General features: G+C 32.8%; 3 protein-coding genes, 2 long non-coding RNA genes and 1 pseudogene across 10 annotated transcripts; 2 read left to right on the top strand and 4 right to left on the bottom strand.

The window, feature by feature from the left end:
• Window positions 1-9,181: 9,181 nt before the first annotated feature.
• On the bottom strand, window positions 9,182-10,258 carry LOC107926954 (LIM domain-containing protein WLIM2b-like). 2 transcript variants are annotated; one of them, XM_041074261.1, is made up of 3 exons: window positions 10,039-10,258; window positions 9,822-9,947; window positions 9,182-9,749 (listed from the first exon to the last, which is right to left on the bottom strand). In XM_041074261.1, exons 1-3 carry the CDS (start codon window positions 10,084-10,086, stop codon window positions 9,357-9,359), a joined length of 567 nt encoding a protein of 188 aa, XP_040930195.1. In that variant the 5' UTR covers window positions 10,087-10,258; the 3' UTR covers window positions 9,182-9,356.
• A 7,668-nt stretch (window positions 10,259-17,926) lies between these two features.
• LOC121204651 (uncharacterized) lies at window positions 17,927-23,847 on the bottom strand. The gene is made up of 3 exons (XR_005899852.1): window positions 23,709-23,847; window positions 18,974-19,862; window positions 17,927-18,884 (listed from the first exon to the last, which is right to left on the bottom strand). It is a non-coding gene; the product is annotated as an uncharacterized lncRNA (long non-coding RNA).
• A 5,074-nt stretch (window positions 23,848-28,921) lies between these two features.
• Window positions 28,922-29,486, bottom strand: LOC107926956 (nuclear transcription factor Y subunit C-2-like; annotated as a pseudogene).
• Window positions 29,487-34,811: 5,325 nt separating this feature from the next.
• LOC107927011 (myosin-11) lies at window positions 34,812-39,907 on the top strand. 5 transcript variants are annotated; one of them, XM_041074904.1, is made up of 10 exons: window positions 34,812-35,219; window positions 35,298-35,349; window positions 35,473-35,673; window positions 35,770-35,892; window positions 35,987-36,024; window positions 36,124-36,232; window positions 36,414-38,573; window positions 38,789-38,935; window positions 39,148-39,239; window positions 39,331-39,907. In XM_041074904.1, exons 1-10 carry the CDS (start codon window positions 35,209-35,211, stop codon window positions 39,524-39,526), a joined length of 3,129 nt encoding a protein of 1,042 aa, XP_040930838.1. In that variant the 5' UTR covers window positions 34,812-35,208; the 3' UTR covers window positions 39,527-39,907. The 5 variants fall into 5 exon arrangements, with proteins under 5 accessions (XP_040930838.1, XP_040930834.1, XP_040930833.1 ...); XM_041074900.1 differs by lacking the exon at window positions 35,298-35,349 and having other exon boundaries at window positions 39,334-39,907; XM_041074899.1 differs by lacking the exon at window positions 35,298-35,349 and having other exon boundaries at window positions 34,813-35,219.
• Window positions 39,908-51,556: 11,649 nt separating this feature from the next.
• LOC107926961 (protein LURP-one-related 4) lies at window positions 51,557-52,706 on the bottom strand. Its single transcript, XM_016857900.2, has 3 exons — window positions 52,396-52,706; window positions 52,080-52,298; window positions 51,557-51,995 (listed from the first exon to the last, which is right to left on the bottom strand). Exons 1-3 carry the CDS (start codon window positions 52,630-52,632, stop codon window positions 51,861-51,863), a joined length of 591 nt encoding a protein of 196 aa, XP_016713389.1. The 5' UTR covers window positions 52,633-52,706; the 3' UTR covers window positions 51,557-51,860.
• Window positions 52,707-65,449: 12,743 nt separating this feature from the next.
• On the top strand, window positions 65,450-66,483 carry LOC121204652 (uncharacterized). The gene is made up of 2 exons (XR_005899853.1): window positions 65,450-65,514; window positions 66,318-66,483. It is a non-coding gene; the product is annotated as an uncharacterized lncRNA (long non-coding RNA).
• Window positions 66,484-72,089: the final 5,606 nt, after the last annotated feature.

Below are 72,089 nucleotides of genomic sequence, written 5' to 3' on the forward strand. Positions count from 1 at the left end.
AAGCTATCAGGGATAGTAAGTTGATATGATATAAATGAAATTGACTGTTATTGAAATGAATTAAAATGGAATATGATTGATAAGTGTATAGTTGAATATAGTTTAATGATATTGAATTGTGAGTAAATTAAGGAAAGCTATACCGAGTAGTAAGTGAAAGAATGGAGTAAATAATAATGGATTTAGTTAAGAATTGAACAATTATGTTATTGTGTTTATTATATGATTTGTATAAAATTTATATGGTAAGTAGTTGAAATTTATCTATGAATAAATAATTGAATAATTTTAATTGTTATTATGATCTTAAGTATTTGTTATATTATTAATTGTTCGGATTATAGAAATACCACTGAGTATGCCATACTCAGCGTACGGTTTGTTTCCGTGCGCAAGTTAAGTAAAGATAGTACGTTGAATTAGCATCCCAAGACGATCCCGAATTCATTAAGGTAAAGTATGTTGAGTATTGATAATAGCATGTACCCAGGATGTTTAATGAGAGTCATTTAGGTTGTAGAAGTATTGATGAAATGAGTAAATTACGGTTGGCAACGGTATGTAGTATGAATTTTGAAATTTACTAAAAATTCGTAGTGATTCTAAATTAGTCCCGAATTGAATTTACTGTTCATATTGGACCGCAAGGGCCTATTAAAGGGACAACATCTTAAAACTAGGATGTGTGTGAATATTTATTTTAATTAATGACCGGAATTGGACTGTACTGACTGGTAATGTCTCATAATCCTGTTCCGGTGACGGTATAGGGTTAGGGGACGTTACACTTGTAAGTAAGCTTATCCATAATTTTCACTAATTACTTATGTGAAAATTCAAGCTATCCACCCGTGTCATAGTCACTAAATTATTTATATATGGAGCTACGAAACTCCAAATTAATATTTGCTAATTTTTCCTGAAACTAGACTCACAAATATTCTTACTATAAAATTTTCAGAATTTTTAGTTTAACCAATAAGTACAATTTATTCTTTAAAGTCACCAATGTTCTGCTGTCTGATAGTTTCGACCCTTCTTCATTAAAAATTAATTATCTACTCTTACAGGATTCTAATGATGTTCCCATTTATTTCTATTGAAAATAGACTCATTCAGGATTCTATACATATAAATTTAAGCCTCTAATTATTTTTCTTCAATTTTTTATGATTTTTCAAAGTCAGAATAGGGGAACCCGAATTCATTTTGACCTTATCTCACAAAATTCATTATATCTCATGATTTACAAATTCATTACTTACACCGTTTCTTCTATGAGAAACTAGACTCAATAAGCTTTAATTTAATATTTTTTTCATTTTCTAATTCGATTTATAAAATTTATGGTGATTTTTAAAAGTTAGTCTACTGCTGCTGTCTAAAATTGTTTTAGTGCAAGCTGTTTATTACCATTTTTCCCCTAAGCTTTTAATAAATAACAATTTCGTCCCTACTCAATTAGCCTCTCAGTTGAGCTGATTTTTCTCAATCAACACTTTATTCTATCACTTTAAACTACTTTACAACCTTTGGAAATCATAATTTCAGCACTAGACTTTAATTCCAAACATTTTCACAATTAGGTCATAAAATCAATTTCCATAAATTTTACTTGATAAAATTATCATATATCTAAATTAAAACTTCAATTCTATGTTTATTCATCATATTATTCCAGAACTCATCCATAACAACTTTAAAAATTAACCATGAAATCAAAAACTAATTAAATAGTAAGTTGGACCTAATTGTAAAAGTCCAAAAACATAGAAATTTCTAGAAGAAAGCAAGAATTAAACTTACATGTAGCTGGAGAATGAAAACCAGCTTGAACCCTCTTTCATGGCTGTTTTTCAGCTGATGAAAATAAAGAAAAATGAAGAGAATTCTAGATATTCCAATTTGGTCCCATTTTTATTTAGCTAATTTTGACAATTTTCCAATTTTGCCCTTATTTCACCCCTTTTCCTGATTTTTCTAAGCTATTGCCGCCCAAAATATCTCTTTTGGGCTTATTTGCACTTTAGGTCCTTTCTTATTTGACAATTGAGCTATTTAATCTTTTTTGCAACTTTTACACCTTTTTCAATTTAGTCCTTTTTATTTAATTAACCACCCAAACGTCAAAATTTTGTGACGAAATTTTAATACTACCTCACTAACACTCCATAAATATTTCTAAAAATATTTATGGCTCGATTTATGAAGTTGAGGTCTCGATACCTCATTCTCAACCCAATTTACCTAATTAATTCTTTTAAATCACTTGCTTCACTAATTCAAAAACACTCCTATATTCACACTTGCCTCGTAGATATTAATTTATTAAATTTTTGACTCATTCGTCGAATTCAGTGATCTCAAATCACTGTTCTGATACCACTGAAAATTAGGCTGTTACAGATATTGCCGATGAAAATAATTATACAAAAGCGAGATTGTAGAAAGAAACTTTAAGAATTTCAAGCAGCAAAATTGTGTTTCAAACAAAGAGACAAAGTATATATAGTGACTCCTTCAGAATTGCCTTATTTCACTTCATAACTTTGCGGCCAATAATAACTCAACATTTATCGTCCCCAACCAGTTGTTGATCATTGTTTCAATCCCCCAAACATAGTCAGTTCTAATTAGCATTGATGAGGAGTATTCAATAAGTCTTATGGTGATCCTTCAGCTTCAAATGATGTACTATCCATATTTACTATGTTGGCATACCTCTGGTTATTCCACACTATTGTACAACTTTTGGACAATAATGTCTCAAAGCAAGCCACTTTATAACCTATTTTTCGACTAAAAAGGGGACAATTGTTACACTTACCACCCGAGCTTAACATGTGGCAAATCTAGAAAACCTTATGTGGGCAATAGAAAGGAACCTACACCTCTCCATTCACCCAGATTGTCCTCGGATAATCCACCATCCTAGACTAATGCAGACCATTCACTAAACACGAGAAACACCTCCCTACTTGCGTAGTTGCCTACTCATCATGGTTTAGCAATCCATTTTTCAGTGAGAACTCTGTCAATGTGAACCATTTGTGCTTAACAACTTCGTACTACCTAAATGATTAATAGAATAGGATCCATGATAGACACCCTTCACGTACTCCATGATGGAAACCTCCTTTATAATGACTTTCTAGGTTGCACTAGCAAAAAAAGAGGGCTTTTCCTATAAATACCATTCCAAATGATGAGAAAGGGGGTTTTAGAACCCTTCAGCAACCCTTAAGCATTTATCTTCCTCAACCTTCTCCTCAGTTTTCTTCTTATTCTCTTATCTTTTTCGGCTCTCCACCTCTTAAGGTGAATTGGCCTCTTCAGCACCACCACCCCCTTCTCCTTGTTGTACATTGTATCAACAATACCTAAGGTTAAATTAGATTGGGTTAAATCACTTTTTGGGGCTTGAACTTGACAATTTTTCCCACATTGGGAATTGAATTTTTTGTGTCCAAGTTAGGTCTTGAACTTGGCAATTGTTTCCATACTGTAGCCTTTTTTTTGGGGGGGTTCAATTTATGCCTTAAACTTGGCAATTATTCCTACAACGGGTCTTAAACTTTTTTTTTTGTTAAAGTTAGTCCTTAAAAGCCTTAAAGTTCAGGCCTTAATGTGGGAACAATTGCCTAGTTAAGGCTCAAATTGGGAACAATTGCCAAGTTTAAGGACTAACTTTAAAAAAAAAGTTGAAGCCCCAATGTAACACCCGTAACCCACATTTGTCGCTAAAATGGGGTTACAGGATGTTGCCGGAGTTTATAGAATAACTACACATAATTCCACTATTTGCTCATATTCCAGTCAAGCTATCTTCTCGAGTCATAGTCACTAAATTATTTATATCTTGAGCTAAAGGACTCCAAATTAAGTTTCACTAATTTTCCCTGAAACTAGACTCAAATATATTCTTACCATAAAATTTTCAGAATTTTTAGTTTAGCCAATAAGTACAGTTTATTCTTCAAAGTCACCCCTGTTTCGCTGTCAGACAGTTCTGACCCCTCTTCACTAAAGATTAATTATTTTCTTATACGAAATTTGGATAATGTTCTCGTTTGTTTCTTTTGAAAATATACTAATTAAGGATTTTAAGCATATAAATTTAAGCCCCTAATTATTTTTCTTCAATTTATTATGATTTCCCAAAGTTAGTACATGGGAACTCGAAATCATTTTGGCTTTGTCTGACAAAAATTCAAATATCTCATAATATGAAATTATTTTGATTACACCATTTCTTTTATGTAAAACTAGACTCAATAGGCTTTAATTTCATATTTTATTCAACCTCTAAGTCGATTTCCAAAATTTTTGGTGATTTTTAAAAGTTGGACTACTACTGCTGTCTAAAACTATTTTAATGAAAAATGTTGATAACTAAGTTTATAACACATTCACTTCCTTTCAATTAAACCCTATACATGTCATATAAACCTTAAGTTGCATAATAAAATTTACAGAAATAATCTGGATAGTGTGCCCTAATGTGTTGATCCGATCCACCGATTTCACGTCAATCTACAAAGAACATTTAACATACAAGAGTAAGCTTATAAAAGCTTAGTAAGCTCATAGGCATAAAAAAATAAATCCTACCGAACATTGCACATAATCATATAACATTTAATTTCACTAAATCTTCCTGTAAATCACAAAATTATTAATAAACTCATTTGATTGATTTCAATGTCACTATTCACCAATTCTTGATCTTTTGGGCCCATTTCTCATTTACTTTCATAGTCAAATTAGGGAACGATTACGGAATTAAGTACTTCGTTATCACAATGCCATAGTAAAACTATGGTCTTGCACATAGTCACATATTACACACCGAAGCCATAGCCCAGCCATGGTCTTACACGGATCACATATCACACTGATGCCATAACCCAGATATGGTTTTATACAGTAGCACATATCACACCGATGCCATATCCCAGATATGGTCTTATGCGGAAGCACATAATTACATCTCTCCGATGTCATAGCCCAGTTATGGTCTTATACGGAAATCACATGATCACATCACACCGATGCCATAGTCCAGCTATGGTCTTATACGAAATCACATGATCAGATCACACCGATGCCATAGCCCAGCTATGGTCTTATACGGATCACATATCACATGTTGCCATGGTCCAACCTTGGTTTTTTCCATCAATTGGTCTTAGCCAATGAATGAAAGTACTCAAATCCGTTGTTTCACTTAATTTGTACTTTTATTCAAATATCATTTTACAACTATCAAATAATATACTATATCATTCATGAAATTTTCATATCAAAAAATTAAATTTAGCCATATGAACTTTCCTGGGCAAATTCGCAAAAGTCATACAAGTTCAGGGACTAATCGGCTATTTTCTCTTTTCCACGATTCACTTCGGGTTCTTGATCTATGATTGTAAAATCATTCATTTATTAGCATTCATTTAAATTTTACTCTACTTCACAGTTTATACCCTTTAATTCTCAAAATTACACTTTTGCACCAAATTTTACAATTTTACGATTTAGTCCCTACTCAATTAACCCAAAAATTGAGCTAATTTTTCTCAATTAACATTTTATTTATTCATTCTAAGCTACTACAAAACCTTTGGAAAATAGAATTTCAGCATCAAAACCTTAATTCACAATTTTTCACAATTAGGTCCTAAAATCAATTTCTATCAAAATTACTTAATAAAATCATCATATAATAAAATAAGAACTTCAATTCCATAATAATTCACCATAATCATACAACACTTATTCATGGTAACTTTTAAAGTCACCCATAAAATAAAAAACTAATGAATTAGATAGTTGGACCTAATTGTAAAAGTCATAAAAACATAAAAATTACTAAGGAAAAGTAAAAATTGAACTCATATATGTCAAAATATGAAAAACCAGCAACTTCTAGACCTCTCGTGGCATTTTTACTGAAGAAAAATGATGATATCTCTAGATTTTTCAATTCTGTCTTTATTTTATATGTTTAATTTGTAAAATTTCCAATTTTGCCCTTGTTTCTTCTTTTCTTTTTGCTGATTTTCTTGCCCAAACCGTCCAGCTCATATAATTTTGCACTATTTTCAAGTTAGTCCTTTTTATTAATTGACTAGCCAAACGTTAAAATTTTCTAACGAAAATTTAATACTAACTTAATAACACTCCATAAATATTTATAAAAATATTTATGACTCGGTTTATGATTCTGAGGTCTCGATACCTCATTTTCAACCCGATTTACTTAATTAATTCTTTTAAATCACAAAATTCACTAAAAAAATACTTCTATAGTCACACTTGACTCATAGGTATTAATTTATTAAATTTTTAACTCTCTCGTCGGATTTAGTGATATCGAATCATTGTTTCCTACACCATTGAAAATTAGGCTGTTACACCCAATGTAGGAATAGTTGTCTTGTAATACCTTGAAAATTTTTACAGTAAGATATTATCCTTGATATAGTAAAATAAGGAAATAAAGTGACAAAAAGGGAAATTTTGAGTTATGTCAATATTGAGAAGTTTATTATGATATATTAATTCAAGAAAGGACTAAATTGTAAAAGTGAGAAAATTTTTGTTGCACAAGAGTAAATACTCAAAATTTAAGGGGTAAAGTGTAAATATAAAAAATTTGAAGGACCAATAGTGTAAATATTTTAAGAGTGGAATGATCTAGAAACTAAAGAAAAGAGATGAATTAGGACCAAATTGAATAGGTGAAGAACTATGAGGGACTAAATTGCAATTTATCCAAATTAAATGATGACTCAAGGATGGAATTTTAAAAGATAATAAAGGGCAAAATGGTCAATTGAAAGAGAGAGAAATCTAGAAAGTAATGATGATGTTGATGATATTTTATGATTATTTAATTAGATATATATTATTTTAATGAGATATTTTATTATTTTTTTATTATTTTATTATTAATTATTTAGTATAAAAGGAAGGAAAGATGAAGAATTTTCATCATCTTTCCATGCATGCAACCAACATTAGAAGAGAAGGAAAAGAAAGAAATTTCTTTTCTTTACAATTTGGTCCTTCCACCAAAAATTCACCATTTTCATCTAGAAATCAAAAGAATTTCCATAGCTACTAAGAGAGAAAAATGTTAAGGAGACCATGGGGAGTTAGAATATCAAGTTGGATTCAAGAAATAGAAGCTGGAGGAGAGAGAAAATCAAGTTAAAGATTAGTATCAATAGAACAAGGTAAGTATATCAAGATTTCAATATGTTTTTAAGTTTGTTATTATTGAGAAAGCATGGAAATAATGTTATAGTAGAGTTTTCTTACATAAGGTCCTATGTTCTTGATATGTTAGTGAAGAGAAAATAAGAGAAAGTGATGAGAAATGGTGTAGAAAAAGAAAATAAGGGTGTTATTACATGGTAATTAATATCTTGTACTAAAACAGTTTTGGACAACAGCAGTAGTCTAACTTTGAAAAATCATCAAAAACTTTAGAAATCTAATTATAGGATGAAAAAAATATGAAATTAAATCTTATTAAGTATAGTTTCTCATATAAGAAATTATGTAAGCAATGAAATTTTAAATCATGAGATATGATGAATTTTGTGAGACAAGGTCAGAATGATTTCGGGTTCCCCTGTTCCGACTTTGTAAAATCATAAAAAATTGGATAAAAATAATTATTGGCTTAAATTTATATTTTTAGAATCCTAAATGAGTCTATTTTCAAAATAAACAAATGAGAACATCATTTGAATTCTGTACGAGGAGATAATTAATTTTTAGTGAAGAAGGGCCTGAACTGTCAGACAACAGAATATGGGTAATTTTAAAGAATAAACTGTACTTATTGGCTAAACAAAAATTTTTGAAAATTTTATGGTAAGAATATATATTTGTCTAGTTTCAGGAAAAATTATTGGATCTTAATTTTGAGTTCTATAGCTCCAGATATAAATAATTTAGTGACTATGACGCAGATAGACAACTTGAATATTCATAAAAGTAAATAATAAAAATTATGGATAATGTTACTGACAAGTGTGTTATCTACAATAAGGATGTGGAATGGAGAGGAGGAGGAGGAAAAATATGTATGAATATTCATCTAGCATGGCTAATTTGTATATTTTAGGCTCAGGGACTAAATTGAATAAAAGTAAAAATTTATGGGCAATTTTGTAAAAAATGTCAAAATGACCAAATTGCATGAAATGGATTATTTTATTATTTAAATTACAAAATTGAATGAAATTATTAATTTAGTTTTAGGGATTAAATTGAAAAGTGTTGAAATTATGGAAAATTCTGATATTTTATAGAATTCATGGACTGTTATCAATACATATGAGAATAATAGATGGAAATAAGGATTAAATTGCAAGAATTTTATTTTCCTGACCTTAAGGATGAAATCGTCATTAATTAAAAGTTTAGGGGCAAAATGGTATTTTTGCCTAGAGCATTAATTAAATGCATTAGAATATGAAATGAATGAAAATGATGATCAAATTTATTTATAAAGATCCGAACGACTCAAATATGAGACTTGATATATACATAAAATATATGGAAATTATGGAGCATGAAATATTGATATAATGAAATTAATGATATATGCTTATGAAGAAACGGTAAGAGCATGATATGTTTCATGACATGTACATATATGATTATCTTTGATATGCTGATACCAGGAAATTATGTAAGTTGGGACTATTATTAAACTCAAGTGCGATATATCGAGAAAATAGATATATCAATGTTGAATTTATATGAGATATGTGCAAGTATACTAACAATGTTGTTGTCTGATGCTTATATAAGTGTCAAACTGTTTATTGAATGGTAATATATTTATTTATATGATGCATTGAATCGGTAAGTATTTAAAAAAAATTTTAAGTGATCTGCAAATGGTAGTAATGCTTCGAAACCCTGTTCTGGCAGTGGATACAGGTTAGGGGTGTTACATGTCTAGTTTAAGCCAAAATGTGGAAAAAGTTGCCAAATTTAGACCTCAAGAATGATTTAACCCAATTAGATTTATCAATAGAGTGTTACATTTTCTTTATTTGAGAAATATTTTATAAATTTCCTATTAAGTATTGATTTGGAAGAAAGTGATTAGCAAAGAAAAGGAAAAGAAAGAGAGAGTAAGAGATTTGAAACAAACATGTAAAGCAATGAAAGAATGAATTCAATTGATTTTGATTGCCATGCAATGGTGAAAATTTGAACCCTGAAAAAAAATTACCCCGTACACAAGACCCTCCCTACGTCTCATTACACTTAAAATTTGCTTGCGTTTAAAGATTTCCCTTGAAGGTTTAATGAGTATTCCAGTACTAGCTTTATGCTTCTATTTCTTCTTCTGCTGCTTCGGCTTTAGGTTGTGATTCATCTTCTTTTGGTTTTGATTCGGAATCTGATTCAGCTTCAGACCTTACTTCAGGTGAAGGTGCAGCTGAACTTTTCTTTGAAGTAGATGTCTCTGTAAGATGAGCATAGGTGCCTTTCTCTTTGAAGAGTTGTGAAAAGTGATGCTTACAGTAAAGGAATCCTTCCAATGCAGCATATGTTGATGGTGTGAGCACACAACCTCCATGTGAACACCTAAAGCATGATTTATGGTAGTTTTCTCCTTCAATAGTCACCTTCTCTAAGGGGTATGCAGTTTTCTTACAGGCACCACATTTGTCTTGTGTACCAGAGAAGAATGATGCAAATTTGCTAGGAGCCTTTCCCTGCAAAAATAATCAATATGTAAATTCGAATCTCAATATCCATAACCTTATTTTCGAAAAGCAATAAAGTACCGTTCCATTCGAATTTTCAGAGGAGGGTTTTGCATTCTTATTTTGGTAAGTGCCAGTTTCCTTGAAAAGTTGCTCAAAGTGTGGCTTGCAATACAGGACACTATCCATTGAGCAATAGTTTCCCATCTGTTTATAAAAAGAAATGTGACTATCTAATTTTAATTCATGAAAAAAAAAAGAGGTAGAGATTAAAAGAATAAATATACCACCAACACACCATGGCAATGACTACATTTGAAGCAAGTCTTATGATAAGAAATGCCATCAGCTGTTAATAAATCAATAACATGAACAGTCTTATCACAAGCCTTGCATTTCTCTGTTGTTCCACTGAAAGTCATTTTCCTCTTAAATTATATGTGCAATGGAAAAAAAAAGTTGTTGCAAAAATGAGGAAAAGGGATTAAAAAGTAAAAACCTATAGAGGAAATGCTTCAATGGAAAACAACAGGATATGTGTTTTTGGCTTGGTTAAGTAAGGTTTATAAAGGCAGATTAAAGGGGTAAATTTTGTAAAGCAAAAAAAAAATGATGGAGGATATGGATTTACGGTTATTAAGGATACGAAATCAAAGCTCCATCCCTATAATTCATTTTTGGATTTATGATTACTTAAGAATAGGGAGTTCTATCTTTCATGGAAGAACGGAGATTAACAAGGTTTTGCTTCACCTAGTGTCTCCCGTTTATATTTTTTTATAGGTTAATATCTTTTTTCCTTTGCAATATATATATTTTTATAGAAAAAAATGATGGTAGAATCAGTAACCATTAATTAATAGTAACAATAGTTTATAATTCCTAAATCTGGTAATTATTCTTAGGGATTATATATATATATATTTATTTAAGTTAGATCTTATACTTGGTAATTATTCCTACATTAGGGTCTGAATTAGGTACTTTTTTTGTTCAATTTAGGCCTTGGACTTGATAATTATTCCCACATTAGGGTTTGAACTTTTTTATCCAAATTAGTCCCTGAACTTGACAATTATTCTAATACCTGGACTTGATAATTATTCCCACATTAGGGCTTGAACTTTTTTTATCCAAATTAGTCCCTAAACTTGACAATTATTCTCATATTGAGGCTTGAACTTGACAATTATTCTCACACTAGGGCCAACTTTAGGATTTTTAAGCGCTAACTTGGACAAAAAAATAATTCAAGCTCTAATGTGGGAACAATAGCCTAATTCAAGACTTAACTTCTTTAAAAAAATTCGAGCGCCAAGAACAACTGTAAGAATGAAAGAAAATTTTAAACCCCAATATAAAAATAATTGTCAAATTCAAGCTAAAAAAGTAATACAATCCATTATAAGAGAACAGTTGGCTTTTAAAAGACTTTGTATTGTATATTTGAAAGTTCAAAACATGTACTTGGCAATTGTCATATCTGAATAAATTTTTTGAATCCAGATACTCATTTATACTTGACATTCGATCTCTAACAACATAGCAAGTCTAAGTTTTAAAAATTACAATTTATGGATAGAGAATCAATGTATTATTTCACACATAAAATTTGATGTACAACAATATTACGAAGCCCACAAGGGAAGAGCTGAAACACCCAAGAAATTTCTTTGGTGTATATCCAGTACCACGAAATTTGGCTGCAATTTCTGTTATCTTGAGAAAATCTTTCGCTTTCTTGGCTTCAATTACTGCTTTTTTTTCTTCTAACTGTTAATGGATTCTAGCCTTTATGTTTTTCATTTTCTCACCATACCTTACCGCCTTGTTTTCCAATTTTTCTTATCACAAACATCAACTTTTTTATTTGGATGCGAGTTTAATATTTTTTAACGTGTGAACTCTCGGTTGATCTGAAAGAAAAATGTTACTTCAATTCTCTTTAGTTGATTTGGATTTGAGGCAAATAAATTTAGTTTCCAACATAGATGCTTTCAAATAAGTAATTACAAGGTTACTAAACTACTTAACGTTCAAAGGTAGCAAAATAACATTGAATTATTCGAAGGTTTTTATTTAAGTCATTGAATTGTTAAAATCATTGTTGCGTTGTCTTTTCTGTTTGCAATACCTACAACTATCGAAAGCTTTTTTTCTCTTATCTTCTACAGTTGAGTTTTTTTAATGAAATAGCTTTAAATGTTATGAATCTGTAAACTAAAATCCAAAAAACTTTCTTCTCCAATCTTTAACATTGACCGTTTGATTAATTTGGATCTAAGATAAGTTCTACTACTCGTTGGTAGGTACTAATTTATCATACTGATCTTCGAAGTGTCACTTTGAGCTCACTGGCCGATTTCTAAAAAAAAAAATACCAACGTAATGACTTAAATAAAAATTTTAGAATAATTTTTTTACTATTTTATAACTTTTTTAAAATTAAGTAATCAACACGTATTAATATAATCAACACATATTAATATTTAGTAACATTGATGGTAGTTTACTCAATAAATAAGCCTATGTCGACATCTACCTCTTTTGTTTGGACTTTTCTTTTTATCTGCTGCTGCTGTAACTTCTGCCATTTTTAACATATAGTGAAGCCAGATAATAATAAATGATGCTTGCAGCCTGTGAAACCGAACGGTTGAAAATTTCCCATTCCAACCAGACTAATTACACGAACTAACATTTTCCGTTAACATTATGATTCCTAGTACATGCATGCAACCAATAGTATTGACATGTGTTTATAAGATAATAGAGAAAGCATATATACTTTGAGAGATTGGTGGGATCAAGCTCTTGTCTTCAGCTACATCATCCATGGATACTTAGACAGGCTGCTGCACCACATTGGGTTCAGAGGCAGCTGCCATTTTGTCGGCTTCCTACTCTCCCATAACGTATTCCCTTATCTTAGCCATTTCTACTCCACCTAAAATAACACCAATTATCGATAAAGAAAAAAGAATCTCTTGGGAAATGTCGGGTGGTTGTGGTATTTACATATAGAAAGTTGGAGCCTTTACAGAAAAGATAAATGATGATTGGGGGGTTTACATCTTTGTGAAAATTTTGTACGTTTTTGTGGTATCGATTAGGGAAACAACAAGCAAAATACAAGTGAATGAAACGAGTCAAGCGGGGTGTTATTATATTCTGAATTCAATTTGGACCGAAAATGGAAATGGGTATCATTTAATTTTGAGAAAAAAAACAACAAATCTAGGACTAATCTCAAACCATTAATTAATGAATTGTAGGTAATTGTGAATTTTATTAATGGTGTTTGAAAATGACCAAACTGTAGGAGCTATAAAACTTTCTTTTGATCTTTTTGAAAAAGACCAAAATGCAGGAGCTATAAAACTTTCTTTTGATCTTGTACTTGCCTTGTTCACTGAAGGTGATCTGGTAGAAGAATCCAAACCTCCTCCTCCTCATTATCATTAGATTTGTGAAGTGTTTTTTTTTAAATTTTACGAGCAGGATTTTTGTGAAGTGAGATGTGTGATAGCTGACATGGGACTGTTTAGCTGCAACCGGCTAATTGTGCATCGTGGTCTCTCTGAGTTCTAAAAGTTTTGTGGTGTTGATAATTCCCTTAAATTTACTAGCTTCCTCTACTGCCCGAATAGTCGGTGAAAACATACAATGGTCGATTGGTCTGCAACATGCACATGAAAAATCTCGTGACTCTTACCTTTTTATGCTTTCACTTTTGCGTCTTTAATCTATGCTTTTTGCTGGTGAACAAGCATAGTACAATATTAACAAAAGATATACATCACCAAATACTAACCCAGGGTTTTTTACTAATATAGTATAAAAAAAATACTTACATGGCATAAGGCAAAAACTAACGACGAAAATGGTATGACCAGGGTGGTGCCGCTTATGGCAGTGGTGTGACCACCCTGGAATCTGCCAAATACAGTTAAAAAAATAGAAACAGTAAAAAGCTGAAAAAAACTGAAGTAGGAAAAAAAATATAAAAATATTGGTGAAGCCTCTGTCAGAGGCGGCACCAATTGCTGACATGGCACAGGCGGCACCCAACCCCCAAACCCCTATTTAAATCCTCAGTGTTAAAACGAAGCCATACAGCAGTAAAAAAATTGCAGAAGAAGAGAGGGAGAAGAGAAGAGAAGAAAGAAAGAAAGAGAATTCCAGTAAAAAAAAAGAATATTACAAAAGAAGAAAGGGTGAAGAAAAGAAATAAAAGGTATCTTCTTTTTATGTTATTTTTAAATAGAATAGATTATGATAAGAAAAAAATATTTTGTTAGTATTATATAGTTTGTTTAGTGTTATTTTTATGTTTTGTTTGAAAAGTTATTTTGTTTAATGTGATTTTTTAGTAAGTTTTGTATTTAGATTAATTATGTGTTTATTGTGAATGTTATGTTTTATTTTAATTTATTTGAAAGTTTTTATGTTAATAAAACTATTATAAAGTAATTGTTAATTAGTGATAACAACTAAAAATAATTATATTATACATATTGTTAGAAATGGCAACATATTTGGTATTGCATGATGAGATAATAACTTTAGCACAAAGGGAGAAAGTTGATAAGATGATGAGAGAAGTACAAGATTACAGAATGAAACCAGAAGAAGACATTGTTCAACACCTTATTACCGTAAATCGAAAGATACAAAAAGTGTTGTGGAAGGGTCATGAAATGATTAGAAATAATAAAGTGCAATACTTAACCCTTAGAGGGACATTACTAGAACGAGAGTATCAAATCATTTTAGAAAAACTTTGGAAGACATCGGTACCACAAACCTATTGGAATCTAATTATAAACTTCGCGAAATTTATAATCTCTTATGGAGCAAGGAAAATAGCGAGACAAAGTATAGGTCCACGAAAGTTGACTGAGAAGCAAAATGTGTTTGACAAACCATGGATGGAAAATTAGTTGTTAGGAAATTACCAAGAGAACTTGTATATTCAATACCCGTTATAAAGATTGAAGAGTTAGAAGATCCTGAGGAATTTCCAAATTGGATTGTAGAAGATAAATATGAAGAGAATTAAGAATTTCTAAATTGGATTGTAGAGAATTTCCCAGATGAAGAAACAGGACCGGAGATGGAAGAAAACGTAGAGCTGAATTTAAGTGGTTAAATGTAAAGATAAATGTTGTTCATGTACAAAATGGGAACTGAAAAAGTCTGAGCTTATGAATAAAAAAAATTGCATATTAATTAATTAATTTTTTATTTAAGTAACTTATTTGCTGTTCGAAATTGTTTTGAAAAATTTTGTTTATTTTTTAACAGATTGAGTATTGAAGATGGATAATCAATTTTTCGTATGCGTTTATTTCGATAGAATCATATTGACTACAACCTTGGATGCATATTTGAATGTCGGCAACAAATAGCAATGAGATTTAATAGAAGTGTCTCGTTGGATGATATGAAGGGAATGATTAACGCAAAAATTGTTAGACATTGTAGGAGAAGAATCTCGAAACTTTTCAACAAGTTTCCAATTTCGACAGATCCCATAAAATTCACCGAAATGGAACTTGTAGACGACGAAGACATGGAGACAATGATCACCCTTTACTGTGGGAATGAGAGTGACAAAAATGCACCGATTCACTTATTTGCTGAGTTAGCCGGTATAGAGCAAAATGAAGATCTCATTGCATATGATGAAGAACAGGAAGCTCAAGAACCGTGCATGGTGACTCCAATATCGTACGTTGATAGTGAGTCAACTATACGTGGGATCGATATCGATCTTAATGTTACACCCGATATTGATGTGGTTGGTGATGATGGATACGATAGTAGTGATCCTTGTGATCAAGAGGTCGATAGTGATAGTGATCCCGATATGGACGATGTGTCCGATGATATTGACTATGAAGACGTGAATAACGATGGAAACATTAACGCGTCTTCGGTCGGGAACCAGATGCGACGTATTGTGATACACAATAATCTTGGGCTACACATGTCGCTCATAGACCCCGATGCGACGCATGTAGCTGAGTTCCCTGAGTACCCTGAAATACTTCTTGCTCATCGACTGGCCGTAAATTCCGATCTTGAGGAGTTATTTGTAGGCCAAAGATTCGAAAGTAAAGAAGAGTGCGTATTTGTTATTAAGTGGTATAACATGAATATATCGGTGGATTACAAAGTTGCAGTGTCTAAACCGATATTATATATTGGGTAATGTTGGAAGTCGTTGGAAGGCTGCAATTAGCCAGTACGAGCTGTATTTATTCAAAATTCATAGATATGGGAGATATGCAAATTTGTTAGGCGTCACACATGTACATCAACACGTATGATAGATAATCATCGAAAACTTGATTCCAAAGCTATCTGTACGTATATCATGCCAATGGTGAAGGACATATCGACCATTAAGGTTTCGGTACTGATAGCCAAAATGCAAGCACGATTTCAGTATCGAGTATCATATCGAAAGGCGTGGATAGCTAAGCAAATGACAATGGAGCAATTGTATGGAGATTTCAATGCGTTGTATAACGAGCTACATGAATGGATAGCCATTATGCGGGAGTACGTACTGGGGACTGTTATTGAGTTATAGACAATATCTTATTACGGCCCGGATGATCAACTACAGCCGGGAAAAATAATTTTCTATCGAATGTTCTAGACGTTTGATCCATATGTGCGCGCATTTCCCCACTGCAAACCTTTTGTACAAGTGGATGTGACCTGTCTATATGGAAAATATACACAGATCTTACTTCTTGCGGTTCCTCAAGACGGCAACAGGAACGTGATCTCGATAGCATTTGCCATCGTAAATAAAGAGAACTTGGAATCATGGGAATTATTCCTTACTAACCTGCGGAGGTATGTAATTAGCAACGATAATATTTACATCATCTCCGATAAAGGAAAATGATTAATTGCTGCCATTAGGTGTTTCGGTGTACCATAGAGATCTGTTTACTGCATCCGACATATCGCGGCTAACTTCCATCGAGATTATAAGAATGCAGACTAGAAGAGATAGGTTGTGAAAATGGGTAAATGATTACCTTATCTTCTAAATATAAGTTTTAATGTTTTAAGGCAGTACTGTAACTTATCTTTTCCTAATACATATACAGCGCACGAGCTAGAGCCACACATTTTTCGCCAAAGAATGGCTTGACTTTAGAGTGACATGAAGGGTTAAACAAATACATCTTTCTGACAGTGGTTGGGTACTATGGAGTCGTGGCAACGGTCTCAAAGTTTTGACGAGGGTTTTCGTTATGGTCAGATGACCACAAACTTAGTGGAGGGGGTCAACGCTGTGTTGTTGAAAACATGACATCTTCCGATTTCATTTGTCCTCTCGGCTACATTCTACAGGTTGGCTACCTTGATGCCAAGAATGGGTCAACAACAAGTCAACCAAATGGAGGCGGGACACGTGTTTGTCAAAGATGTCAGGGATGCAATTGTTGGAAACTGTCGGACGGCTATATTGATGAATGTAGAAATATATTCACGACGCCTTGAAATGTTTCGTGTTACGGAGAGCAATGGTCATCGACCTGGCATACCACCTAGGTCCTATAGAGTTGATCTTCGAAAACGATGCGATTGTAGAAGGTTCCAAACACTTCATTATCCATGTGTGCATGTCGTGGCAGCGTGTGCTAAAGTGAACCTTAATATTGAACAATTTTTTGATGATGTGTACACACTCGAGCGTACGTTACGTGTGTGGGAAAATGAGTTCCCCGTCCAGCCTGACCTGTCTACATGGGAGGTGCCTCCGACGACTTTCGAGCTTGTCCCAGACAGAGGGCTACACAGGAATCCGAAAGGTCGTCCGTAATCATCTAGAATCCGTAATGAAATGGACATTATAGAGAAATTCGAGAGGTCGTGTTGTGGATTATGCAGGTTACCTGGTCATAATTGAAGTAAATGCCCGCAGCGAAACTATCATGTTCGCCAATCGTCACGATCGGGTAGGAATTGAGTTTATGTTGTAATGTATTTAATTTATATAAAGAAATTATATTGCAAAGTTTGTTCCAATTAGATTAATGTTGTAATGTATTTAATTTATATTACAAGACTAAGTTTGTTACAAGTTTTAGTGTTTTAATGTTCAAAATGTCCAAATTAATCTAATTTACGTTATGGTCAAATTTTTTTCCACTTTTCAAAGTTCTAATTAATCTAATTAAATATATACTAAAAAATATAAACTTTTTAATATCAAAACTCAAGAAACACCTAAAATTGATTATTCGATGGTGCAGTCCTCGAGGTATATTTCTGTGGAGGTCGACTTTCAAGTTGTGAGTGATTGCGACCACCAACTTCCTCTTTAGTCGCAGGTGAGGGTGTCTGATACATGAAAGAAAAATCATATGGCTCGAATGGCATCAATGAACTTGAGCTAGAAGGAGTGCTATGCTGCGGTGGATACAACCCAAGGAGAGTAGAGTATTGCGGTGGATACGGGCTGAGGGTAGTGCTATACTGCGGTGGATATGGGCCGGGAGAAGTGCTGTGCTACGGTGGATACAACCCAAAGATATCAAACCCGTAATGTTATCCACCCCTTGACGAGCTCGGGAAATAGTCATGAACCGGCAAATCCGGATGATAAGAAGTATTAGCCGAATGTGAATGAAATCGCTCAGACTTGGACTCGGGATCTGGCTGTGGATCAGGCTCTATATCGGCCACTGACTCGTATACCTCATGTCGCTGCACATACGAGGGGACTACAGTCGACTGCCCGCCAAGTATGACTTCCCCATACTAGAGTACCATTGTATGTACTATAACGATGGTTGTGAATCAGAAGACATATCCATCTGATGTCTTCGACCCATTCGATTACCCCACACCAACAATTTTTCGATGCACAACCCCTCAATGCATTCCATGTTTCCCTCTCTTATTGATGCCGTGAACCTTCCCCACTTGCATTGGCGGATCCAGTATATACTGGATGCAACCAAACTATCGTAGTACTCGATCCCTGTGGTACCACTGAACTATATTGAAACTGATAATTGGTGCATTAGTGTACCACAATTGAGAATGAACGTAGGCAGACGAGAGTATAACAGCCGCAATTTCTAGTCTACGATATGGCATCCATATAAACTGCACGATTAATACCATGGCTAAAATTTAACATGGTTCGTGTAAGATATACAAAGTAATTACATGTCACGAATATTTGAATAGCTTACCCTTTCCCCGACATGTTGTTCAATCATCAGACGATATATCAAGACAGTGTACGACCTCCCGATACCCGGATAAATACTCCATCTATGAAAATAATTTTCAAGTAAATATAGTTTCGTTAGAATAGTATCATTATAAAGAAATTATCAATTAATAACAAGTTAAGTTTTATGACCTGTTAACTAGTGGAAATACGTATGGTTGGTGACTAATCGATGCCAAGAATGGCATCCGATAAAGAGCCTGTGATTGTAGCAATACAAGGCATCCGTCTATATCTACGGCATCAGGCTTTGTCGTCTGACAAAGCTCACGATACAACATAGCCAGAATTGCGAAACCCCAACTATACGAACAAACACTACACAAATCAGCTAATAGAGGTAAATACTGGAGATGAACCTTGCTGTTATTCGAATTGGGCATCAGTACACCCCCTATAATATGCATAATGTACGCTAGAGCTGTGCACATCAACTCTTCTTCAGTGGCATTAGCTGATAAATGCTCAAAATTTACTTTCAGCCATGTAAATTTCAACTCTGAAAAATTGGACTCATCATCATCGGGCGAGGCTCCTAGTAGGCTATAACAAAGTGCAGTCGGCTCAGCTATCGCACTTATGCCCGTGACGGCATTCCCGTCGATTGGGAGCCCAAAGTGCAATGCAACATCCTCCAGAGTGACAGTGCACTCCACACACGACAAATGAAAAGTGTGGGTCTCTGGGTGCCAGCGCTCGGCCAATGCGAATATTAAATCGTACTGCAAATCGAACGTCTGGGTCAATACTGCTGACCCGGATCCAGCTAACTCCAAGTAGGGCATCAATCATGCATCCGGGTAATATCCTAAACCATTCATCCAGCCCCTTAATACACGGTACGAGTCCTGACAGTGTTAAATTACAGAAAATAGTTATAATAACATATTTTATTTGCTTAAATTACGTATATCATTTTTTAATGGAACCAGTGATTAACAAATAACAATATTTTACCATATTATTAACTGTGTCACATATGTGAGGAAGATCCTTCTTGATCAATGAAGCCATTGCGATGCTTGCATTTTCAAAATAAATTTCGGTTATTAATTTTTATGTTTGATGGATTTTAAATATTTATTAGAATAGCTAAATTTTATATATTGCTTTTAATTACAAAAAAAATAGCAAACAATTTTTTCGACAACATATTTTTTCTATACTACATTAAAAAAATAAATATATCCAACTCAAATACAAATATTTTTATTATAATTTAAAATATTTAATAAGTAAAATATTTTGGTTTAAAATATAATATATTTAATACACTCGACATGTAGTTCAATATATTTTAATTTAATTTAATTTTTATTTAATAATAATTTGAGTGATGCAATAATAATTAAAAAACACATGATAAGTTGTTCAATATTATTTTAAAATATATTATAATATGTAATTAATTAAATTCATTGGGAAATAAAAAATTTTCGTATTTTTAAAATTTTTAAAATTTTCGAATCTTATTTTTTAAAATATACTATTTTCATATTTTATTTTTTTATATTATTTTAGTACATAATGTTTCAAATATATTATTTTAGTGTTTTTTATATTAATTTAGTAAATAAACCTGATTTTGGCCATTTGTTCGTATTTTTAAAATTTTCGAATTTTATTTTTTAAAATATACTATTTTCGTATTTTATTTTTATATTATTTTAGTACATAATGTTTCAAATGTATTATTTTAGTTTTTTTATATTAATTTAGAAAATAACCTTGATTTTGACCCTTTGTTTGTATTTTTAAAATTTTTGGATTTTATTTTTTAAAATATACTATTTTCGTATTTTATTTTTTATATTATTTTAGTACATAATGTTTCAAATGTATTATTTTAGTATTTTTATATTAATTTAGTAAATAACCCTAATTTTGTCCCTTTGTTTGTATTTTTAAAATTTTTAGATTTTTTTTAAATATACTATATTCGTATTTTATTTTTTATATTATTTAAAAAAAACCCGCAGCACCACTTTTTCCAAAAAAAAATTATTTTTTTCATATTTTATTTCTTTTCGTATTTTATTTTTTCATTAAGATATTTTTTTAATATTTTATTTTTTATACTATTTTTGTAAAATAGTATAAAACCCCATCACATAAAAAATAAAAAAATAAAAATAATCAGAATATAACATGCCAAAAAAAATTTATAAAAATATATATAATCAACTTCAAACACACTTAACAAATAAATTACATAAAATAATAATAATAAAACGTTATTTACACATAAAATACATAGGCTTTTTTATTTTAATAAAAATTAAAAATAAATTAGGAATGAATGAAAATATAAAATAAACACATACATACCTTAATATCTCTTTTTAACCAAATAACACCTTGCAAAAAAATAAATTTATAAATTAAATCTAGATTAAATCAAAATCAATCAACAATAATAATAATTCTTCTTTTCTTCTTTCTTTTCTTCTTCTCCTTCTTTCTTCCCAAAATGAGGTAGGAGACCATAATATATGGTCCCAAACACAGAGAAAACCAAAACGCTCGTGCATGAGAGGTCTTCTCCACGGTGCCGCCTGTGGCAGGCCCACCACCAGTACCCTTCAGCTTTTTTATTTTTTCAGTTTTCTATAGTTTCTATTTTTTTACTATTTTTGTCAGTTTCCAGGGTGGTCACGTCACTGCCATAGGCGGCACCACCCTGGCCATACCATTTTCGTCATTAGTTTTTGCCTTATACCATTTAAGTATTTTGTTTATACTATATTAGTAAAAAACCCACTAACCCAACTACAATACACTTAGAAGAATCACACGTTTTAGACTGCTTCTTACGGTCCATTCTGGTAAGAAAATACGCTTTTATTACCCAACTTGTAGCAAAGGCTGCCGGGCCGGCTAACCATTAAATAAATCTAGTAATAAGATGAAAACTGAATTAATCCATATTATTATGAATGTCGATTTGCCCAGCACTTGCTATCTTACGACCAATTACAATACACTTATCACTTCACCAATCTTTTTGCGAAATGCTTGGATGTTTGTTAATTCCACCAAGCTTAACTAAGGATGAAATTAGAAAACCCTTTTAGGAGGATGGAATTAAGTTGCAAACTTTTACTATAGTAAGAATGTAATTTTGTCATTTTTTTAATAGTCAATATCTTTATAATTTTTAAAAAATTAAATTAAATTTTTATCATTTTATAATGTCAAAGTACAATTTTATTATATATTAATTTAAAATTTTATAAATTATAAAATGACTAAAAATTAAGATTTTTATCTTGCGAATACCCTATCAACCCTTGAGCTTAACTACTTTAGTCTCAAATTAATTATTTAATTTTCTCAATGTCTACCACCTAAGAATCCTTTATTGATATCAGATAATCTTAGTTGGACAGACAGTACGTTTACTTCTGATGAGGTTAAAAATAATATTGGGGTGTGTGTTTGGATTCAAACAATATTGTAACGGTAATGTGAGGAAGTAAAATAAGCATTACATTAAAACTTATACAATAGAAGTTTTTAAATATTTTATTTTTATAAAATTATTAAAAATATGTGAAATTGTAATTTTAATTAATAAACTAATACGTATCACCATATTTTTATAAATATTTTATAATCATCTAAATTTATTTATTATATTTAATGATAAATTATTTTTACAGGTAAGCAAATTTTTATAACAATGCTAAATATTATTTTCAGGAATAAAAAACACTATATTTGAATCCATTAAAAATATTAATATTAAATAATAATTTAATTATATTCATGCTAAAAAAATATTATAGTCATAGAGTTAAAAAGTGGAAGGAGTAAAATGAAGATTACCCCTTCATTTGGACCTGCGTTTACTCCATTAAAGTTCAAAATTTCAGTCGAAAAAACTCCATCAGTGCATTGGTAAAAAATTTCACTGCACTGAACCTAGCAATCCAAAGAGATTGCAACGGTGCAATTGAGATAAAAAGTGACTCTAAACATATTGCACTAGAGGTAAAAATGCATCCAAAGAGGAGAAGGTGAAAAAGATGAGATTCAGTTTGCTTATACAAAACAAAGAGTCGGCAATGGGAAAATGGAAAGAAGTGAAGAAAGGATAAGAGGGTTGTATAGCCCAATTTTGGCCTAGGCCTATTAAGACCCTAAAACCTAACCCAAAACCATCAGCCCAAACTAAACCCAAACAGAACCACTCCCAAACAGCCCAATATTGCCCAAAATGCAAAAAAAAAAACCTTAGCCCATAACCTTAACAATATTCAGTAAAAAAAAAAAATCCTAGCTAGCCCCCGCCCCTGTGTCTGACCTTCTACCAACTGCCCTCTGACCCGTTTACAACACCACCTACTTCACTGCCACTGTAGCCACCGCACACTTGCGCTTGCAAAAATTAAAACAGAAATGACAAGCAAGGATATACAAATACATTTAATATTTTTTAAACAGCTATATAAGCCCTAAAATCTTTGTATCTTTTTTTTCTGGGGACACACATGAAATACAAAGAAATAGCATTTCAAACGTTCATAAAACTGAAACAAAAGAGAAAACAGCAAGCATCAAGAGAAAAAAAGAAGGTTCAAAAGCGATTAAGGGTATATTATATTTATTTATTTATTTTTTCTTCTTTTTTTCCGAATCTATTATAAACATATTTATCAAAAAACATAAAAAAGGGGTGAAGAGAAATTTACCTTTTGAATTCGCCTTAAAAAGGACTTTTCGACTTCTCGACCGCCGTGTACGCTGGAGCTGGAGCTATCTCTTGCCCTAGGGCTTCTTCAGAGAAAACAAAAGGGGGAGGGAAATTTTTTTTCTGAAAAGTGTTAAAAGTGATTTTTTTTTAAAAAAAAAATGGCCTTAAATAGACCTCCAAAACGACGCCATTTTGGGTAGGCTTTTTAGGCACCAAAACGATGTCGTTTTACTCTTACCTGACCCGATCTGACCCGCTCCAAGCTAGGATCCGCGTGTTTTTTAACGGAAGGGCTAATTGCACTTTCCCTTACGCTTTTTTATTATTCTGTAATCAAGTTTTTCTTATTTTTAATTTTTACCCCATAATTTATTTCGATTCCAAATTGGTCTTTCTTGATGTTGTGCGTTTTGGAGGGGAAGGGAAAATTCCATGTTGACCCTCTTGTTATTCGTGCGTTCAAATTGGTCCATTTCCTTTCATTTATTTTTCAGATTTGCCCCGAACTTCTATTTTAAGTTCAATTTAGTCCTTTTTTTGGTTATTTTTGTTATCTTATTATTAAATTAATTAATCTAATATTTCAATTATTATTATTGTTATTATTTTTTATTACCATTATTATTACTATTACTATTATTTTTATTACTATTATTACTACTATTTTCGTTATTATTACTATTACTATTATTTTTATTACTATTATTATTACTATTTTTGTTATTATTATTATTACTATTGTATTATTACTATTGTTATTATATTTTCTTTCTTTATGTATTTACCTATATGTTATTATTATATCAAATAATTTAATATTATTATTTTTTTAGCACATGTATTTTTTATTTTATTTTTATTTTTTATATCATTATTCTTGTTATTATCATTTTATCATTTATTTTATTTATATCCTTTTAAATAATTTCAAACTTTAGATTATTTATTATTTGTATTATTGTTATTATTATTATTAGTATTATTTTTAAAACTACTTTACCTAATATTTCTTTCTTTACCCATTAATAATTACTATTAATTTTTTTAATTAAATTCTAGTTTTTATTTGTTCATTTTCTTTTCATTTTATTTTATTTCATATAATTGGCTGGTTTTATTATTTCATTATTATTTACTCTTTTTTATTTTTGCTCTTATATTGTTATTCATGTTATCGCATTCATTATTATTCTATTATGTAAATTAGTACCGTGATTACTATCCTTTACATTTTATCAAACATTTTATGTCGTTACCTCTACAAATTCATGTTGCATTAATCCTTGTTCGATACATAAAATTTCATTGTTTTAAATAAGTAATTTTTCGTAATTCGGGATTCGAAAAGTTGTTTCCTAACTTACGGGGTTTCGATTTTCTTGATAAATTCGAATAAACGAACATTTTTAAAGCATAAATTTTTAAATGATCTTGGGAATTATGAAAAGATAGTGTTCTAACTTACGTAATATGATTTCTTTCTAAAATCGAGATAATCGAACATCTTTCAAAATAAATAAAATTTTCGGCGTTTATTAGCGTATCGGGGATTTACGACATTGTGTCCTAACTTACGGGATATAATCTTTTTCCTCGGTTAACGTGAAATACATCCTTTTTCTCAAAAAAATTTCAATTAAGTAATAATTTAACGATGGATCGTATTTTTCTTTAAAGTTCTCAATTTTCGATAATAAGACACTAATTAATCAACTACGTACCAATTTTGGGCGGTACGAGGGTGCTAATCCTTCCTCGTGCGTAACTGACTCCCGAACCCGTCTTTTTAAATTTTGTGGGCCAAAATTGTTGTTTAAATAAATCAAACCATTTATTAAAAATAATCACTTTTACGAGGTGATCCGATTACACCTCATCAAAAAAGATTGATGGTGATTCCCATATTTATTTTTGTTTTCAAAATCAAGTTAATCCCGTTTTTCAATTGCGAAAAGGGTGAAGATGAAATTCAAAAAAGAAGATTTTTGTTTTCGATATACTCAAATTTTTATAGAGAGTTGTTTCTTTTCTTATAGCATCATATAACGAATCGTGTAATGTAAAGATAAATTAAAAATTAAATGTGGTCATTGTTATGATATGGTAGGTTGTCCTACCCTAACACCGTCATCTTTGGGCAAAATATCGTGGGCAGGTAAACCCAGACAAAGAATAATGTCTTGCAAAGAGTTGAAGTGGAACCGCTAAGGGATCTAGTACGTGCCCCGTGATTAGAGAATAACACCCTTTAAAATAGATGTTTAAATGTGATTGAATTAATCTCCTTCACTATTCTTAATTCACCATTATATTAACAAAAATTTAAAAAATAAAAATATGACAATTAAGAACAAAAACCAATATTGGTTTGGTTCCACCACACGTGTCCCGTAATGCCAACACATGACATTGTCTGTCCCTCTTTCATTTCACACTTTAGTTTTGCCTAGCCTTAAGAGCCTAAAAACGTTTTTCAAAACAATCGCACCTTGGAAGCCCAAAGCCTCAGAACCTGAAAAAGGGAAAAAAAAGCAGGTAGTTTAAGCAAATACATGGGACCAACGCCCATGGTATATAGTACAAGTCTCTCAGATCTTTACCATAATCTCCGTCCACTGTAAGCTTCCAAATACAGTGGCTGTAATGGATGTTTTCATACCCGAAGAGTATGTTATAATGAGAAGGATCGAGAAGAAAACAGGTGGAATTGGTGGGAAGAGGAGAAACATGGTGGCGGTGGAGGCAAGCAAGAAACTGGGAAAGGAAAACATGGCGCAGCAGCTGCCACCGACATATCGAGTAGAAAGCAAGGAGTTGTTGATCCCGGGTGGGATTACCGAAACAGTAGTGTTCTGTTGCTTATCGGCCTAATGTCATGATCAAAGTTGTTTAGCAATGAGTTTTAACTTATGTGTCTGGTTTCGGAGTAGGTTACATATATATATATATAACATGATTATGTGTAGATTTTAGATTATCAATTTCCTTTTTTGAAGGATAGGATAGATTATTATCAATTTTGTCGTTTCTAATTGTTAGTACATTTTCTGCTCCTGCATTCCTCTTTTGAGACTTTGACTGTGCTTTGAATTTGATAGTGAAGCTAAATGTCTATTAAGGGACCTGGGGTTCGTAGTTGGGTTGCTTGAGGTAGGCCCACAAAATTTTGGAAATAAATTCTAAATGGCCCTAGGCACATATTAGCATGCATTAAAATTGAAGGTTGATTTAAAATTAAAATTTGAGAGAGCTTGAATGAATATTTTAGGATAAAAAATGAACTTGAAAAGTTTAAAAGGTTAGATTCAAAAATTGAGATTTTAAAATATATACAATACATAAAATTATTTATAATTTTTTTCAAATCCTTAAGTAAGTATTTAAATATACGTCTTTTTGCATTAATAATTTTTCTCAATTTATAATAATTATATTATTTAATTTATAATATATGAATTTTAAATTTATAGTAATATATAATATTATAATATAAGCATTAAAATTATTAAATTATTTATGTAAATTTTTTAATAAATTAAAAATATATAAAAATATTAAATATTTACAAAATTTTAGATTTATATGTTAAACAAATACAAAATATATATTAATATTATGATTAAACGTGGCTGGAATGTAATCTAACCCTAGAAAAAATCATCCTAAGGCCATCATGTTCCAACCCATTTAGTCAAATATTAAAATTTTAGAATATCCCAACTTTAAAACCCATAAAACATGTATTATAATAAATGTGAGTATTTAATACACTGATATATATCAAATATTTTAAAAAATTGACACGTGTTTCTTTTTTTTTCTTTTTATTATAATATTTTACTATATTTCTATAAGAGACTTATGAACCTTAATTTTGCTTGTGAAATTTAAAAATTCAATTAGCAATATACCAAATATTTTTCTATATAAAAATTACATTCAACATAAAATGCTTAATATTTAATCAAATATATCTTCTAAGGTTAGCCTTCTATTCAGAATAAGGATTATTTTTATGTTTAGCCCCTCCTAATTTTTTAAAAATTTCTTGAAATACCATACTTTTTTGTAATAAGGTAAATTATTTTTTTGGTATCCTTAAGTTGCGATTTATTGGCCACATATTTTAGAAATAGTTTAAGTTTAAATTATCATTGTACCAAAAAAAAATAAATTAATTTTATTTTGATCCCTTAAAAAATTTAATTTATAATTTGATACAATAAAATTGATAACACTTTTAGTTAAAACCCTGTTAAATATTATTAGCTTAATTTTATCCATTTAACTTTTCAATCAATCAAATAAAGGAAAAAAAAATAAAATAAAATCATTACAATATTTAATACATTCCAAACATATTTAATACTTAAAATAAATTAAAAACAAAATATGGGTAAAGTTTGAAATTTAAAAGTCTTCTTTATAACAATTTTTTTTAATATTTCAGTCCCTGTACAATTATATTCTTCGCTTTGCCCCGTCTATGATGACGGTGAATAGTGCGTGCTAGCTACTCAAATAATAATAATAACTAAACACTTAAAAAAATCTTAACGATAGAGAAAGAAAAGAAAAAAACATCACAAATGTAATCAATAGATTCAATACTTGACATTAGACATAAATGCTGGTCAAATTTCCTAGGAGGTCCCTATATTATAGGGACTAGATCAAATTAGTCTATTTATTATTAAGCGAGTCAATTTAATCTTTATACTATTCAAAAGGATCAAACAAGTCAATTCCAAACAAAATATTTTATTTACAGAACCGTTAAAACTTTAAAATATTAACTCTGCTAAACTATAAATGATATTTTTGAATCAATAAATGTTAAATTTATTGCAATTTAGTATAAAAATTAAATTGATCCATTTAATAGTAGTGAGACTAATTTGATCAAATGCCTATAATAAATTCACCTTTCTAGTTATTAACCCATAAATGCAAGTCTGAGTGGTTAATTTTTTACTTTGATTTATACAAGGGAGATGAAGCGATGATAGTTTAGTTGATAAATGTTTTTTTTGAGTTGTTGTAATGAGTCCATTAGACACTAAATTAATTATAAAATTATAAAAATATTCTCTAATATACTAATTATGTTATATTTTTATGGTGTATTTATTTTTTTCTTTTTGATTTGAACCCAAAATACCATCAAAGATAAACAGTTAACTTTATCATTGCTGTAACATAAATCTAGTATGTATTAATGATTTAGAATTACTTTGGGGACTTCACTTGTTATTACATATTTGTATAAAGAAGATAAAAGCCATAGCTATGAAGACGTGAAGGTATCCAGTTCCAAAGGAGGAGGAGCTTCCCCAGAATGACCAGATTCAGAAACCAAATTGACAAGAAAATCAAACAGGTCCGTAGCCATAACAGCCGACGCAACATCCTCTTTATTAAGCGTCCTCCTCTTGCCTTGCATGGTAACCATCCACGACCTTTGCGTCAGCTCCTTGATGAACAGTTCGCAGGCCTTAGAGAACACTATCGGAGACTCCCCGGAAATCATCTTAACATCCTCCCGACTTTTTCATTATCTTCTTGATCCTTGCCAACGGCAACAAATGAGGCCCTGTTTTCCCCGATATCCCGCCCGACAGTATGCCCGAGTATGTCCCTGCTTGCCTCATATCTATATATACCTTAATGATCAACCCAATTTTATACTTCGTTATATATAGACATGGGAAAGGGAGCAGTGGTGATGTGTGGAGCCGGCTAGCTTATAATTGCTTCGGCCGGCAGCATCCAATGGCTGTTGATAAATGGCTGCCAATGCAAGCCCTATAAGGCTATTAAAACCAATAAATGATTTCTTTTTATAAAAGAAAATTAGGGTTTCGTCTCCGCATCCGAAACCCAACATCATCATGTTGACGTGCTGTATAGAATTCAACTCTTTAATTATTATTTATTAATACTATTTGTATGGTTTTATAGTATTTTAGCACTACTTTTTAGGGTTGAGGGACGTCATATGTTTAACGGTCAAGGATCCGATGTCTTTATCAAGTGTTAGTATGCATTTTTCAACCATCTATAAAGACAGATTGCTACTTTATGTGTGACGAATACAGATCGATTTTTAAATATTAACAAATCTTAATTACTTCTTTTGTTTATTTTGAAGTTGGCTCAAAGCTCAAAGCGTTGTGTTGGTTAAATAAATTATATATTATATGTATTAGACTTTTACTAATTCAGCTAATTCAGTCAAATAAACATTATTAATTTATTTTTATATGTTTTATACTTGTTTTAACAAAAAATAAAATAAAACATATAAATTTTGGTTGAAATATTTTAGTTCAATTAATAGTTAAATGATTAAAAATTCGATTAAATTTAATTTAAATCAGTTAACCGTTTAAACAGTCTTACATCTCACAACTTTCAAATGAATTATTGTTGTTTACATATAATAATGTATTTATTATTTAAAATGATATATCGTTTTAATTATTATAGCTTTAATTTAGTATGATATCTATATTTCTTTTATTTACTTCAAGCATGCAACTTTGAAATGCGAGTGGGATGCCTGCCAAAACGTGTTTCAATGGGGCTCTTTTTTGACTTCTCATTAAGTACCTGTTGAGAAAAAAGGATCTCTATATAATAATTATGAAATCCTTTATTTAATTGTCCTCTGACTGATCAAAGTGATTCAAGGGTTGCAATTATCCATGGAAGTGGGTTATCATTTTTTCAAAGTTGGAACCTGGAAAAAATCAGTTGAAGCTGCCTATCCATTCTTTTAAAAAAAAAATAGGCCTTTGGTTATTGGGCTTGTCGGTGTGTACTAGCTCAAACATTATAAACCCTCAAAGTTTTGAACTTCATAGTCTAAAAGATTATGCCCTATGGACTACCTATAGTATGCTAGTTGATCCAAATGTTTAAATAATCCAAGATATGAGCTCAAACTCCTTGTGAAGGGATGTTGGTCCTTAGCATCTATGGTGGAATACTATGAATGTTCCTGGGTAAATACTAACTCTTTAATTTATATAAATATATAAATTATTTTAGACTAAATTAAGCATACATGTTACTTTAAAAAAAAATCAACCATACATGTGAGTTCCCCTTCAAATACACAACTCTTGGCACTCGCAAACCACGTCTTTGCATTGTATTCTCACCTCTCTACTCGTTTTCCTAGTTAGAAACCCACTTCTACACGATGATGATGTCCCCAAAAAGATAAAAGGAAATGTTTATTTGGATGGATGATGTTTGAGATTAGATCTGATCATGAGTCAGATTAGGGTTGAGTTAATGCAAACTTATTTTCTAGGTTCAAACTCAATTTAGTCCAAAAAATGAGCTTAAATTCAATCCAAGTTTAGCCCAAATTAAAAATGCTAAATCTGAGTTTGACCTCACCCGTTCGTATTAATTGTTTTAGATTTATATATATATTAAAATATAATATATCAAATACACTAAAATCATTAAAATAGATTTTCCAACAAATTAAAAATACATTAAAAAAAATTTATACTTAGATAAGTTGCAACTTGGTAAGAAAATACCTCTAAAATAATAACAAAAATAATAAGTAAAACAAAAATTATATAATATCTAAACAATAACATCAAAATAATAACAATATGGTAGTGAAATAACAGCAAAATAACAACAAAATGACAAAAACAAAAAAAATTTAAGCTAATTTAGGTGGGGCCAGGCTTGAGCAAAAATTCCACATGAGGCCTAACCTATTTAGAAAACATGTATTATTTTTTGTCCAAATTTATTTTTCAAGTCTATAATTTTACTCAGATCCTTTTGCTTTTTAGACAGACCTTTTAAGTCTAAACAGATGACCACCTTCTGTTCCCCTCATGTGTGCGCACTTATTCTCTTCATGATTTTACCCCTATCCCCTCTCTTAGTTTTTAATTAGTTTCTTTTTCATCTTTTGATTTTCTTCTTATGACTCTTTCAGCTTTATTTTTGGCGACGCTATAATATGATTAGTATGTTAAAAGGGAAAAAAAAAGTGAAAGTGAAAAACAACAACAACAAAAAAAAGAAAAAAGGAAACTGCGTTCACGTGAATAAAAAGGAAAAAGAAATCCAAGATGTAGGCTACAAAGCGTAATTTGCAACAGAGGATTGAATATTAAAATGAATTAAGTTACAAATATAAAATTGAGGAACACCAATAAGCAGCTTTATTATCTGTAACTTCTCAAGTTGTCAGATCGTCCAAATAATTACACAATTCTTTTCGAAGAAAACTGTAAATTAGAAGAACAGCACTGTTTCACATGACAAAAAAGGAGTACCCCACTTTTCTCTCTTTGCTATTTACCTTACTTCACAAGCTTCATCATTCAGTCCTTTGTTGGAGTTGTCATCTCTTTACTGGCTTTGGGTTATAAATTCCCCCCCCCCTCATCTTTGATTTGATTGATAATTAGTTTTAGGGTTATTGAAACCAAAAAGGTAGTAATGTCCCTAATGAGTACCATTAATTATAGCTTAATTATAAGCCTCAAAAAGGTTGGATGCTTTCGTTGCCATTATTTCATCAATGTAACTCATGGTAAAACCAATGGATTAAGCCCCGCCGGTTCCTCTTTAAAACCAACTCAAGAAAGTTGGGACGACATTCTTTGCCTTCATATAAATCCTCACCTCATCTAAACTTACATTAAAAAAGTGTGGTGGCCCTTTGCAGTGAAAGTCATGGACCCTAGAAATCACTAGTCGATCGTGGGCCTCACTGACACCCTAGATTACAACTTATCCAATTGCCCACTCATCAACAATACTTGATTATGTTTGTCTAAACACAGTAGTCGCATGGTCCTAGCACGTGTCTTTGGGTCAGTAAAAGGGGCAATGATAATTTTCATTGAACGACAAAACGGAGAGCTAATGGTGAAGCTGAGGCCGCAAGCAATTAGGTTGGCGGTTGTTGTGAAGCCATATAGAGTGGAGGGGGGAATGGGTAGGCAGAGTCTGGTCCGTCCATCCCAGCAAACTTTAATCTTCAAAGCACATGCCTTTTATTGAAGGAGTTTTCGTTTTCTTTACAAAGGAGGTGTAGGCAGAGTAGGCTTATACATGAAACTCACAGTTAGCCAACACATGAGCATGACCAGCTTTAAAGCCAAGTAAAGAATATATATATACACCAAAAGCAACCCTACCAAACAACACATTGTATATGTTTGGTTTACTTTGATTCTCAGCTATTAACCTTCTTCACCTCCCAACTCTCCACCACGTACCACTACCACCTTACACCATACATTTAGTTCATTTTCTACCTAATACTTTTCCTTTAATTTTTTTTAATTATCGAATTAAAATAAGTTTATTGCTGTCAACAACTCAAAGAAACCCAATTTATTTTAGAATATTTATGGGTATTAATTTGTTCCTGCCATGGAGGGTTGCTTGTCTCTCTTTAAACTCATCTCTCAATTTTCCAAGGAAATTTAATTCTCGTCTAAGCTACCAATTGTATGACAATCTTGATTGTTTTTAAAATTTTAAATTCATCTTCCACAAATAATTTACTATAACAATCCATCATTAAACTTTTGCAAATTCTCATTTTGAGTTTCAAAAATAAATTTTTTTATTTTAGGCACCATGTTCAACAGCTATTTTCATTTTAAGAACTGCTATAAAAAAAATTATTCTCCTTTTGGTCACCTGTTAGTAATTTATTGTTGTTGCATACTCATTTCAGTTACTCAATTTTAATAAATCTTTATTTTAGTCCGTTGCTAGTAATTTAGTATTATTGTATACTTATTTCAATCACACAAATTTAATAAATTTTTATTTTTGTAAATTATTTTCTTTTTAAAATTAATTTTATTTTTTTAAAAGAGAAAAAAATTGTTTTCTTTACAATAAATTAAGTTATTCAAATACGGAGATGGGACCTATGTTTTTCATTTGTTACTAGTAAAAAATCTAAAATTAATTTTAAATGAGGGGAAAAAGATAAAATATTTTTCTTGTAAAAATCTAAATTTTTCCTATAAAAACTCATGTAATTTCCTGTAAAAATTTCAAGTTTCTTTCTTTTTAAGAGGAAAAAGTTTAAAATTAATTCTAGAATATGAAAAAAAATTAAAGAAAATTAAAAATATAAAATGAAGTTTCTTATAAAAACCAAAATTTTCTCTGTTATTGGAAAAAAACAACTAAAACTAATTCTAAAAAAGAAAAAAAATAAAAGAACTTAAAAAGATAAATGATTTTTCTATGTAAAAGCCTAAGTTTTCCCCTATAAACCTAGGTTTTCCCCTCTTACTAAAAAAATTAAAATTAATTCTAAAAAAAAATAAAATGAGCTATAAAAATAAAAATTTATTAAAGTTGGGTAATTAAGATGAAAAAGTTTAAAAATTGAATAATCAATTATGTAATTTACCAAAACACCCGGAGTGGTTCTTAAATAAGACCAGTTTTTTGGGCAACAAATAAATAAGGACCATTTTGTCTTATTTCAGCCTCCCCCACCTAACAAATAAATCAACCAGGTACGTGAGTACACATATATATATATATAGCTACGGCCTACGGTGGTCGGCGGCGCTACCTGACTGCATATATATTTTTACATAAAGGATTCAATATTTGGTTCCTCCAAACAAATACAATATTAAAGTCTTCAATCCATTAAAATTCCAATTGTGAAATATATTAATAAGTAGTTGGATTTCGTTTAGAAAATTAATAAAAAATTGATGGGATGTCATAATAATAAATTCCACATAATGTATAGTGATTATCTGTTTAAGTGTAATTTAAGTTTAAATTACGCTAATTACGTTATTGTTAGAGTTTTGTCAAAATTAGAGTAAATTGGTTGAATAAGAATTTTAGTTTTTATTGTTATAATCTATAAAAACAATTTTTAAAATATTTTTATGGTTATTGATTTGTGTTTATTTATTTATTTATTTTGTAATTCAATAATTTAATTGAAAATAGATAATTTAGCTTATTTACTTTACTAATTAATTAATGAGGAAGAAGAAGCTTCTCCTTCAAAATTTGAAATTTGTTATTTATTGATATTTTTAAATATGTGCAATCGCTTTCCAGCAGAGACTGTTGCAACTTACAAATAGTCATAGAAAGCAGGGAGGCGAAGAGAAAAAGCTCTTCTTTAATCTTTAGATCTCCTCTCTTTCAATGCTTCCTTGTTTCTGAGTTCTTCACTCGGTTTTGCACTCGTATTGAACCAGCTCGCTCCTGTTTACTCGAAATCCACGTGTAGATTGACGCCATAGGCTTTGCTTTCCCGCGCGTGGTTGCATTTCGATTGAACCTCCGGCATCGGGATCGAGCGAGCGAATGGCGAGTTTTCAGCGATAATTTCCAGAGCTCCGGTCGCATTCCTGGATTTCCTGCGGGTTTTTCGGAGGAGATGTTTAAGTCGGTGAGATGGAGGAGCGACAAGGACAGGATCAAAGCTGTCTTCAAGTTGCAGTTCCATGCTACTCAAGTACTCTCTCGTTCTTTCACATTCTTCTTTCTTTTTCTGAAATTCGTAATGCTGTTTACTTATATCTTTCTTTGTTAGCCTCGTCGCTCAAAAACAACTTCCTTTGAAGCTGCTTGAACTATTTTGCTTGGTTAAATTCTTTTCTCAAAAGCTTTTAATTATCAGTAATTACTTTATTTATTTATTACTATTTGTAATGAGACTGAACAATTTAAGAAATGTTGAAATATTAACCATTTTCTGCGTAATTTAGTTGGCAGAGTCAAAATTGCAAGCATTGATGATATCAGTAATTCCTGACGATGGGGGAAAACCGATAAAAACATTAGAAAAGGCGACAGTTCAGGACGGAAACTGTCGATGGGAGAATCCACTTTACGAGACCGTTAAATTTGTTAGGGAGCCAAAAACTGGAAAGATCAATGAAAGAATCTATCATTTTATTTTATCAACAGTAAGATATATATATTTTGATGAAAATTTTGAGTTTTTTTTTTTAAATTTCTTTTTATATATTATGATGAAAGTAACGTATATATGTTCGTTTTAGGGTGTGGAAAAAGGAGGTTCGGTGGGGGAAGTTTCAGTTGATTTTGCTGTTTATGCTGAGGCAAATAGAACTTTCACCGTTTCTCTTCCATTAAATAATTCAAACTCTAAAGCAATTTTGCATGTTAGTAAACTCAATCCCACTCTATACATTCTGTCTCATATTTTTATTCAATTTTGATGTTGAAAATTGAATTCAAGCCATTGGTATTGACCAGGTCTCAATACAGAGGTTGCATGAAAATGCTGATCAAAGGTAAAGACTTGCCACTTTTTTTTTTAATTGAATTCTTGTGGTTATTGGAGGTTGTTTCTGGAATCTAGAAGTGTTTATTTGTGAGCTTGACGTTGTCAGAGAGGTGGAAGAAACTGAAGATGCAAGTTTTAAATTGCAAGAGAGGAGCTTGAAGGCCCACTTGAGCAATGGTTATGAAGATGAAAGCATTAAGAAGGATCTCATTGAAGTAAGGCTTCCATCCTATTCATAAGTGAAAAAGCGTTCATTTTGGGCTTTCTTATTGCTGTTTTCCAGACTATTTCTTCTTCTCTTAACTTTTTCGTCTCTTTATATTTGCTTAATATAGAAAACTTGATGGAAAATGGATTTGCATGTTTTACTTATTTGTTTGTGAATGTCTCTGACAGGATGCATCTTTCAGCAAAACCACCCACAATGTTGAATTGCGTGGAAATCATAAAGGATCTGATGGATCTGATATTACCATTTCAAGTTCTAATAGTAGCTCTGAACTTGATACTCCACGAGAACTTGGAATGAAGGATGACAATGTAAAGAATGAGTGGTCGGCAGGTTCTGATCACGGAATGAGTACTGAAGACTCCAACAGTTCCCAGGACAACTTTCCACGAGAAAATTGCCAACATGGTTCAGATAGTGAGATTGAAAAGCTCAAGAATGAGATCAATGCTTTGTCCAGACAAGTGGATGTGTCAGATATGGAATTGCAGACTCTGAGGAAGCTAATTGTAAAGGAGAGCAAAAGGGGGCAGGATCTCTCACGGGAAGTTGTTACTTTGAAAGAAGAAAGAGATGCACTCAAATTAGAATGTAATAGACTGAAGGCCTTTCAGAAGCAAAAGAATGATGCAAAACTAAACAACAGGCTGCAGTTTCAGAATGGGGATCCCTGGGTTCTGGTTCAAGAAATCAGAGAAGAGCTGAAATATGAGAAGGACCTGAATTCCAATCTTCGGTTACAACTGCAGAAGACACAGGAATCAAATGCTGAGTTAATCCTTGCTGTACAAGACCTAGAAGAAATGTTGGATGCAAAGAACATGGAGATGCCCAACACTCCCAACAAATCAGGGTCCCATGGCAGTTCTAAAGAATTGAGAGGCACCATCTCAAGAAGTGACAGAGATGAGAATGGATATAAGAGGGCATCGGAACATCTTGTTAAAGAACACAGAGGCACCAAGGAAACCTCTCTCCTGGAGCAGAAGGTCATGGATCTCAACAGTGAGTTGGAGATCTACAAGAGAGATAAAGATGAGCTCGAGGCACAAATGGAGCAGCTGGCACTTGACTATGAAATACTGAAGCAGGAAAATCATGACATCTCATACAAATTAGAGCAAACCCGGCTGCGAGAACAACTGAAGATACAGTATGAGTGCCCATCTTCTTCCGCTACTATAAATGAACTCGAGAACCAAATTGAATGCTTGCAAAGGGAACTCAGCAAGCAATCAAAAGAATTCTCCGGCTCTTTGGCGACTATAAATGAACTCGAAACCCACATCAGAAGCTTGGAGGAGGAGTTAGAAAAACAGGCAAAAGTGTTTGAAAGGGATCTAGGATCTGTCACACAAAACAAAGTTGAGCAGGAGCAAAGAGCTATTAGAGCTGAGGAAGCCTTACAAATGACAAGATTGAAGAATGCAAATACAGCTGAAAAGCTACAAGAGGAATTTAAAAAACTCTCCATGCAGATGGCCTCAACATTTGATGCAAATGAGAAGGTGGCTACAAATGCTCTAGTTGAAGCTAATGAACTCCGCTTGCAGAGAAATCAGCTGGAAGAACTGCTCAAGAAAGCTAAGGAAGAGCTCCAATCAGTTACTGAGGATTATGAAGCGAAACTCTGTGACCTTTCCAATCTAGTAAAGTTAAAATCAAATCAGATAGAGCAGATGTTGGAGGAAATTGATGACAAATCTAAGCAGCTTGAACACCAAAAGAAGCATGTGGAAGAAGTTAGTGGGGCTTTTTCTAAGGAGATCAGTAGGCTAAAAGCTGAGATTGACAAGCTGACTACCGAAAAGAAATGCCTATGTGAACAAGCTGAGCAGATGGAAAGCTTGAAACTTGAGTTGGAACATACAAAAGCACTTGTCCAAGGAACTGAAGAGCAGATGCAAAGTGGAAATTTAGAAAGAAATAATCTAGTGAGTGCGATTGCTTTGATGAAAAAGGAAGCAACTAAGTCAGAGGAGGAGTTGCAGAGAATGAGGCATTTGAAGGAAGAGAAAGATGCATCAATTGAATCCTTACTATCAGAGCTGGACACCCTCAAAGCTCAGTGCGATAAATTGAAACATTCTGTGTTTGAGGATGAAATAGAGAAAGAAAAACTCAGGAAGCAAGTAGTTCAATTAAAGACTGACCTTAAGAAGAAGGAAGATGCATTTACTGGAATGGAAAAGAAGTTGAAAGAGAGCAATAGAAGAGGAGTTGTTTCTGATGGAACAAGAACACCATTAAGAAACAATAAATCTGCCGTGGTTCCTCACAGTCTTAAAGAGGTCGCAAGCCTGAGGGAGACAATAAAGTTGCTTGAGGTAAATTTAAACATCCAATATAAAATCAAGTTTGCCTTTGAATCTGTTTGCTGAAAATGGTTTACAATTACAGCATATGTTTTCTAGTACCGAAAATATTAGTTAGTATCAAGCTGTCAAAATTGCCCTTTTTGTTTGTTTTTTCCTTACTAATGGGATTCTGAAAATGGAAATTTTGTATTCACAGTGATTATCTTTTTTACTTCTCATGTCAGGGACAAATAAAGTTGAAGGAAGCTGCTTTGGAAACATCCACAAATGTCTTTTTGGAAAAGGAAAAGGATCTTCAGAAGAAAATTGATGAGTTAGAAAACAAACTCAATGAGTACAACACTGGTTTCTGCAGTTACCAACTTCAAAAGGTGAGAACCATCATTCCATGATTAATAAGAAGGAAAAGAAAAACCCTTCATTTTAAGGGAAGCCCTGTATATTTATTTATCATGACTAAAGTGATGCATCAAGAGGTTTCAAGTTTCCACATTCCTCATGGCATTAACAAATAACAACTGATGATATTGTTTTATGACATACATTTGTATTTCTTTCTTTGGCATAATTTTTTCTTAAAAAGTTGCAGGTATTTAAAGACACTAAGGAGGTTACATCAAATGTGAAAGCATGCATATCGAAAGAAAATGGATATGCAGTGCCCTTCGTGAAAAGGTAAGACATGGATCAATATATAGGTAGAAGATTGTTGTAGAAACCAAAGAGTAGGGTAACTAATTTACTTCTATTGATTTCTTATAAACAGCAGTGATGGTGGTAACCATGATGAACTGATGGCTGAACTAACTTCCTTAAAGGAGCGAAACAAATCCATGGAAAATGAATTGAAAGATATGCAAGAACGATATTCAGATATAAGCCTCAAATTCGCCGAGGTAGAAGGTGAACGGCAACAGCTTGTGATGACTGTGCGGAACCTCATGAATGCCAAGAAGAGCTGAAGGTAATAAATTTCTACATATACATGAGTAGAATGTATAGTTGAAATGACTGCTGGGTGTGCCCTTTTGGAAAATTTAGGCATCACGGTTCCTTTTTAGAGCGAATAAGTTAAATTGTACAAAATTGTATATGAATTCCCTTCACCTCTATCTTATCTAGATTTAGAGGTGAGTGATGGGTACCAGTAAGTCTAACATAGATATGTTCATTTTTAATTTTTTTTTTCTAAGTTTTGCATGTATTTGAGAGATTATATCTCCGTACTTGTGTTTAAACGTGTTGAACATGGGCTAAAGAGTCTGCACATCATAGTCTCATGTAATGGTTTCAAAATGCACGTACTGTTGGTACTATTATTATTGTTATCATTATTATTATTATTTGATACAATTATTAATATTCATGTTTGATTAATGTTCCACCCACGATTTTTTTTTATTTTTTATTTTGGCTCAATCAAAGTTTATTGGAATCGGAAAAGTCTGCTGTAGACCGTCTGCATTTATCTCAAACGTGAGAAATCTAAAATCTCACCAACAATCATCGCAATATACACACCAGCTTTGCCAACTCCAATTTGAGCTCTACTCTCTCCTAGAAAGTAATACCATATAAATGGCAAATGCATTGGCTGTACATGTTGCAGGAGATAAACATTAGAAATGCAGTAAGTGTGTACTTGGTTGGGTGGAAAATTAGTGAGATGAAAGGAGGGAGTGAAAAAGTGGAAGGCTGGTAGGAAAGAAAAGTGAGAAAAGTGAATAGGAGAAATGTTTATTTTCCTTCTTAATATATAAAAATCAATTCTTCCAAGTGCAGAGAAAATAGAGAACAACCACAGCTATAGAAAGAAGGAAAAAAGAGTCTTTTCTTTTTATCACTTTTAACTGATAGACCATGTAATAGGCTCACAAATTAGTTTTTCATTGGCACCCACTAATTCATCAGGAACCCACTCTGACAGCAATTTGAAAATTGCAAAACAACCAAATCCTGAATTGCTATAGACTGGGTCAACAAGTTTTGAATCATTTCAATACCAAGAAGTGCTGGAAAGAATATCGGCTATCTGTTCCTTTGTGCAACGATACCTGAATTGCAATCAACTCCCAAATATGGTTATGTCATATGCCAAGGTGTGTCGTCTTCCGTGCAAAACTGGATTTTTAGTTATTGCAATTGTTGACATATTTTCTCAGTAAATTTCAGTCATTTCATCCATAGGGATTCACCATGGGGAAAGAGCTTGGATAACGCCTATTATTAAATATCTTGCTGAAGATAAGCTACCTACCCAAATTGCGGATGAAGACAGTGAGTACGCGTCGCTAAAAGTAGGTTCGATTTCATTCCAAAAAAAAATTTAACTTATTGAATTGAATTGAGTTATTCAGTTTTTTAATTTAACTTAATAAATGATTTGGGTATTCCGAATTCAAGTTGAATTTTTACAATGCTGAAAACAAATTCGTATATTTATCTTTTGGTCCCTTACAATTTTAAAAATAAATAATATGATCCTTAAAAATACAAAAAAAAAATCTATAAAAAATGTTAAAATTTATTTAAATTATAAATGAACGGCCTTAAACAAGTAAATTACAAAACCAGCAAGTAAATTACAAAACCAAGTTTATTATACTAAAGTATATTAGTTTTCAATTATTTCACTTTAAATAAATTTATGTGCTCTACCTTAAAATTTATTTATATTGTGAATAAGTTTTAATTTGACATGTTTTAAATTTAATTAGAATAATATTATTCAACTTGATTCAAAAGAATTCACTTAGATTAACTCAATTCAATCAGAAAAATATGTCTAAACCCCAAGGAAGTTAGGCTATGTCCTACAAGAGATAGAGAAAGAAATATGTAGACATCGCATGAGTGGATGAATTTTAGAAGCCATCGGACAAGGATATTTCTAGCTTAACATGAATGAATTCGCCTAAAATCTAATCCAAAAATGCGACACAAGAATTTTGGATATGTTCCGCAAATGCCTGCAGAACCCTTACAATAGATATCAACAATTTGGCTAACCATAATTAAGGAAATTTATTTACAATATATTTTTAATTAAATATAATACTCTTTTAATAATAAGAGTTATAAACAAAGTTAAACACTTAAACTAGTAACATTTTATGTTGTTAAAAAAATAATTCTTGAATCTTGAATATTGTTTGACTACAACCTTCGAATCTTTACTATTAATTGACCATAACCTTCTACTCTTTTGTGATGTTTTCATGGATGCAAATTTCCAAAATTAGAAAACTTGTTTTTAAAAATTTATCTTTTTTTTTCAATAATTATTAAAGAAAATAATTATCTTAAACCCCTAAATCAAAGTTTTGATGCCAAATGATGCAAAAACCTAAGATCTAGCAAAAGAAACCAAATATTTGAAAGTTTAGAAAATAAGGAAATCAAAAGAGAGAAAACAAAGAAGAATAAATGAAGGTTAGATATTAAGGAAGCACCATCACCTCTATCAATCTATCCATGCCAACGAGTAACTTGTTGAGTTGTCATCAGTTCTTCTATGCGTCGTTGAAGAGTACCATATGTTTCAATGATAAATCATTGTATGTTTGTCTTCAATGTTTTTTTTTTATGAAAAGCAAAATGAACAAGCAAATATATGTTCATTGATTACTTAAAGTTTAATTAATAATAAGCTGTATTACAAGAATAAATTATAATGCGAGGAGATAACTTTTATTAGTAGGTAATACAAAATTGTTGATAGTTCACAAAATCAAATTAAAAAAACAATTCAAATAAATAGGAGAATATTATGTTGTCCATAAGTCGAATAGAGAGATAACTTGTCTTGGAAATTAGAGTGGATGACACTTAAAAATAAAGTCATAAATGTGATTATCTGGACTGACAATATAATAGATTAGACATATTGAATTTATCCTAGATTCATTTATGAATTGTTCACTTGTGACGTTCATGGTGTGGCTTACCTAAATTTCGAGTAAATAAAATGTCATGTGTATATAACTCATGTACTTTGATATATTGAAAACTTGAGCTCTCATGGTAGTGGATTGAAAGCTAGTACATTAGGCAAATGACTTGTGTATGGCATGACATCGCTTACAATAGTGAAATTCATAGCTCGGATAAAAAGTAAATGTTATATTCTTGTCAACATCATATGGATTTTGAAAATGGAAGGTAGCCACGGGTCATTCGTTTGGGATGAATGACTATCATTACTGTTTGTAACTAATGATCATTTTCGTTGTGAAAGATACAATAGTCATCATGAGATAAAATGGATCGAATTAGGTGAACTGATTTAACCTAGAAAGATCAAGGATATCTTATAAAGGTAACACATAAATGACAATGTCATTAGATAAAAACTAAATACTTGTAGCTTTCGTAATAGATATCATAGGGATTAATCATGGTAATTTAGTGGAATGATTTTATGATTAAATAACTTTACAATTAATTGGCAAAGAGTTGAAACTTAATTAAAAATTATTTAAATCCTAATTATATATGTCTAATTGGTCCCGTTGCTAGCTCAAACAACTCTATACAAATTGCATAATAAGAATTGTTTGAATGAATGGATGAAATGATGAATGAGAAACAAATTGCATGAATTACTATTCGCAGTAAATACATTTTCTTGAAAAACCAAGAGATGACTAAGGAATTAATTTAATTTCTATATAATTGTATGGAATTAAATAATCTAGTGAAAATTAAGAATTGAATTAATTAATCACCATAGTTATATTTTAATTTGACAATTAAATGAATTTACGCATAGATTCTATTGCAGCAAAGTTGTTATGATTTTAATAAAATTAGAATTAGGTTGTGTAACTTATTTAATTAAATTAATTAATATTAAAAATTATTTTTTGATAGAAAATATAAGTAATTGAGTGTTTTTATGTGAATCAAGACAGAATTACAAACCAACACGAAGATCCTAAAATAAGCATGTGTGCCATAGCATACAATGAGTAAAATTCCTTCATCCCGCCGATTTCTTCATATGGGAGTCCTAGGTGGACTCGATTTTTATTAAATAATTATTTGTATACTCATCTAGTTAAAATATAACTCTTTGAGATCAAGATTGAATGACATATATAATTAAAACTAATACGAAACCAGCCCAAAAAGCCAAAAACGGGCATGTGTTCCATGACAGACAAGAAGTAAAACTCTTTTGTGACATTGACTTCTTCATCTAGAAGTCTTAGGTGACTCCGTTTTCTATTAAAAAATTATTTTTATACTTGCCTAATTAAAATATAACTCTTGTGATTTTTTTCTTTTATAAATAGAGATCTAAGAGCTGCTGAAATATATATGAGATACTAATGGTAAACTCTGTTGAAATTTAGTGAAATTTTATTTACACAGGTTATTTATTAAAACCAAGTAAAATACATTTTTCTAGTTTTTCTTGTTCTAAATTTGTAAGATTATAATTGTAATAACTTTTCCAATTATAATTCAAATTTGAAGATTGAATTTTGGTTTTGGATCTCCACTCTATTGGAAGTTGACTTACCCTTGGGAAGTTTTTCTTTTTATCCTGTGTTTGATTCTTTGAGTTATAACCTATTCTCTAAGTGTCCAAGAGTTCAAAAACAACAAAAAAGATTTTTCGATTGAAAGCACGAAGGATTTGGATTCCATTTGGATCGTTCTACAAATTCGACACCTTCCTAAAGGCCAATCTATGATTTCAACATCTTCCTAGGCTCGAAATCACAAGTACTCTATTTAATTAAATTTATTACTATAGATATCACGATAAAAATCTTATTTTGTGAAAATAAAATAAAATTTCATTGTGCAAGTCAAACAATTTTCATACCAATTTTTTCCAACACAAGTGTTGCTGGCGGTCACATTTGTGTTGTTGGAATTTATGTTGCTGCAAGAACTATTCTTACAGGTTCTTAAGTTGTTCTTAGAGCTTTGAGACTTATTATAGGTTATAATTTTGGTTTGAAATTTGGTTCTCTGGAGCTGATGAAGGGTACCTAGAGTAGGGGTCCTAATGGGCTACTAACTAAATGGGGTTTTTTTTTATCGAAAAACATAAAATAAAAAAATACCAAAATGGTATGTTGCAAAAATTATGTACCAAAATGGTACATTTAGATGGGTGGAGTGTGGTGCATAGGCGGCACCACCATGATATTCTTACACTAAACAGTTAAAAAATATTATTTTAGTAGTGGAGGGATAGGGCTAGGCGGCACACATGTAAAAATACGGGTCAAATAGGGATCGTATATGGTAAAAACTAGACCCAAAAATCGACTCACTGACACGATGGGACAGGACAGGGTCACACCTAGGGAAGAGGCGGCACTGGTGGAGGAGCTGGCAGAGGCGGCATCGCGACAGGCGATAGGATTGATGCATGCTGAGTTAATTTGTTTTTTCTGTGTTTGAGGACCTTATAATGGTCCCCAAGTTTAGTTTCTGCCAGTGAGTGAAGGAGAAGAAAAAGAAAGAGAAGAAAGAGAAAGTGAGGGCGGGAAAGAGGTTTTTTTACTGAAAAATATTAAAAAAATTACCAAAATGGTATGTTGAAACAATTATGTACCCAAATGGTACATTTAGATGGGTAGAGGGTGGTGCATAGGCAGCACCACCCTCATTCTGACACTAAACAGTTAAAATATATATATGCATTATTTTAGTAGTGGAAGGAGAGGGATAGGCGGCACCACTTTTACTTTTCTGATATATACGGGTACAAAAATACTAAGTGGGTGTGGTGTCTATTTGATAGACGGCACCGGTGATCCCTATCTGATAGGCGGCACTAGTTGTGCCTATGTGATAGGCGGCACTGGTGGTGCTTATCTGATAGGCGGTGCACCCTGTATATTTCCCCCTACTCCCCCATTCGGCTTGTATCAATTTGAAAAAAATTTAGCAGAACAAGAGAGGGAGAAGAGAAGAAAGAAAGAAAAAATATTATTTTTTAAAGAAAAAAGAAGATATTTTTTTATTGTTATTTTCAAATATAATAGATTATGATAAGAAAAAATTATTTCGTTAGTATTATATAGTTTATTTAGTGTTATTTTTATGTTTTGTTTAAAGTTATTTTGTTTATTGTGATTTGTTAGTAAGTTTTGTGTTTAGATTATTGAGAATGTTATATTGTAAAATTTTTTAATATATTTAAAAGTTTTTATGTTAGTAACTATTATAAAGTAATTGTTAGTTAGTGATAACAACAGGAAAAAATAGATAAATACTGAAAATATTTTTTTCATAGATATTGTTAGAAATGACAATAAATTTGATATTGTTAGAAATGAATTATTTTCATTCATTAAATTTTTTATGTAAGTATTTTTATGCTGTTCGAAATTATTTTGAGAATTTTTGTTAATTCTTTAACAGTTGAGTATTGAAGATGGATAATCAATTTTTCGTATGCGTTTATTTCAATTGAATCATCTTGACAACAACCGTTGGATGTATATTTGAATATTAACAACAAATAACAATGAGATTTAATAGAAATGTCTTGTTCGATGATATGAAGGAAAGGATTAGCTCAAAAATTATTAGACGTTGTGGGAGAAGGATCTCAAAACTTTTATACAAGTTTCCAGTTTCGACAGATCCCATCAAATTCACCGAAATAGAACTTGTAAATGATGAAGACGTTGAGATAATGATCACTCTTTATTGTGGGAATCGGAGTGACCAAAATATACAAATTCACTTATTTGTAGAGTTAGCCAATGTGGAGCAAAATGAAGATCTCACTGCATATGGTACAGAACATGGAGCTCAAGAACCGTACATGGTAGTTCCAATATCGTACGTTGATAGTGAATTGACTATAGCGGGATCGATATCGATTTTAATGTTGCACCTGATATTGATGTGGTTGGTGATGATGGATACGATAGTTGTGATCCTTGTGATCAAAAGGTCGATAGTGATAGTGATCCCGATGTGGATGAGGTCTTTGATGATATTGACAACGAAGACATGAACGACGATGGAAACATTAACGTGTCTTCAGTTGGGAACCAAATTCGACGTATTGTGATACACAATAATCCTGGGCTACTCATGCCACTCATATACCTCGATGCGGCGCAAGTGGCCGAGTTCTTGGAGTACCTTGAAATACTACTTGCTCACTGGCTGGCCGTAAATTCCAATCCTAAGAAGTTGTTCGTAAGCCAGAGATTTGAAAGTAAGGAAGAGTGCATATTTGCTATTAAGCGGTATAGTATGAATATATCAGTGGACTATAAAATCGCAGTGTCTAAACCAACATTATATATTGAGGAGTGTTGGAAGTCGGCGGTAGGCTGCAATTGGCAGGTACGAGCTATATTTATTCAAAATTCACTGATGTAAGAGATACGAAAATTCGCACATAACACATATGACAGAAGATCATCGAAAACTTAATTCTAAAACTATCTTTACGTGTATCATGCCAATGGTAAAGGACATGCCGACCATTAAAGTATCAGTATTGATTGCCAAAATACAGGCACGATCCAGTATCGAGTATCATATCGAAAGGCTTGGATAGCTAAACAGATGGCAATGAAGCAATTGTAGGGGGATTTTGATACTTCGTATAACGAGCTACAGGGATGGATAGCTGCTATACTGGAGTACGTACTGGGGACTGTCATTGAGTTACAGACACGACCTTATTACGGCCCGAATGACCAACTACAACAGGGAAAATAAATATTCCATCGGATGTTCTGAACGTTTGATCCATGTGTGCGTGCATTTCCTCACTGCAAGTCGTTTGTGCAAGTAGATGGGACCTGTCTATATGGAAAATATACACAGATCCTATTTCTTGCGGTTGCTCAAGATGGCAATAAGAACTACTCCCGATAGCATTTGCCATTGTAAATAAGGGGAACATAGAATCGTGGGAATTCTTCTTTACCAACTTGCAGAGGTATATTATTAGCAACGATAATATTTACATCATCTCTGATAGAAGAAAATGATTAATTACCACCATTAGGCGTTTCAGTGTACCATGGAGATCCGTTTACTGCATTTGGCACATCGCGGCTAACTTTCATTGAGATTATAAGAATGCAGACTGGCAGAAACAAGTTGTGAGAATAGTTAAAGGATAACCTTATCTTTTTAATATAAGTTTTAATGTTTTAGGGTAATACTGTAACTTATCTTTTCTTAATACATATACAACGCACAAGCTAGAGCCACACATTTTTCACCAAAGAATGACTGGACTTGAGAGCGACATAGAGGGTCAAACGAACATATCTTTCTGACAGTGATTGGGTACCATGAGGCCGTGGCAATGGGATCAAAATTTTGACGAGGGCTTTCGTTGTGGTCAAATGACCACAAACTTGATGAGGGGATCAATGCTGTGTTTTTGAAAACACGACATCTTTCGATTTCATCTATCTTCTCGGCTATATTCTACAGGTTAGCTATCTTGATGCCAAGAATGATTCAGCAATAAGTCAACCAGATGGAGGCGGGATACGTGTTTATCGAAGATGTCAGGGATGCAATGGTTGCAAATCATCGGATGGTGAGGTTAATGAATGTAGAAATATGTTCACGATGTCTTGAAACGTTTCGAGTTACGAAGACCATCGATCTTCAACCCGGTATACCACCTAGGTCCTATGGAGTGGATCTTTGAAATAGACGGTGCGATTGCAAGAGGTTCTAAACACTTCATTATCCATGTACGCCTGTCGTGGCAGCGTGTGCTAAAGTGTCACTAAATATTGAACAAATTTTCGATGATGTGTACACACTTGAGCGCATGTTGCGTGTCTAGGAGAATGAGTTCTCCGTCCTGTCGACCTGTCTATGTGGGAGGTGCCTCTGACGACTTTCGAGCTTGTCCCAGACAAAGGGTTGAGTTGGAATTCGAAAGGTCATCCGCAATCATTCAGAATCCGTAATGAAATAGACATTAGGGAGAAATCCGACGATAAGCATTGTGGATTATGCAGATTAGCTGGTCATAATCAGAGTAAATGCTCGCAGCGAAACTACCATGTTGGACAATCTTCACGATCGGGTAGGAATTGAGCTTATACAATCCAATGTACCTAATTTATATTATAAAGTTTGTTTCAATTTTTAGTGTTGTAATTTATTTAACTTATATAACAAAATTTATATTACAAAGTTTGTTCCAATTTTTAATGTTGTAATATATTTAATTTATATAACAAAATTTATATTACAAAGTTTGTTACAAGTTTTAGTGTTTTAATGTTGTAATGTTGCAATTAATCTAATTTATGACCACAAAGTTTGTTCCAAGTTTTAATGTTGTAATTAATCTAATTAAATAAATACAAAGATTGTCTTTTTCTTGATTTATATTTTTTTAGAATAAAAAAGTACAAAGTTTGTAATATTTAAATTGCAAGAAACCCCTAAAATTGATAGTTTTATGGTGTGGTTCTAGGTGTATATTTCTGCGGGGGTCGACGTTTATGTTGTGGGTGATTGCGGCGATCAACATCTTCTTCAGTCGCAGGTGAGGGTGTGGGAAAATGGAAGAAAAATTATATGCCCCGAACACCGTCGATGAACTTGAACAAGGAGGAGTACCATATGCAGTGAAAATTCGAGGAAACGTGCCCTAACTTACTGGGTTTCGATTTTCCTCGTTCACCCTAACTAACCGAATATCCTTTTGAAAAGAAGTTAAAATACACGAATTTTTAAGTAAAAGGTAAGCTCATTCTCAAAAGTTCGAGATGTCTTGTCCTAACTCACTGGATATGACATTTTGTTGCTTCGAGACGAGAAGGTCTCTAATGTTCGAATGTTTTTATGAAAAGAGGGATCGTATTTCAAAGTTATCCAAGTTTTCAATTTTCGACACTAAGACACTAATTAGTCAACTAGGTACCAATTTTTGGGCGTATCAAGGGTGCTAATCCTTCCTTGTGCGTAACCGACTCCCGAACCCGTTTTTTTTTTAATTTCACGGACCAAAATCGTTGTTTAAATAAATTAAAACATTTATTAAAAATAACCACTTTTACGAGGTGACCCGATCACACCTCATCAAAAAGGATTGGTGGCGACTTCCTGTTTTCTCGTTTTCATTGTCAAAATCTAAGTCGATTCCCGTTTTTAAAAAAAATGGTTTCGACAATAATAATAGCAAAAACAAATTAAATTAAAATTAATCCATTAATTTATAAAAAAAATTACCTTTTCTTTTCTATTTTTTCCCTTCTCTTTCTCTCTCTCTCTCTCTATTCTCCTTCTCTTTTTTTCTTTCTTTTTCCCTTCCCTTCCTGCCCTCTCCTTCTCCTTCTTCTCCTTTACTCATTGGTCGAAAATGAACTTGGGGACAGGGACGAAGCCAAGGGGGCTGGCATGGGCCCCGCCCCCCCTAAAATGTAAATTTACTCTTTTGGCCCTTAAAATTTTTTAAAAATTTTAAATTAGTAAAGGTAAAATTGCACTTTGGCCCCCCTAAATTATAAAAATTCGATTTAATCCTTTACAAATTATAAATATATAAACTATAAAAAATTAAAATTTTATCCGGCCCCTCTAAATATTTATTCTGGCTTTGTCCCTGCTTGCGGACCATTATAAGGTCCCCAAACACACAAAAAACAAATTAAGTCAACATGCATTTGTCCCATTGCCTGCCGCGGTGCTACATCTGCCAACTCCTCCACCAGTGCCGCCTACGCCAACTCCTCCACCAATGCCGCCTCTTCTCTAGGCGTGACCCGTGTCCTGTCCCATCGTGTCAACGAGTCAATTTTCGAGTCCGATTTTTACCATATACAACCCGTATTTTTACATGTGTGCTGCCTATCCCTATCTCTTCACTACTAAAATAATATTTTTTTTAATTGTTTAGTACCAGGATATCAGGGTTGTGCCGCCTATGCACCACCATCCACCCATCTAAAGGTACCATTTTGGTACATAATTTTTGCAACATACCATATTGGTATTTTTTTTATATTTTTCGGTAAAAAATCCAATTAAATGGATTGCAGGGATGATTGTACTATTGGCCGAAGTTATATGTTTCCTCAGGGGACGAGACAATATACTTTGATATTATTGAAGGTTGTGGTTGTTGAGTAATCTTAGTTGCAGGGGAAGTTTGAAAATTTTTAAAGTTTTGGTTGTTAGGAAAGTTGTTATTGGGGTAAGCATTTATTCTATTGATCATGTTGGTGGAGAGTGAGTCCATGCTCATTGCACCAATTATTAATATAAGGAGAAAGTTGTGATGATTTGTTATAGTTCACCGGAAGATAGAGTGTCGTAGAAGGATTGAGATGGTTAGAATGTGAATATCGGTTAAACTTTGGAGAGAAGAGACTTAAGAATGCTAAAAGAAAGAGTATCTTCACCCTTATTCCCGATGCCAATAAGCCTTTAAAGAATTGTTTCTAATAATTCTCAAAGTACCATATGTCATCCATATGTTAATTTCAAAATCCCTAAAATTTAATCAATCACTTATGCCTTATTGCCTTATATATGAGTTATGTTTAGAGAACATCTCAATGACAAGTATCATGATGTTGGGGGTCATAAACGCCCTAAGTCACAAGGTACTTCTTTAATGAAAGATGTTGACTTACAAGTCATGAAACCCTCGAGATTATAGCTTATGCTACTCATTGTAGGCAGAATTTTTAGATTGTCTCTAATTCAAGAAAAAGCTTCAGGTTTTTCCGTCCATTCGTAATACTAAAGAATGCCGTATGTGAAGTGAATTCTGTACAAATACATCTCTCCTAATAATCCCTAACTCCCAATGATGTAAAAGAATTAATGGTTTTCACTATCCAAAACGTTTCTTTTGCATATATATATATAGTGAATATTTGTTGTCAGACCATGCGATTCCGCCACCCACACTTTGCTCAAGGAATCAATCTGATACACACAACACTTAATAATCATATAATTTCATACATACTCTTTTTCATGATAAAACATATACTAATAAATATGTATAAATTATGAGGTTGGTCAGACTGATTGTGCTCATCACATCTTATCCAAACCCTTCTTATTGCATCAACCTTGCATTATGATTTTACAAATCAATCAAATTTAATTTTCAAATACAAATAAAAATTCAAGAGAAAAAATAACGTAGAATCACAACTTCATACAATTCCTTCTCTTTTTTACATTTCTCTTCCTATCTAATTCTTTACTTTTCTCAATTACAATAACAAATCTACCAATCCTGAAAAGAATAAAAAGAATTACATGAAACTATATGTCAAATTTCTGAAAATTGAAGCTGGTAATTATCTACAATCTCCTATTCATCAATCCATAAACGAGAACAAGAGCAACAGTAAGAGCTTGATCAATACTTGGCTCTATCTCCAAAGTTAAGACATCATCTCCTAACACCATTCCAGTAGGTAATTGCTTCTGCTTCACCTGCAACCAAACTTAACTTTACTGCTTGATAAATGATTTAGCATAGCATAGGTATATTTACTTTCATGGTGTTAATTTAATTACCTCTGCTGTAATATCTCCACCCGAGTTTACAATCTTAAATCCTTGTTTCTTGTTCCCTAAGCTAACCATGAAGTACTTGTTAAACCCCACTCTAACTTCACAAACTAGGTCTCCCCGTAGAATTCTGCAACATTTCTTGACTTGAAAGCTGGATTTTTCCTTCTTTCTGCTAGTAAAGTTCCCTCTATATCCATTCCAACATCCCAATATTTGTAGTTTCTGCAAAAATCAAGGACGTAATGTAAATCCCAAGGTTTATATACTTAGATCTATATGTATATATTCGTGTGTGTGTGTGTGTGTGTGTGTGTAGTACCTTTTTTAGAATGGTAAAGAGAACATGGCCGTGGAGATTCATGAGATGAACTTCACTGCTACCTTTGGTGTCGTAGTTTTCGACACGATACACAATCTGGCCTTTTGAATCAAAGATGGTGCAACCATTGGTGTGGCATACAAGAGATTTCATCCATATAGTGAATGTTTCCTTACCTGCAGAGTTCATGCTGCAGGGACCGGAAACTTGTGGTTCAGTTGGATGAACCTTAGCCATCTAAACTTTCAAACAAAAAATGAGAAAGGTGAGGTGAGGTTCAATGAGAATGGCCGGCTTGGGATTATGTAAGCTATATGCCTCTAGGAATTGAGTTGTAACTTCTATTATATAATATATATATATAAACATGGCAATGTGACAGTCATGGAGTCTTATAAAATAATTGGAAAATGACGTAAAAGAAAATTTCAAACCTCTCCCATTACCATTTTATCTTATCCTATTATTAAGGGTTAATATGTGGATTGGTACCTAAATTATATCTTATTTTTCAATGTAGTATTTGTAATTTTTTTTAAATGTATTTTCAATTTGGTACTTGTGGAATTATTCCAGTAAACAGTTTACTCCAAGTCATTACAAAAATCTAATGTGGCATTAATAGACTGATTTACAATTGATATTTGACATTATATTTAAATTTTTTTTTCCAAATTTCCCTTTGTTTTTTTTTTCTTTTTATTTCATCCTTATGTTGTTCAAAAATGAATTCCGCTGACATGAAAACACGTTTTCATAAAAACATTTATAATTTTTCATATTTTTATGAGAAATATTAAATTTTGACGACGACATTATTTTCGTTTTTAAGTTCGTTGATAAAAAGATTTCATAGGTATAAATATTAAAAAATAAAATATAATTCAGATATCAAATTACATATTAACTCTGAATATGCAGTCATAGGAGATTAATATTTAAGCCATGTTTAAAGCATGTTTGTTCTGCTGGAAAAAGAAAAAAAAAGACTGTTTAAAGCATGTTTCTTGTTGTTGAACTAATGACAAAAATCAACTCTTTTGAGTTAATCCCAAAACTCTAATATTTTATTTATAAATTCTGCTTCTAAAGTGTACAATGTATTGGAGCTGGTTGACGTAACGAAGAACAGGGACATCATGTATATATATATTATTATCGGTTGAATGATGTTATTTTATTCATTTTCATATATATTCTCATCACCTTATACCAACCAATCTCCAACATTATATGAAAAATAAAGTACATCTTCAATATTATCTTTATATTTACTAAATTTATAGATAATAAAATTTATTGTATAAAATAATGAAAATTTTATTATTATCCAATTAAGTTCGTGATATTAATCTAATCGATATATATAAACTTTTGAAATTGTGTTGGGATAGTAGAGTTGATTGGTAAACTCTTTTAACTATTGATATTGAGTTTACTAATAAGGTATAGTCAGCTGTGACAAACAAAAGGTTTTGTAATGTATAATTTTTCTGAACATATAAAAAATTAATAAAAATAACTTTACTATCTTATCTTCCATATTCGTCTTTATTCATGTAAAATGAAATACAGATACAAATGTTTCTTCTAACTGCTACAATGGCGTCGGCAACAGTTTTATTTAGGATTTAATTATATAAGATATAATACATATGACTATGAAGATTAGGGTGATCAATATGGATTCATCTACTTCATTAAACACACAAAAAAACGTGTCACTGTGTGTATATATTATATTAGATACCAAAATTAATACATCCACTTTTTTTTGTTAAAATGTCATAATTTTATGTATTTTTTTAAAAAAATTTAAAATTTAAAAATTTTATTTTTTAAATTTCAAAATTTAAATTCTAACAATTAAATAAATATCATGTGTAAAAATCAGTTCGAGACTAGATACACAAAATATCATCTCATCAATCTCACATTAAGAGCAAAGGCCATCTTACTGAGACCCATTAAGATTATGGGGTTTGAAAGTGGTGTGTACTTAGTTTAGTGGCGAAGGCTTGGGAAAGCACAATTGGGTATCGGCCATCCAACTAAAAAACAACTATGTTTTCATGGTTTCAATTTGGGAGTAAAAGTAAAATATCACTATAACGCCCTAAATATTATATTTCTGCTTTTGTGAAAATATGATATAAGTGTGTATTTGTTTTAATGGTTAAGTGTTCTAGGTGTGTGTGAGAAGTCCTAAGTTTAAGCCTTATTTTTAGCAATTTTGTTATTTTGGAATTAAGCTTTGTCCTTATGCAGCGTGCTTATTTTTAATTGCCCATAATTTTATACAAGGATGAGCTTGCTGGTTTGAGTGGTAAGGATTTAGTCTGTTGGAGGTCTTGTGTTCAAATTTTTGCGTGAGCGTGGGAATTATTTTTGCTCGGCTTCGTGATAGAGTTTCTGTTGGGGTAAAATTCTGAGTAGTGGGCGGTTAGGATTGTGGTGTAGTGAGATTTGAGTTTAACTCATCTTTTCCCAAAAATCCCTTTTTGGGATATCTGACGTTTTTTATTCTTTTCCTCTCTGCAATTTTTTCCCTTCTATTTCATCCATTTATCTTTTTCTTTGTTTGGGGCAAAATTTAGTTCCTAACTTCGGGGCTTCGGGTTAAGGTGTTCATACGTGTCAAATCAGGAAGAAAAGGGCTTTCCTCGTAGGTAATAAGAATCGTAGTCGCTCGGGGTGTTAGAGTTCTAGAAGGCTCGGGTGTGTTTTCGCATAGAATCAATACCAGGTGTGTACCCAAAACACAAAAAACGAGACTTCGACAAAAGTCGAAAAACGAAACTGTCGACGCCACACGAGCGTGTGGTTACTGGTATGGTAGGCCGTGTGGTCGACGAAGACATGGCCGTGTGCAGTACACAGCCATGTGGTGGCTAGAGTGTGGCCGTGTTGCCAGACGGGCTAAACCAAACTGGGCGTGTGGGCCCACATAGGCAAGTGGATTCTGGGCCAAGTCGTGTGATCCACATTGCTAAGGCCAATCTGGGCGTGTGGGCCCATTTATCTGAATTTTTCCCTAGGGTTGCACTGGTCGTCCCAAATGTCTGTGGGCCTATTGCAGGGTCGGTAAGGGCTAAATAAACCCTAAACTAGATGATTTGATTGTTTGATATACTGATCTAATTAGGATACTGATACACGTTTACTTACACTATTATCTGCATATCTATTATCTATGTACGCTTATATGTAAGCATGTGAGCATGTTAGACTGTTTGTCTGTATTTGTATATTTCTGTATCTAAAATTTGGGATGGGATGATGTATATTGGAGGAAGTGTTCTGAAAGGCAATTTACGCCTATTATCTGGCAGCATGGCTGCATTATATCTGTTATGTGCCGTATCGGTACAATATGGTGTGTAACGCCCCAATTTTTGGGAATTCTGTGAATGTTGGCATAGGTTTAATTATGTTAGTGGGCCTCTAGAAAGCCCAAACTTAAGATAGAACCCGACAATTTTAGTTAATTTTTGTTCCATAAGAAAAAGGGGGTAAAATTATGAAATAGGACCTATGTGAAAATGTTTGAAAATGCTATAGGCTAAATTGAAGTGGCCAAATAAATAGGAGTGCAAAATAGGAGGATTTGCATGACAAACCTCCCATTTTACATGAAGTGGCCAGCCATCATGCGGTTGTAGACAAAATGTACACTTGATATCCATAATTTATGGTACAAATTGATACAAATTGATAATAGGTTAGGTAAATGTTCAATGATAATAGGTTAGGTAAATGTTCAATGATAATAGGTTAGGTAAATGTTCCATGATAATGGGTTAGGTAAATGTTCCATGATAATGGGTTAGGTAAATGTTTCATGATAAGAATTTCATGTCTTTTGTATTAAAGAATTAAATGGATGAAATATGAAGTTTTATTAAAAGAAAAAGGGGTGAAAAGAACAAAGTTTTGTCCATCTTTGTTCATCATAGCTGAAAGTTAGAGAAGAGAAAGGAGAGGAGAAAGCTCTTGAGTATTTGGTCATTAGGAGGAGGAAAATTGAAGGTAAGTTCTTGGTACCTTGCTTCTATTTTGAGGTTCATGAGTTCTTCTTGATTCTACCTTAACTCTTGAAGTATATTTTGATTTTTAGTTGTGTTGTGAGCATTTAGTCATGAATTAAAATGAAGGAAATGGTTGTTGTTTCATGTTCTTTTGATGAAAAATGGAAGATAGGTGAAGTTGAGCCAAACAAATAAGCATGCATGTGCCTTAGATGTTAAAGGGAAAAATCAGCTAACATGTTGTGCTTTAAAATGATGAAATGGAGATTATACTTAAGTAAAATCATAGATATGTGATGATTGATTGGTGATATACATGTTTAAATAACATACATGCAAGTATGTGTGAAAGAGTGATTTGGTAATAAATCTGCTTGGGACAGCAGCAGTAACGTGACTTTGGAAAATCACCATAAATTGTGGGAGATGAATTAGAAGCTGAATAAATTATGTAATTAAAGCTTATTGAGTCTAGTTTCTAATGAAATAAACAAGAACATATTTTGAATTCTGTACAATGATAAATTTGATTCGTAATGAAGAGTGGTCAGATTAGTCAAACAGTGAAACATGGGAAACTTTAAGAAAAATCTGGTATTGATTGGCCATACCAAAAATGCTGAAAATTTTATGGATAAAAGATATACGAGTGTATTTTCAGGGAAAATTAACGGCACTTGATTTGGAGTTTCGTAGCTCCAGTTATAAATAATTTAGTGACTGTTGCTCAGGAAGACAGCTTGCAGTGAAATTATGATTATGTGGTAAACATTGACAAAAATTTGTTAATGAGTTGCTTATTGATTTCTTATAAGCTTACTATGATCTGTAGGTGTGGTTGGTCGAATATTGTAAGGGGTTAATACGTAGTTTGTATTTGAATAGTTAGATTAACGTGTTGTAATCCAATTGTAGGCGGTTCGTGTGTGGATCTCGTCAGCATATCGTCGCAAACAGGTGTGTAACTGACACCCTCTCATAGACTAGATTGGCAAAAGCCGAAAAGCCGAAATGCCGAAAAGTCGGTATTTTGGGAATTTGCGAGTGTGCGAATGCTCGTAAGATAGTTGGGTTTGTATATTTGGTAATCTAAAGTAATAAACTGCAGTACGCGCGATTTCGTACATTTTGATAATTTGGGCTTAATGGGCCAAAGATCGGGTTCATGGGCCAATGGGCCCAATTCGGTAAGTATGCGCGGTAAGTGTTCTGATAGTACGTAAATAGTTAGGATATGCATGAAAACCCTAAAAGTAGCTAAATTACTATAATACCCCTATGTATGGAAAATTACTGTTATACCCCTAGGTGCAAAATTACCGTTATACCCCTAGGGTTAATTTTGACTGAAAAGCATGACGATCTGATTCTGTATGATGTATGCCATGATTATATATCTGTTGCATGGGGACATGGGTTATATTATGGAGGAAGCGTTCTGGTGGCTATGCCACAAATATCTGATCTGGTGGCTCTGCCACAAATATCTGATCTGGTGGCTCTACCACATATATCTGTTCTGGTGGCTCTGCCACGATTATCTGTATCTGGTGACTCTGTCACATTATCTGTTCTGGCAGCCATGCTGCAAATTCTGTGGTGTGTAGCGGTTGGGTGGGTCGAGTTGTCTCCCCACACGGTGTAAAGTTGGTACGGGGGTGTATACGGTTGGATATGGTTGGGTTTCTGCATAAACATGTAATATCTATTCTGTTCTGTTATGGGCCTATGGGCTTTATTCTGAATTCTGTTCTGGGCTAAGGCCAACTTATTCTATTTCTGTGGTTTGAGCTGATATAGGCTATGGTTGGGTTATTTTACACACTGAGTTTCCCCAAACTCACCCCTTTTATTTTTTTCCACGCAGGAAATCCCCAACCATAGTGGGCTTGGAGCTGTGAGGGAATTCGGAGTGGCCACCCGTTCTGAAAGTTTGATTTTCTTCTGGTGAACTGGACATCCTTTTATTTACGTTTGAAGTTTTGGGTTTTCAAATGTAATAAGGCCGCTTAATTATTTTTGATGGTTTTAATATGTATTACTAAGATAGGTATTACTTATTTTAACTGTCGAAATTAGATAGCTTTAGGGCGCGTTTTCAAAAACAACAATTGATTTCAAAATAACACGACAACAAGCAAAGCTTCCGCAATGAAAGTATTTTCCAAAATTAATCACTTTTCCTAAAAATGACTTAATCAAATCGGTTTCCTAGAAATATCCATGACATTAAGGTGTGGCAATGGCGGTATGCATGTCTAGGATTGGATCCGAAGGGAGCTTGGTACTTAAGCAGTCCGATGGACTCACCACCTCTTTTCCGGTTTCCTACCTGGTGCACAGCTTCCATTCACTTTAACCCTTAATGAATTAATCTTTTGAACATCAAGTACGATTTTCTGGACTTAGAATGGAAAATTTTTTAACGTTTTTGATGTGGCATGCCGGATCCGGCCATAACTTCTGGGCCGGGTTTGGGGTGCTACATTTAGTGGTATCAGAGCCTAGGTTGCAACAACTCGACTGTGGAATGGGTTTACAAAAACAAAGATTTTCGAAAACGAAAATTTTATAAAGAATGCGAAAAACTCGATTTTTAAAATTTAGATCTTTAGAAGGTGGCATTCCGAATCTCCGGCTCAAGCCTGTAAGTATTACTCTGAACTCTTCTGAATATTTTTTTGAATTATCTGTCTGTACTAAAACCCTACTAGGATACTCTAGATAGGATTATTCTGAAACCATAGGAAAATCTGATAAGAGACTGAAACTGTAGCTAGACTTCGATTTTGCGAAAACAAACTTTGAATTACTGTCTGATTCATAAAACATCTGTAATAAACACTGGAATATTGAATTGATGCATAAAAATTCGTAATCAAGATAAATCGATATGAGTACGAGAGCTACTCGGGGATGAGGCCGTGGTCGAGGCCGAGGTAGTACTCAAGCTGGATCTTCGTCTTCTGAACACATACCCACTAGAGTAGCACGACCACCACCGACGAATGAGAATGGGCCGTATGATAGAGCTACCGAGGATGATGCCCTATCACAGGCAATGCTTCGGGTTCTGAAAAGGGTTACCGGAGCAAGTTCGGGCAACGAAATTCAGGGATCTATTTCTGAATGACTTCGGGACTAACGGAATGGAGATCTTTAAGGGCGTGTCTGGTATAGCCTCGAATGTGGCGGAATATTGGTTGGAGGCCACAGAACGGATTATGGACGACTTGGACTGCTCTGAGGAGATTGTGAGTGGGGTATCTGTACTAAGTCCCTTGGGTCACTCGGTTAGGGTAGACAAACTGTATAGAGATGTACCATTAGAAACTCAAGGTAAGATTTTCCCTGGAGATCTGATGGAGTTACCGTTCGGAGAGTTTGATCTCATTTTGGGAATGGACTGGCTAGTTAAGCATAAAGCGACTCTGGACTGTGCTGCTAAACGAATGGTGTTAAGGACCACAAAGGATGAGGGGGTTATAGTGATAGGTGAGCGAAGGGATTATTTGTCCAATGTGGTGTCGGCTTTAAGAGCCGAAAAGTGGATTCGGAAAGGTTGTGAGGCCTATTTGACATTTGTAAGTCAGTCAGAAGAGGAGGGATTGACAGTGGATAAGGTTAGGACCGTAAAGGAGTTCCAAAATGTTTTTCCGGAGGAGCTTCCAAGATTGCCTCCGAATCGAGCAGTTGAGTTTGAAATAGACTTGTTGCCTGGAACGGCGCCCGTGTCCATCGCACCGTATAGGATGGCACCGAAGGAGTTAGTAGAGTTAAAGGCTCAAATTCAAGAGTTGTTGGATAAGGACTTCATTAGGCCAAGCGTGTCTCCATGGGGAGCACCGGTGCTATTTGTGAAGAAAAAGGACGGGACAATGCGCATGTGCATCGATTACCGCCAGTTGAACAAACTGACGATAAAGAACAAATACCCTCTGCCAAGGATTGATGATTTATTTGACCAACTTAGAGGAGCTTCGGTATTTTCCAAGGTTGACCTTCGATCTGGATACCATCAGTTAAGGGTAAAAGAAGTGGATATTCATAAGACAGCATTCAGGACTCGATATGGTTATTACGAGTTCCTGGTTATGCCGTTTGGGTTGACGAACGCACCTGCCGCTTTCATGGATCTGATGAATCAAGTGTTCCAACCTTACTTGGACCGATTTGTGGTAGTTTTCATCGATGATATTCTAGTATACTCGGAAACCGAGGAGAAACATGAGGAGCATCTACATATTGTGCTGCAAGTGCTGAGAGAGAAGGAATTGTATGCAAAGTTTAGTAAGTGTGAATTTTGGTTGCGAAAAGTGGCCTTTCTAGGTCATGTGGTTTCTGCTGAAGGAATTAGAGTGGATCCTCGAAAAGTTGAGGCAGTTCTGGGATGGAAGCCACCAAAATCAGTATCGGAAATTTGGAGTTTTCTGGGTTTGGCAGGCTATTACCGAAGGTTCGTAGAAGGATTTTCTCCGATTGCTGCACCATTGACGAAACTGTTAAGGAAAGGGGTAGCATTTGTCTGGACTGAGAGTCAGCAAAAAGCTTTTGACCATTTGAAAAAGGTATTGACTGAAGCACCAGTGTTGATTCAACCGGAGTCTGGGAAGGACTTCACTGTGTACAGCGATGCGTCACATGTGGGGTTAGGATGTGTACTGATGCAAGAGGGTAAGGTGGTCGCTTATGCTTCGCGACAGCTTAAGTCTCATGAAGCAAACTACCCTACGCACGACTTAGAGCTAGCAGCAGTGATCTTCGCGTTGAAAATCTGGAGACATTACTTATATGGAGAAAAGTGTATCATATACACGGACCATAAGAGCCTAAAGTATCTGTTAACTCAGAAGGAGTTAAACCTTAAGCAACGAAGATGGGTAGAGTTGCTTAAGGATTACGACTGTTCGATTGAGTACCACCCAGGTAAGGCTAACGTGGTGGCTGATGCATTGAGTCGAAGGGTTGTTTCTGATTTGAGAGCCTTGTTTGCACGTTTGAGTCTGTTTGATGATGGAAGTCTGTTAGCAGAATTGCAAGTGAGGCCTATTTGGACTGAGCAGATTAAAGAAAAACAGTTGAAGGATAACTCGTTGGTCCTTCGGTTTCAGCAAGTTGAGAAGAGTGAGAATGAGGATTTTGGACTGAATACTGAAGGAGTTTTATGCTTCCGAGGAAGAATTTGTATTCCGAAGGATTCTGACTTGAGACAGTCAATATTGAAGGAAGCTCATGGAGGACTTTGTGCCATGCATCCTGGAGGGAATAAGTTGTATCACGACTTGCGAGAACTGTACTGGTGGCCTGGGCTTAAACGAGAAGTAACGGAGTTCGTGGGGAAATGTATGACATGCCAGCAAGTGAAAGCTGAACATCAATTTCCTTCTGGATTACTGCAACCGGTGAAAATTCCATTGTGGAAGTGGGAGAGAGTCACTATAGACTTTGTCAGTGGGCTACCTTTGACACCCACCAAGAAAGATTCTGTGTGGGTAGTGGTGGATAGGTTAACAAAATCTTCCCATTTCATACCAGTCGTACTGATTACTCCCTGCAAAAGTTGGCTAGGTTGTATGTGGCAGAGATAGTACGACTACATGGAGTGCCAGTGTCGATTATTTCCGACTGAGACCCTAGGTTTACATCTCGGTTCTGGAAGAAGTTGCAGGAGGCATTGGGTACACGTTTGGATTTCAGTACTGCCTTTCACCCACAGACAGATGGACAGTCGAAGAGGGTTATTCAGATTTTGGAGGATATGTTAAAGGGTTGTATCATCGATTTTCGTGGGAGTTGGGAGGACTACTTGCGATTGGCGGAGTTTGCATACAATAACAACTACCAAGCAAGTATTCAGATGGCTCCATATGAGGCACTTTATGGGCGGAGATGTCGTACGCCTACGTGTTGGACAGAGTTGGGTGAACGACAAGTGCTTGGACCGGAGATGGTGGCAGATACTGAAAGTAAGGTTAAGTTGATAAGAGATCGATTAAAGGAGGCATCTGATAGACAGAAGTCATATGCGGACCTAAAGCGCAAAGAGATAGAGTTCACGATTGGGGATATGGTTTTCTTAAAGGTTTCACCTTGGAAGAAGATCTTGAGATTCGGCAAGAAAGGTAAATTGAGTCCGCGATTTATAGGGCCTTATTGAGTTCTTAAGCGGGTAGGGCCAGTAGCGTATCAGTTAGAATTACCACCAGAGTTAGACAGAATCCATGACGTTTTTCATGTGTCTATGTTAAGACGATATCGATCGGATCCCTCACATGTTGTGCCAGTGGAGGAGATTGAAGTAAGGACTGATTTGACCTTTGAGGAAGAACCCATACAAATTTTAGATCGAGAGGTTAAAGTTCTAAGAAGGAAGTCGGTTCCGTTGGTAAAAGTACTGTGGCGTAATCATGGAAGGGAAGAAGCTACTTGGGAATCAGAAGAGACTATGCGTCAACAATACCCTCAACTATTTGGATCAGGTAAATTTCGAGGCCGAAATTTCTTTAATGGGGGTAGAGTTGTAACGCCCCAATTTTCGAGAATTCTGTGAATGTTGGCATAGGTTTAATTATGTTAGTGGGCCTCTAGAAAGCCCAAACTTAATATAGAACCTGACAATTTTAGTTAATTTTTGTTCTATAAGAAAAAGGGGGTGAAATTATGAAATAGGACCTATGTGAAAATGTTTGAAAATGCTATAGGCTAAATTGAAGTGGCCAAATAAATAGGAGTGCAAAATATGAGGATTTGCATGACAAACCTCCCATTTTACATGAAGTGGCCAGCCATCATGTGGTTGTAGACAAAATGTACACTTGATATCCATAATTTATGGTACAAATTGATACAAATTGATAATAGGTTAGGTAAATGTTCAATGATAATAGGTTAGGTAAATGTTCCATGATAATGGGTTAGGTAAATGTTTCATGATAATGGGTTAGGTAAATGTTTCATGATAAGAATTTCATGTCTTTTGTATTAAAGAATTAAATGGATGAAATATGAAGTTTAATTAAAAGAAAAAGGGGTGAAAAAAACAAAGTTTTGTCCATCTTTGTTCATCATAGCTGAAAGTTAGAGAAGAGAAAGGAGAGGAGAAAGCTCTTGAGTATTTGGTCATTAGGAGGAGGAAAATTGAAGGTAAGTTCTTGGTACATTGCTTCTATTTTGAGGTTCATGAGTTCTTCTTGATTCTACCTTAACTCTTGAAGTATATTTTGATTTTTAGTTGTGTTGTGAGCATTTAGTCATGAATTAAAATGAAGGAAATGGTTGTTGTTTCATGTTCTTTTGATGAAAAATGGAAGATAGGTGAAGTTGAGCCAAACAAATAAGCATGCATGTGCCTTAGATGTTAAAGGGAAAAATCAGCTAACATGTTGTGCTTTAAAATGATGAAATGGAGATTATACTTAAGTAAAATCATAGATATGTGATGATTGATTGGTGATATACATGTTTAAATAACATGCATGCAAGGTATGTGTGAAAGAGTGATTTGGTAATAAATTTGCTTGAGACAGCAGCAGTAACGTGACTTTGGAAAATCACCATAAATTGTGGGAGATGAATTAGAAGCTGAATAAATTATGTAATTAAAGCTTATTGAGTCTAGTTTCTAATGAAATAAACAAGAACATATTTTGAATTCTGTACAATGATAAATTTGATTCGTAATGAAGAGTGGTCAGATTAGTCAAACAGTGAAACATGGGAAACTTTAAGAAAAATATGGTATTGATTGGCCATACCAAAAATTCTGAAAATTTTATGGATAAAAGATATACGAGTGTATTTTCAGGGAAAATTAACGGCACTTGATTTGGAGTTTCGTAGCTCCAGTTATAAATAATTTAGTGACTGTTGCTCAGGAAGACAGCTTGCAGTGAAATTATGATTATGTGGTAAACATTGACAAAAATTTGTTAATGAGTTGCTTATTGATTTCTTATAAGCTTACTATGATCTGTAGGTGTGGTTGGCCGAATATTGTAAGGGGTTAATACGTAGTTTGTATTTGAATAGATAGATTAACGTGTTAGTAATCCAATTGTAGACGGTTCGTGTGTGGATCTCGTCAGCATATCGTCGCAAACAGGTGTGTAACTGACACCCTCTCATAGACTAGATTGGCAAAAGCCGAAAAGCCGAAATACCGAAAAGTCGGTATTTTGGGAATTTGCGAGTGTGCGAATGCTCGTAAGATAGTTAGGTTTGTATATTTGGTAATCTAAAGTAATAAACTGCAGTACGCGCAATTTCGTACATTTTGATAATTTGGGCTTAATGGGCCAAAGATCGGGTTCATGGGCCAATGGGCCCAATTCGGTAAGTATGCGCGGTAAGTGTTCTGATAGTACGTAAATAGTTAGGATATGCATAAAAACCCTAAAAGTAGCTAAATTACTATAATACCCCTATGTGTGGAAAATTGCTGTTATACCCCTAGGTGCAAAATTACCGTTATACCCCTAGGGTTAATTTTGACTGAAAAGCATGACGATCTGATTCTGTATGATGTATGCCATGATTATATATCTGTTGCATGGGGACATGGGTTATATTATGGAGGAAGCGTTCTGGTGGCTATGCCACAAATATCTGATCTGGTGGCTCTGCCACAAATATCTGATCTGGTGGCTCTGCCACATTTATCTGTTCTGGTGGCTCTGCCACGATTATCTGTATCTGGTGACTCTGTCACATTATCTGTTCTGGCAGCCATGCTGCAAATTCTGTGGTGTGTAGCGGTTGGGTGGGTTGAGTTGTCTCCCCACACGGTGTAAGGTTGGTATGGGGGTGTATACGGTTGGATATGGTTGGGTTTCTGCATAAACATGTAATATCTGTTCTGTTCTGTTATGGGCCTATGGGCTTTATTCTGAATTCTGTTCTGGGCTAAGGCCAACTTATTCAATTTCTGTGGTTTGAGCTGATATAGGCTATGGTTGGGTTATTTTACACACTGAGTTTCCCCAAACTCACCCATTTTATTTTCATCCACGCAGGAAATCCCCAACCATAGTGGGCTTGGAGCTGTAAGGGAATTCGGAGTGGCCACCCATTCTGAAAGTTTGATTTTCTTCTGGTGAACTGGACATCCTTTTATTTACGTTTGAAGTTTTGGGTTTTCAAATGTAATAAGGCCGCTTAATTATTTTTGATGGTTTTAATATGTATTACTAAGATAGGTATTACTTATTTTAACTGTCGAAATTGGATAGCTTTAGGGCGCGTTTTCAAAAACAACAATTGATTTCAAAATAACACGACAACAAGCAAAGCTTCCGCAATGAAAGTATTTTCCAAAATTAATCACTTTTCCTAAAAATGACTTAATCAAATTGGTTTCCTAGAAATATCCATGACATTAAGGTGTGGCAATGGCAGTATGCATGTCTAGGATTGGATCCGAAGGGAGCTTGGTACTTAAGCAGTCCGATGGACTCACCACCTCTTTTCCGGTTTCCTACCTGGTGCACAGCTTCCATTCACTTTAACCCTTAATGAATTAATCTTTTGAACATCAAGTACGATTTTCTGGACTTAGAATGGAAAATTTTTTAACGTTTTTGATGTGGCATGCCGGATCCGGCCATAACTTCTGGGCCGGGTTTGGGGTGCTACATGGTGTGTAGGGCTGGGTGGGTGTTTTAAACCCCACATGGTGTGCAGGGATGGTCGGAGATAGTGTGTAGAGGATAGGGGTAGGATTCTTATTTCTGATTTTTGATTCTGATTTGCACATCTGTATCTGTATCTGAAATGGGTGTGGGCCCTAATTTGTATCTGTTTAATGTATGATAATCTGTATGTTTGCATGTCTAATTCTATTGGGTTACACACTGAGTTTATATAAACTGACCCCTTTTCTGTTTGATTTTGTACAAGTAATTCACAGAGTTAGGCGGATCGATGGAGCGGAGAACTCGACGGTGACCTATCGCTATTACTGTTTTATTTTGTTTTATGGTATTGTTTAAGTTTTGGCGTTGATATTTGAAAGGTTGTATTTTTTGGGACTCTCTGGACTATTTTACACTGTTTGATTTGGTTATGGGTTTTTGGAATTAACTTGCTTATAACTATGATGGTTTTACCTAAAACATGATTTTCTAAAAATACGAATTGTTTTCCTCAAACACGATGATTTCTTAAGCTTCCGCTAAAATGATACGTTTTAAGGCAAGTCGACTAATTGAATATATGTTTTGAATTAAATGAAAGCAATTAAGGGTTTATAAGCTTAATTTTTTATAGAGTTAGCTCTATTTTCAAAATCCCTTCCATGTGACATCGCCAGATTCGGCCATAACATCTAGGTCAGGTTTGGAGTGTTACAATCTAGGTATTGTCATGTCTGATCACCTAAAATTTTGTTTTCAAACAGACAAAAAGCCCTAGTGCACTAAAACATTGGGTAACCAAATTACCTCCCAACAGCATTCACAACCCACAAGAGTCCAAAAAGTGGAAGCGATTAATGGAATTTGGGACCAAGTCCTGGTGCAAGATGCTTCTAGTTCATCCCTGTATTGATTGTCATGTATCACACCTTGAATTGGTCTGTTATCTGTCATAATCCACAAAATAATGAAAAAAATAAACATTCCCAATGAATGGAATGATACCACTAGTCCCTCTCTATAATGAAGATTTTTGTACTAAAAGTTAGATTGAATTTTATTAATTTTAATTAAATTTTTTTGACAAATTAGCCTATGTACATTAGATCAAAGAACAAACTGATTTTTTTGTTAAAAATTTCATCAATTTTACTGTTAAAAATTGATTCATGTACGTCAGCATGTGATGCACGTGATACACTAGGTGTCATTATGTGGTTATTTCGTCAACTATATTAGTTTTTAATAATACAAATAGATAGAATTTTTAATAGAAAATTTTAATTTTTTATTTAATTTAACATATATGGACTAATTTTTTTTTAAAAATAAAATACAATCTAAATTCTAATATAAGAATATCCATAATATTTTTACCTTATAAGGATGACTCCAAAAAATAAATTAAATCAAATCAAATCCAATCTCACAATTTCTTTTATCCATACTCTAATCTAAAAATGAAAAAATTTTCCAAGGATTTTTTCCCTTTGGTCTTTTGTCATGTACTCTTTGAATGAGCACGAAAAAACAACGTAAAATTGAACAGGGTATGGTTGTTGACAGTCTTGACCCCCCACATTAATATGCTGAAACAATTTGATAAAAACTGACACAAATTTTATGACTGTTAGGACCAGCTTGAGGATTATTTGGACATAAAAATCTTTTCAAGCTAAGAAAAATTTACCTACAAAAACCTTGGACTGAATTGAGTTTGACCCCAATTTTTTTAAATAATAAACATCATTTAATTGATTTTTTTTCTAAAATATGGTGGGACAGATTTTTTTTTTCTTTTAAGAATCTTGATTAAATGTTGTTGAGGGTGATTGGACTATCTTTTGGAAAAAGTCTTCAAAGTGTCATTTATTAGAAATCAAGAGGCTCTTGATGGTAAAGATATTGTTTGGGATGTTTGTGCTCATTTTTATACTTGGTTTTTGTCTTCCAACTTTACGGAAAGCCTTTGCCAAGTTCACAGAGTGAGAGCATCTCACTCACCATGGAAATGCAAGTAAGAATGGTACCACTTGAACCAACTAATCCCATATAAGGGTGTGGTTTTGAACTCCATCAAGGCCAAATGCTTACATTTCCTTGAAGGGCAACACACTCTAACTTCGTCAACTCGTCAAGAGCTCTCTGTGAAGTTGGTAGACAAAACACATGGATAAAATTCAGTACAGACACCCCGTGAAGCCTTAGACGAATAAATACTTGGAGCTTAGCGTGAAGAGTTGAGAAGGACTAAAGAAGAATTGATAAGCTATTTGATGGGTTTGAATGATATTTATTTAATTAGTGAATAGAAGAATGAAGGAATTAATGTGAAAAGTAGCTTTGATTTTGTTTGGCAACTTTAGCAAGAAAAAAAGAAATATGGTACTTTAATTGAAAATTATATTTTATGTTGGAGGGTGATTTTCTCAATTAGTCCAACAATACATAGTTGTTTGGTTATTTTGTAGGTTTATGATTTTGATATGGACTTAGATAATAGACCTTTTAAAGTCCATTCATTATTAGTGCACTAATTATGATTTTGTTGTGGGTATTTCATGTACACTTGTGGAAGATGATGTTTGAATATATATATATAATTTGATTTTGTTAATAGTTGATGTATCTCATCATTTACATTGCAATTAGGATATTGATTATGGTGATTTGTTGTTTGTCATATATAATGATGTTATGTTATTAAGCTTTCTTTAATTTATTAATATTTTTACCTAATGTTTCATATTACATCTAAACGAAATATAAATTTAATTGAAGTAAACAAATTTGAAATTGGGAATTTAGGGTTTAAGCAATATTATATTTTAAGAGAAGTAAAGAATTTACTTAGTAGAGTTTAGGGTTTATATTAGAAAATTTTAGGGTTTGATGTGAAAAATAAATGGAGAGTATTTTTTGTGTGTAAAAATTTAAAATTACAAAGTAATTAAACTAGATCAATAAAGGAGGATACTCAAAAAATCTTAAACCGAGGCTTTTAGTGCAAATTAACTTAGCTAAACTATATGCAATTGTATTTTTTATTTGTTTATTTAAAGTTTTATATACACATATTCATTCCTTTAAACTAAATGAATTTATTTGTGAATATTAAACAAACACATATACAAACATATTAATGCAAGGATGTAGCTAAGAGACAAACATATTCTCAAGTCTTTTAATTATACATTCTTTATTACTTTTAACTTAATTTTAACGTATCAATTTCATTAGTTGTTACTAATTAATCCGTTCTGAATTTTTTGCTTTTGGATTCGCATTGAAAACCGATTAGATGTGTAACAAAAAACTTGAAAAATAGCAAACGACACGAAGTCGAAAAGTGAATTGTCAATGACACACGGCCATGTGTTAGGTCATGTTTCAGGCCATGTGGACCACCGGAGCTGGCTCGGTTGGGCCATGTGGGCTCATTTTAATTTTTTTTTCTTAGGCTCGTATTATTGTGTGATTCGTATTTAGCCATTTCGTAGGGTTCGTATTGTATAAAAATGACCTTGAAACATGAAATTTGATAAACTGCTGTTGCGTGTGCATTTGGGTGGGATATGACGTAACAGAGAAAGTGCAACAGTTTAATAATCTGTCTAACCTGGTGGTTTAAAACCACACATATCAATTGTGGTGGCTTAGCCATATTTATCTATTTTTGGCAATTTACCACGTATTATATCTGATAGCTGGTATTCACTATTTTGAAAAGTGACATATGCTCACTTATAGGTGTGTAGGGTTGGATGGGTATTTAACATCATATTTGGTGTGCAACGGATGGTAGTATGATCTGATTATACATCTGTATCTGAATATGTTTTTGATTATGCATCTAAAAATGTATATAATAAATTATGTATATTTGATTTGTTTCTTGGGATGTGTCACACACTGAGCTTATAAGTTTACTTCTTGTTTGCTTTCCTCTTAGCTAACCAGCAAACTTAGGACGGGGCAATGTAGCAAAAGCTTGGGTTAAATTTTTATTTTTGAATTTGATTAAGTGAAAGTATTATTTTCAAATGGACTTTTTTGGACACTTTGGGGACTGTAATTGTTTTGGATTTTTATTTGTCTTTTTTAACTACTTTATGGGACTTAAATTGTTTTATTTTCAAACTGCAAAATTTATGAGTTACAAGTAAAATCATAATTTTCAAAATTCCGTATAACTTAAAAGAATTTCGTTGCAAAACTAAAACTTAATAAAGTGTTTTTCGCTAAAAATTGGAAAAATCATTATTAAGATTCAAATTTCTAATCTTTGGTTTTAAAATAAACTTATGTAATTTTATAGGATTCGGCTATAATGTTTAGGTTAGGTACAGAGTGTTATCATATAATAAAAAATGAAATTGTAATAAACTTAAATTTAACAATTAATTTTAATAAAATTAGCAATTTTAAAATTCACATAACTATTTTAATTAGAATAAAACATTTAGTTTGAATCAACAATTTTATATAAAATTTGAATTCCATGTGATAGTATTATCATCTTAAATATAGTTTAAGTTTGAATTATACTAATTACGATTATTATTCGAATTTTATTCTATTATTAAAATTTACTAAAAAAACTAATATAAAATTCAAATGTAATTTTAATTGAAATATTATCATATCTAAATACTATGTAATAAGATAAAATACAAGCATCCACTTTCAATTCAACAATAATAAGTTTATTCAAATAAACAAATCCAATGATTATAGTCCCTCGTTTCCTTAAAAGACAGTAGCCACGTTGAGGCCCAGGTGCCATGTCCCCTCAAAGTTTAATTTTTTTTTTAATTTAGTCTTTTATAAATTTACAAAAATAGGCCTCTCAAGGTTTAAAATTTTTATAATTTTTTCTTTTATAGAATATTATAACCTTCTTAAAAATATAAGTAGTCTCTCCAATATTTTTATAGGATTAAAAATAATATTTAAAAATTTATTCTTGATAAAAACAAAGAAAAATCTTCTTGAAGAAACTAAAGTACTTATAATGACTTTTGAATGATATTTTTGTTAAATAATAATAAATTAATGTTTATTTAATAGTTTACTTAACATAATAATATTTTATAAGTAAAATAGTAATATATATAAAAAGAAAAGAAAACATGAAGAGACTTTTATCATCTTTCTTCATAGTAGTGCTTAGAAAGAAAAGAAAAAAAATATTTCTTTATCATTTTTTCTCCAAATTTGAAGTATAAGATATATTTTTCTTCAAACTTTTCATAGATCTTGAATATTTGAAACTTGTTTTTACATATATATACCAATAGTTTTTTGTTTTATCAAGTATATTAAAAGTTATCATTAAAGGATATTGATGGAACTTTGAAGTTTATAAAATTAAGTGAAATGTGTATATTTTTTAATGGAGAATAATTAGGAATCGATTTCTAACTTGTTAGAACTGAAAAAATGAAACAAAAATAGTTAGATAATGTTATAATAAGTTTCGGCCAAAGTGAAGGGGAGGAAGAAAACCTTGGTCACTTTGTTTAAATTTATGTCAAATGATAGCTTGTGAATTAGTGAGCATTCCTTTGTAAACGGAATAAAAAATAGTTAATCGAGTCAAATGATAGCTATTTCGTCTTAATTGTTGGAATACTGCTTCTTTTGAATATATTTTTTATATGTTTAAATCAATTGTCATGTTGGAATATTGCATTTTTTAAATTAATTATTTATATGTCTAAATCGATTGTTACATAACACTTCAAAATTTAAATTGGACCCTCTAAAATTAATATTCTCACTCCGCCACAGCCTAAAAATTAGAATGACCCAAGATTCAATGTCACATTCTTGAAAATGGAAAATAAATGCAAACTTGACAGGAACCATAAGAAACAAAAAATGTCGAAAGAACGCTCTCCTTCTTTGTCACACTCTGCCAACGATGACGATGGAGATTTACATTCTGTCGAGGATCGGTTTACCAAGAAAGTGAGATTTAAGGACGGACTTGATGAAGCAGCCGAGGATATGGTTGTGGAACCTAGTCTGTCTT

This window comes from Gossypium hirsutum, chromosome A08, assembly GCF_007990345.1.
Source record: "Gossypium hirsutum isolate 1008001.06 chromosome A08, Gossypium_hirsutum_v2.1, whole genome shotgun sequence".
NCBI lineage: Eukaryota > Viridiplantae > Streptophyta > Magnoliopsida > Malvales > Malvaceae > Gossypium > Gossypium hirsutum.

What these genes read in the sequence shown, in the direction of transcription:
- LOC107926954 (XM_041074261.1), bottom strand. Translation starts at nt 10,086, where the DNA reads ATGGCATTTCTTATCATAAGACTTGCTTCAAATGTAGTCATTGCCATG. An exon ending in CAAATGTAGTCATTGCCATG is followed by an intron (nt 9,948 to 10,038) that starts GTGTGTTGGTGG and finishes TTTTATAAACAG; the next exon opens with ATGGGAAACTATTGCTCAAT. An exon ending in CTGAAAATTCGAATGGAACG is followed by an intron (nt 9,750 to 9,821) that starts GTACTTTATTGC and finishes TTATTTTTGCAG; the next exon opens with GGAAAGGCTCCTAGCAAATT.
- LOC107927011 (XM_041074899.1), top strand. Translation starts at nt 35,142, where the DNA reads ATGTTTAAGTCGGTGAGATGGAGGAGCGACAAGGACAGGATCAAAGCT. An exon ending in ATCATTTTATTTTATCAACA is followed by an intron (nt 35,674 to 35,769) that starts GTAAGATATATA and finishes TGTTCGTTTTAG; the next exon opens with GGTGTGGAAAAAGGAGGTTC. An exon ending in GCAGTGCCCTTCGTGAAAAG is followed by an intron (nt 39,240 to 39,330) that starts GTAAGACATGGA and finishes TCTTATAAACAG; the next exon opens with CAGTGATGGTGGTAACCATG.
- LOC107926961 (XM_016857900.2), bottom strand. Translation starts at nt 52,632, where the DNA reads ATGGCTAAGGTTCATCCAACTGAACCACAAGTTTCCGGTCCCTGCAGC. An exon ending in TCTTTACCATTCTAAAAAAG is followed by an intron (nt 52,299 to 52,395) that starts GTACTACACACA and finishes TGATTTTTGCAG; the next exon opens with AAACTACAAATATTGGGATG. An exon ending in GTGGAGATATTACAGCAGAG is followed by an intron (nt 51,996 to 52,079) that starts GTAATTAAATTA and finishes GTTTGGTTGCAG; the next exon opens with GTGAAGCAGAAGCAATTACC.